The sequence below is a fragment of the Mustela erminea genome, chromosome 1 (genome assembly GCF_009829155.1).
Source record: "Mustela erminea isolate mMusErm1 chromosome 1, mMusErm1.Pri, whole genome shotgun sequence".
Taxonomy (NCBI): domain Eukaryota; kingdom Metazoa; phylum Chordata; class Mammalia; order Carnivora; family Mustelidae; genus Mustela; species Mustela erminea.
Window position 1 is genome coordinate 146366645 of NC_045614.1, and position 72089 is coordinate 146438733.

At 37.1% G+C, this 72089-nt stretch overlaps 1 non-coding gene and 2 pseudogenes across 1 annotated transcript; all 3 read left to right on the forward strand.

Moving 5' to 3' along the window:
- Positions 1 to 34: 34 nt before the first annotated feature.
- Positions 35 to 167, forward strand: LOC116581052 (annotated as a pseudogene).
- Positions 168 to 27604: 27437 nt separating this feature from the next.
- Positions 27605 to 27712, forward strand: LOC116581610. The gene has a single exon (XR_004282135.1). It is a non-coding gene; the product is annotated as a U6 spliceosomal RNA (small nuclear RNA).
- A 255-nt stretch (positions 27713 to 27967) lies between these two features.
- Positions 27968 to 28213, forward strand: LOC116591154 (annotated as a pseudogene).
- The last annotated feature ends 43876 nt before the right edge of the window (positions 28214 to 72089 follow it).

The following is a 72089-nucleotide window of genomic DNA, read 5'->3' on the forward strand; positions in this document are numbered from 1 at the left end:
GAAAAAGAGGATGGAGGTTTGAAGAAGATGAACGAGCTTTGCGCAGTGGCAGTATCGTAGCCAATGAGGTTTATCTGAGGCGCGATTATTGCTAATTGAAGAAGATGAACGAAATTGTAAGAAAGTGGATGAAGCTATACTCTTAACTTTTATATTCCTAAATCAGGATTTGATCACAAATATTAGTTCAATATTGTCGCTACCTATGTGGGTTTTTTTTTTTTTTTTTTGGTCCATATAGGTTTCATTAATACAACCAGGACCTTCAGTTCATCAACTCTGCCACATTTTGCTGTCACTTATCCCTTTATCAATCTTGGATTCTATAGTTTATTATTATAAACATTTCTTTGAAGGGACTCCCTTGCTAGTTTCTTCCCAAATGATATCTGTCCAGCAACATCCTAAATCTGGTTAAATCCAATTCTTAAACTACTTAGTGTTGTAGTTTAAACCACGTAGATACATAGCTGAATGTTGTTAGAGAGGGACATAATATCAATGACCATCTTACACTAAATTCTTAACCTTAAGTGGGACCTTAGTGCTTGCTGCCTGAAAGACAATCCCATTAAACATTTCCAGACATCTCATTTTCCACTGACCCATAATAATCATTTCAGATCTCTTTCTTCCTACTTCTTGACGATATTGGACAATGACTGACTTCTTACTTCACTCAGAAAATAGAAGTAATCAGGAAAATCCCCTACTACCTGCTGCTATAATTTTTTTTTGGCAAATGGCCAGCATCTATACCTGTAAATACCTTCGTACTTGTTATATGTGTGAACTACTAGGCCTCTTATTGAAAGCCAACTCCACTGTCTTTTCCTCTTACTTGTTCAAAGACTTCATTCCTTCACTGTTCCTCCTCCTTCCTAAGTCATTGATTTTCCCTCACTACACGATAATTTTCATCATCTTGCAAACATGTGCCATTATCTCCCATTGAAATATCTCTTTCCAGGGGCGCCTTGTTCGGTGGCTCAGTGGGTTAAAGCCTCTGCCTTCAGCTCCGGTCATGATCCCAGGGTCCTGGGATCGAGCCCCACATCAGGCTCTCTGCTCAGCGGGGAGCCTGCTTCCCTTCCTCTCTCTCTCTGCCTGCCTCTCTGCCTACTTGTGATCTCTGTCTGTCAAATAAATAAATAAAATCTTAAAAAAAAAAAAAAGAAATATCTCTTTCCAGCCATTGTCCTATTTCTCTTCCTCTACCCTTATGGAAAAACTTCTTGAGAAGATTGTCTAACCCCTATGTCTTATACCTTTCTTCACTCTTAAAAATTATTTTATTGTGGGGCGCCTGGGTGGCTCAGTCAGTTAAGTGTCTGACCCTTGATTTCCAGTCAGGTCATGATCTCAGGTTTGTGAGATGGAGAGCTGTGTTAGGCTCCATCTTACCATGGAGCCTGCTTACGATTCTCTTTCTCCCCACTACCCTCTTCCCCTCTTCCCTCTTCCCCTCTAAAAAAATTATTTTATTGTGAAAGACAGCACACATGTAAAATATTGTAGGAAAAATAATGCAGATGAATAATGTATATGCACAATTATAAGAAAACTACTCCTGTAATCATTACCTAAGATAACAAATAGAACACTGTCAGCATCCCAACAGCTCCCACGTGTCCTTCCTTAGTCACTTGCCTTTTCCTCCTCCCAAGAAGGAATCCCTATAGTGACTTTTATGGTAATCATTTTCTTGCTTTTATTTATATCTTGACTACCAATATAGGTATTCATAAATACCATTATTTGTTCTGCATAGCTTTGAACATTTACTCCATGAAATCAAGTGATAGATACTCTCATGTCTTGCTTTATTTCCCAATATTATAAGATTGTTCTGTGTTCTTGTTTGTACCTCTAGTTTCTTCATTTGTATTCTTGTGTGATATCTTACTATATGGCTAATCCCAGTTTATTCAATCCACAATTTATATTTCTGTTGTTTCCTATTTCTCTTTATGCCACTGCATTCAACTGGCTGTTGTCTTCATTATGGCTCCAAACTGGTTCTGTTCAAGGTTTCAGGTTTCCAGAGTCAATGACCCATTACCAACCTTATTTTCCCGGATTTTTTTTTTTTTTTTTTTTTTGGCATGACTTGACATAACTTGGTAAACTTCTTCTTGAAATAGTTTTTTCTCTTGGCTTCTGGAATAGTACTCTATCAATTTTTCTTCTACCATTGTGGCTGCCCTTTATCAATACGCTTTGCTGGCTCCTCCTTATATTCTACATCTTTAAGTGTAGGAATTCCCCAGGAATCAGTATTTGGACACGTTTTTCTTTCTTTTTTTCCTCATGCTTAATCTCATGCAGTCTACGGCTTTGAATATCAATTATATGATCAGTTCCAAATTTATTTCTCTAGCCCAAATCTCTTACCTGAATATCTGACTCTGCCGATTGAATGACTCCATTAATTTAAATTTCTAAAATCAGACTCTCCATATTTACCCTCTGTCCTACCCTGATCTATTGCCACACTTTCTTAATATGGAAAATGATAGCTACATTCTTCTGAATACTCAGACAATAACCATGTCTTTTTGTCTTTCTCTTACTCATGTTAAAGCATAATTTTTCAATGTTAAAGGCATGGCTCTCATGCAAGTATATAAAGAACATGTGTAAAAGACATTCTGATGATTGAACCAGTAGGATATATTTATAAGCACACTAAATAAGAAATATTAGAAAAAGATTGTCAGGTTAGCTATAGAACGAATTAATATGCTCCTGAACAATAAACCACAAATTTTGGGGTTACCTTTCCACTAGAAAGAAATCATTTGCATCTTTGCTGATCAGAAGTCTACAAATTTAACATATAACTTCACTAAACTTAGGACCTTTAATCCAAACAAAGTATATATGCCTAGATAATAGTTTAGATGGGGCTTGTCCTCATAAATTTTATGCCATCCACTTTTTGCCTTACTTCTTAAGTTTTGAAAATTTATCTTAATGCCCAAAAGATAGTCCAGCCACAAATTCTGTTGGCTCTAACATACTTTCAGGATTCAAACACTTCTTATCATTTTCTTTAGCTACTGTACTGGTCCAGGTCATCGTCATCTCTTGCCTGGATTTTTGCAATTGCTCCCTTTCTGTTTCTGCACTTCCTCTTCTACAGTTTTGTGTTGTATCTCTCTCTCTCTCTCTCTTTCTCTCCATTCTGAAGGCAGCATGATCCTGATCTGTTCAAATCATTCCAAAGTTTCCCATTTCGCTCATAACAAAATTCAGTGTTTATCTTGGTCTACAAGACAGAACGCTTTTTTCATGCTAATCCCCTGGTCCTGTATCTTCCATTTTACCTTAGCATCTTTGCTTATCCTGCCTTAGGGATGTTCTTACTTGACAACTCTTATTCCTAACTCTCTGTGTATGACTCCCTTTTTCACTTCATTTGGATTTCTCCCAAATGTTACCTTATAAAATAAGCTTTCTCTGATTTGCTCTTTAATGCACTCCCACTCCGGCCCTGATTTATCATTCCTCATAGCATTTATCACTACCAACATATTCTAAAGTTAAGTTTGTTTGTTGTTAGTTATTTCTTTTTTTTTTTTTTAAGAATTTTATTTATTTGACAGACAGAGATCACAAGTAGGCAGAGAGGCAGACAGAGAGAGAGAGAGAGAGAGGAGGAAGCAGGCTCTCTCGATTCCAGGACCCTGAGATCATGACCTGAGCCGAAGGCAGAGGCTTAGCCCACTGAGCCACCCAGGCACCCTGCTAATTCCTTCTTTATAGAATGTAAATTTCATGGGAGCAGTGACTATGGTTTAATAACTGTTATAAAACCTATACAACAGTACATCTTACTAAATATCTGTTGAATTAATAAATGAGTAAATATATTAATTCTTCCTGGGAAATAATCTCGAGAGACTTTCATATCTTCAACCATCAAACCTATGGATTAACTATATTATCCCTTCTCTGAACACAAATAATCCCATTTTTACAACTGTGTACCGCTGGATCATAATTATAAAAGCCACCCCTTCCCAAATGAGTCTCAAAGATCCATAGCTTTTGTCTCACTATAACTCTTAAATAGGCATTTAAGTCTGTAATGAAGTAAAAGTAATAGCACTTAGTGTTGAGGAGGGAAAATTTTTTTCTACCTTTCAATTTTCTTCTGGCAGGTATAAGAATTAAATTGACAGGGCGCCTGGGTGGCTCAGTGGGTTAAAGCCTCTGCCTTCGGCTCAGGTCATGATCCTAGGGTACTGGATCGAGCCCCGCATCGGGCTCTCTGCTCGGCGGGGGCTTGCTTCCTCCTCTCTCTCTCTGCCTGCCTCTCGGCCTACTTATGATCTCTGTCTGTCAAATAAACAAAACAAAAACAAACAAACAAAAAAGAATTAAATTGACATGAGACAGATTAACAGGAGGAAAAACAAAAAAAAAACCCACAAAATTTAATTATGTGTGGATAGAGGCCCAAAAATAAAGTTGAGACATGAAGAAATGACCAAGGTAGGAAATTTTTTATGTTTTAGACAAAGAAACAATAAATCTATGAGAAATTGACAGGATGAGGAAAACTTATGTTTGGGAGTTTCAGTTAGTAAGGAATTCCAAACGAAATTAGGGTGGGGTAGTAAATTAATAAAAGTAACAAGGTTTGTTTATATAGACTTCTCAGCTCTGAATCTTCTATCTCTAGTGATAAGGATGTTTCTTTACCTCCTGGTATAAAGGAGAGTATTTTTCAAATAGGAGATTTATTTTCTGCTTTTTGGAGACAAAGAGGGATTAGAGTGCTCTTCTTATAGTGAGTGTTTCTTAAGTAACTTTAATTCAAAATAATTAATATAGTGGCACATTTTGGGGGTGGCCTGTTCTTGGTCCCCATGCTAAGAAGCAGAGTAGATTAACTTTTCCAAAGACTCCCCCAGTACCAACCAAGGTTTCACTAGTCCAAGTATCATTAATCTGCATTTAAGGGAGTTCCAAGCTCCTTGCTGATGAACTTCTATCTCCTCTTCTCCAGTTACATTACTTAGACCAGTGGTTCACAAAGCATAGTTCCAGAGCCTGCAGTATCTCTTGCTCCTGAAACCCTAGTAGAAATGCCAATGTTCACACTCAACCCAGACTTACTAAGAAATTCAGGAGATTCAGCTCTTCCATCTGTTTTTGAATAACCGTTCAGATGATTCTGTTGCTCATTTACAAGTAGAATCACTACTTCAGGTAGTTGGTCTTTATAACTTATTAAGCAGTGGTCAAGTTAACAGGCTTGAGTCAACTGCTTCAAATCAAATATTGGTTTTACTGATTCCTGGCTATGTGACTTAAACTAAATTACTCAATTTCTCTGTGTTTCATTTTCCTTATGCATGAACCAGAGATATTAATAGTACTATCCCTGCAGGTATATTGTGAGGATTAAATTAATACACCCAAGTGAAATAGGACAATGCATGACACATTATAAGAATCAACTACAATGTAAGTAAGTGTATGACACTACATACATAAATTATCTATATTACTGACTGCTTTGGTTATGTTTTCTCTATTAGCTTTTGAACTGTTGGAGGGGAAAAAAATTCTACTTCTGTAGCCCCATAGAACTGAGCATATCATTTTTTTAAGACTAATTTATTTATTTGAGAGAAAGAGTGACAGAGAGAGTACACACGTGTGGGCACATGAGTGGGGGAAGGTGCAGACGGAGAAAGAGAATCCCAAGCAGACTCCCTGATGGGCCCAGAGCCTGACATGGGCCTTATCCCATGACCCTGAGATCAAGACCTGAGTTGAAATCAAATCAAGAGTCAGATGCTGACTGAGCCACCCAGGCATCCCACATTTCATTATTAATATTGCAGTTACAACCTGAGTGCTTACTATGTGTCATGCAATGTGCTAAATAAGAGCTATAATTTCATTTAATTCTTGGAATGCTATTAATTAGATGTCATTACCATTTTATAATAAATAGATTTAACTGGTTGCTTGATGTATTCTGCTGATTACCTAACTGAAAAAATCTGGATTAATTTGTCCACTGCAATTATTTTTTGCATTATTTCAGAAACTTTGTAAATATCATAACTACTAATGAGTCTCAACCATTACTTATATAAACAAGTCACTGAAACTATAGATTTTTATAGCCTAATTTTTTGATTGTGTAGAATTTCTGTGCACCCATTTATATATCTTATTAATTTGTTATAAAGAGCAAAAAATTGTAAATGTAAAAATGTAAGTCAAATTGTCTGTAAATGACTTAAGGAATATGTTAATGATCTTGCTCCAAATGAATAATTATAAAGCAGGTGCACTTGAGATATGATCATTTAACTGACATCAAACAGCTTCTAATGGCTTCAATAACCAAGATAATGGTGGTATCAGAGAAGTCTGTTAAGCTTATTGTTCATACCATCCATTTAATACGCAAGAGAACTTCAGCTGGAATCTCCCCGTAGACCCATTGTCCTGCTTTTTAAATAGCAGTTAATTTAAACACATGCAAAAGTCAAACTCCATTATTTCTATCATACTTTTTTTTAGTGAACTATATTCTCCTGTCACATAATTCTGGAAGAAAGAGACACTTCGATATATTTATAGGGGCATTGTCTTCTGTTGTTGAGATTTATCCCCCAAACGTACAATATCATTAATGGTTAAAGGCACAGGAAATGTGGACGCTTGGAAATACAAGTTTCTCACCAAGGCTCTAAAGAGGTCACTGTCACCATGTTCCCTGGTTCAAAAGGAAAAGAAGCTAGCATATAAAAGCAAAGTTGGCAAAATTTTGATTTACTGTGTTTAGGATGCTTAATTGAGATAAACATGAGTCACACTTTTTAAAAAAAAAATTTATTTATCTGACAGAGAGATAGAAAGAGCTCACAAGCAGGAAGAGAGGCAAGCAGAGGGAAAGGGAGAAGCAGACTTTCCACTAAGCAGGGAGTCCTATGTAGAGCTCTTTCCCAGGACTTTGGGTTCATGACCTGAGCAGAAGGCAGATACTTAACCAACTGAGCCACCCAGGTGCCCCATGACTCACACTTCTAAAAATAAACTAAATCTAGAACTAGTGCTTGCGAACATTAAATACAGGGGAAAAATGATGTTGTTTCCTTTGAGCTTCAAACTTTCTCTTCTCAGCAGGACCCTACCTATAAGAGGAATCAAACTCCAACTAGCTTAAGCAGAAATGAAAGTTCATTGACTCAAATATCTGAAAAATCAGATTGTTTCTCCTCCAGCCAGGCTTTCTCATAAATGGGGCAAGGTAACTAAAGTGCATCCAACCCGTCATGCCAAAGACCCACATCAAGCCAGCTTAATGACCTCAGTTGAAAAATGGTTTCTTCCTTTTTTGACCTGACAAAAGTCTCCTGGTGGAGAATCTGATTGGCCTAAATTTGGTTGTGAGCCTGTCTCTAATGCAAGAGGGCAGAATATAGGGCAATCCCCTTTGAATACAAACATGGAATTAGTACCCCATATAAAAGCAGGATTCTGTTACGAAAATAAGGAAAGTGTTGCTGGGCAGCTCATAACAACAGATTCCCTTATATTTCACTGTGGATTGTCCAGCACCCTCACTGTGTGTGTGTGTGTGTGTGTACATTTGGAAAAAAAAACATAATACATGGTAACTACCCTAAAGATTCTGAAATATACATATCCCTTCTCTGGTGTTTAAATTCTACATCTGTTACCAAGTTTGAGATTTCTCTAGTTTATCTGCATCTGTCCCCTGGTAAGAGAAAGGCTCTTCATAGTATGGTCAATCATGGCTAATGATGCAGTCCTCATTTTAGAGTCTGTTACTTGCAACACAACATTCATGACATCAGCGTATCTAACTGTAGGTGACAATTCCAGTCCAAAAGTATGCTGTCTTTATCCTTAAAGAATGTCATTAGAGCTCCGCCTTTTTGACAGATTCTCCCTTATAGGCAGGCTGTTCATTTCTCTAAATATTACACTTTAATAGCTTCTCAGCCTCAGTGGAAAAGGAGTTGAGGATTAAATGATATTATGCACATGAGGAGCTGATCGCAGTGTCCAGCATAGAAAGTACTCAGTAAGTGATGGTCTTTTATATTTGCACTTCTCATTATTATTCTGTCACAATCATTGTCATCATCCCCTGATAGCTTACTAATAAGTCAGTCTTGGGATTGACTTGATTTAGGTCATGTGATCATCCTTGTGGTAGGGCGAAGGGAGATGGAGTCACACTCCCTCTCAGACCTGAAGAGTGAGTTACCCCAGACTTAATGGACTGTATTTCCAGAAGAAGGAACAATGCCAGGTAACCAAGAACAACATATATCCACTAAATTCCCTTATCAACCATCTGGCCCACACCTTGAATAATTTTTTCCTAAAGATCCTTAAACTTGTGCAAATTTATAAATCTTTTCTGATGTCAAAATTTGAAGCTGTGGATAACTGACCTCAGTTATTTGGGTTATTTTAAGACATGACTACTTAAGGATATTAACTATATGGGTAATGCTACAAATTATAAGATTCAGAAACTTAGTAGGATTCAAGTATACGTTTCCAAGTTCTCAAGCTCCAGCTAAATTACATATCCAAGTATTGCTTGCTATTTAAAAGCTGACTTAGAAGTCATTTCAGACAGAGGCATTGGTTTAAGTTATTTAAAATTTAATACTATTTTTATGGATAAGATGAATACAGGTAATATGATCTATACATATATCCCACTGTCTGTTTCCAGTATTTTCTTTTAAGAGTTACTTAAACTATTATACTACAGGAAAGGGGGCGGGGAGCCAGGATTGTGAAGATATCTGCTCTAAGCATAATAAAACAGGTGTACCTTAATAGGTCTACCAGGAATGTTTTAGCTGTTAGCATCTTTTAAATGCTTCTGCTGAGAAACCATGTTTTCATAACAAGGTTGGTGAGTATTAAACCTGTGATAGTTCTTTCTGGGATTACTATAATTTACAAAAACAATAAAAACCTGCTAAAAACATTTATGTATTTTTAAATGTTGTAATCTAGGGATCCCACTGATGTTTGTGGTGAAAGATTTGCCCAAGGCTACGTAACCCTGCTTGTACATTGCCAGGACTGCAATCTGTTTTATGACAAAACAGATTCATTTATCTCCAAATAAATAAATTACTTTTGTGAACATTTAGAAACATTTGCATAATTAGGCTGTAAGATCTTAGCAGTCTTTTTCATAATAATTAAACTAATCTAATCTTGGACAGGGTAAACAGACTTACTAGGATGAGAGCAGCCTTCAGGCAAGGAACTTACCGCATTCTGCAGGAACTGTAAGGCTGATGATGTTTGTTAATTATGCAGAGCTTTTACTCCCTAGTAATGGCAGCGTTTGTATTGCCTGAAGCTTAGATAGCTACTCCCAGGCACATAAAATTAGACTCTGCTTTTTTGACATTCTCTAAAAAAAAAAAAAAACAAAAAAAACAAAGAAGATACTTCAAAATGATTATATGCTTTCAGCAAGGAGGGTATTAGCTTTCCACTGATGGATCCTGGATCTGCACACAATTGGCCCATTCTTCAGTCATGTGATCTTGATTATCTTTAGATCTGGAGCCTTTCAGACTGTATACAGATACACAGAACTGAAGCTTAATAAAAGAGCAGTAAAATGAATGTCCAGAAGTTCCTTGGAATCCCAAGTTTGAAAAAAAAGACACCTTAGCAAATAACTCATTTTAAAGAAGGCTCATTTTATTTATAATTATCAAAAGGGAATATTGTAAAAATAAGTGTTTTGCAAATTTTCAGTGTTTTTTCTAAATGGTCTATCAGGCAGGTTGGCTGATGTAATAATGGTGACTTAGCTGGAGAGAACCACTGTTTATCTTTCTGGTTATAACTAGTATACTTGCCTTAAAAATGCAAAGCTTAAAAATGATCTGACAGATAAGAGATGAATTTCATGAAATTAATTGACAAAATTTTCATGTAATACTTTTTATATCTCCTATTGCAAAAGAAAAGTACTCCTGTGCTGATTTTTCAGAAGAAATCTTAATAATTGATATTTCTAGAACCAAGTCCTAAAAACATTAGCAAATTAAAAATATATAAGTGGAATTTGCGGGAGCCACAGGAAACAGTAACATACAATGCATTTATTCTAGTCATATAAAATGTTAAATAAATGTGGTTGTAATAACACTAGTCTTCAGAAAAGTGATGATACTGTCTATTCTTTACATGTTCTCTCTCATTTTTGTCTATAATTTATTCATTTATGCACAATATGTTTTATTTTCACTTATGTTTAGATGGGCTTCTAGCATGATCATTTATTCTTGGAATGTTCAAACCTCAGTGCATTTAATTAAGACATCACAAGCCACTATCTCCATGGGAAGAGATTTGTGATGTCACAAGCATCAGGGATAAGAGACTGACAATCAGGAACTAGAAATTAAGGATGGAAAAAAGTGCCATGTGAATTGAAATGTTTTGGAAGGAGACTCTTTCTCAAAGAAATTTCCTAGCAGTGAAGTTGGAAACTATGACTTTTGCTCTGTCTTTTATAAATTACAATTTTGATAACTTGGAAGTTCATTAAATGATTATTAAAATTTTTGGATTATATTCACGTTTAGCCATGAAACATGCTTTTAACTAAAATATCCTCCTTCTACTATTCTATTTTAGGAAGTTTATATTTTCCCTTTGTCACTTTCAGAATTTCCCTTTTTCTACTTTTAGAAACCACAGAGTATATGACCTGTATTCTCTTTTACTTTAATTAAGTGAATAGTTATGTAAAATTAAGATGACAACTAATCATTTTCTAATAGTTTAATTTTCAGTCTACAATTGCAATTTTACTGTAGTTTTAAAAATACTAATTGTTTACTTTGTTTTAACAGCAGTAGCAGATACCTTTTTCTTTTTTAAAAAATTACAGTTTTTCCAGAACTTATAGTACTGAGACATGCAGAAATTCGTTTGCCTGCCTTTGTTGTGGAGAACTGGGAATGGGACCCAGATCTACTTAATTCCAAAGCCTAGGTTCCTTCTTTTACTGTCCTCATTGATGAAGCCCTTAGCCATTTTCTTCCGAATTGTTTTGTGACCCAATAGTTGGTTAAAAAGATCATTATTTCCAAACTTTTACTAACCTTACACTTCTGTTAGTACAGCTCTTTTGGGGAGCACTTGGGTGACTCAGTTGATTAAGCGGTGCTTTTCAGCTCAGGTCATGATCCCGGAGTCCTGGGATCAAGCGGGAGCCTGCTTCTCCCTCTGCCCCTCCCCTTGCTTGTTCCATCTGTCTGTCTGTCTCTCTCTCTCAAATAAATAAATAAATAAATAAATAAATAAATAAATAATTTTTTAAAAAGATTTTATTTATTTATTTGACACAGAGAGATCACAACTAGGTAGAACAGCAGGTAGAGAGTGAGGGGGAAGTAGGCTTCCAGCTGAGCAGAGAGCCCAATGAAGGACTTGAACCCAGGACCCTGAGATCATGACCTAAGCCAAAGGCAGAGGCTTAACCCACTTAGCCACCCAGGTGCCCCAATTAAAATCTTTTAAAAGAAAAAAGTAAAGACCTTTTTTCCAGATAATACATCTGGAAATAATATAAATAAAAATATAAATATAAATATATACATATATATATATACACATATGTGTGTAAGTGTGTGTATAAATGTACTTATATATATGTATTTATCCTTAAGTTAGGTGCATGTACTTCTATCACTAAATACAATTAATAATACATACTTAATTTTAAGAATTTGCATTTTAAGACTCTTTTGAATAAAAGGAGATTCAAAGAATCAATCTAATAACACTTTTGCTCTTCCTCTTTCCACCCTCCACCTCAAATTAAGAATTTATCTATCTGGGCAACTGGGTGCTGGGAGACAGGTAATTCTCCATGGGTCTCGCATGTTTCTTCACATTGTACGACCAGAAGCAGTGAGTGTCTTTTCTCCAAGACCAACTTTTCAAGGATGTTTGTATATTGAATCACCTTGGAAGATAGAGATAGTGTTTCTTTCTGGAGCAAAAGGCGTCTGTTGCTCTTCAGTGTAATAAAGGTTGTATCTGCCTCTAGGCCAAAGCACAGGCAGTTTTGCTCATAGTCTATTGTAAAAGCCTGGGTTTCCCAAGAAGCCTTGCAGACACAGGGAATATGCAGCCTCTCCCTGACTACTCAGCATTGTCCTCGTGGGATTTGGGGAGGAAGGGGTTACTGATGCAAAATGAAGCTTATGCTTGCATGCTGCACCTTAAGTAAGAAAGTCATTTTTCTCTAGGCCAGGAGTCTCATGGCTTCTGCCAACATCTGTAACTTTTTAGGGAACAAGCACAGTAAGCACCTTAGACTCTTCTCAGTTTTTGACATTGCCCCAAGAACAAATGATGTTCTTCATTGCTAATTAATTTGGCTTGAAGATTGATAGTTACAGTCCACAGGAAGTAATTTTAAACTTTGGGGCCGATGGCACTTATAAAGTGCCATCTTTAACATCAATCCTTATAAAACACAGTAAGAGCATTCAAATGAACATAGAAGAAAAACTGGTGGGATAGAAGACACAATATGAGTGTAAATCTGAAAATTAAGTCCTTATGAAAGGTGGGTCTGGATTATTTTTTATTAGTAACTGATTTTTGCTCTAACTTCTTATAAAATATGAATTTTCTTTTAAATTAATTACCTTGAAGCAAATCTTAGCCTTCAATTTCATCATAAGCTATTTAGTTTAAGCACTGTTTAAAAAAAAAAAAAATCTTGGTAAATAAACTTTATTGTAAGGGGGAGGAGGGAAGCTGTTTCACAAATACTATTAACCATAGGTTCACAATCTCTCATTCCAACCAGGACTTATTTGCCGGTACTAAAATGTGTGTGTGTGTGTATATATATATATATATATACACACATCTACATATGTATTAAAAATAAGATTTTAACAAAAAAGGGATTAAAATTTTTGAGAAATAAAATATGTATCTTCTGTCTCTATAATACCAAAATTTGTTAATTTGAAAGGTAATATATAAACCCAGGGAAAATTCATTTTTATGAGTAATTGAAATGAACCCATTTTTCAAATAGTCTCATATAATTTTGAAGTTTGGGGCCAATGTTTTTGTCCATTCTGATTAAATCATTATGGTTGACCTCACAAAATTATTGTAGGCTTTCAGTTGCTCTGCTGTTTGCCTACACTCACATTATGAGTATTATTGTCAATCTCTTTAATTCAGTATCCACTATGTGTAGTAAATATTGTCAAAATTACTTACTGCAACTCATAAATCCACATGCTCAGGCAAAACCCATCGCAGAATGCTGCACTATACTAAAAGCAGATGAAGAAGCAAGGCCTCCAGGCTCCTGCCAACCTACCCTCGCTATTCTCTTTGCCTCACACTCATTTATCACATTATACAAAGGACACATTTCCTTCTGACATAGAAACTGAAGGACAATGTCAGGGTCAATACAAATATTAAATAATAACAAAGTTCATTTCTTTCTTATCTTAGACAAAAATGAATAATAAGAGAACATTTAGATTTTCTTCCTGCAAGCCAATGAATTATTTTTTATACACTTTGGACTGCATCTTATTTGGAAACCACTAAAATTATGCCAGTTTATTTAACTTCAACTCCTTACCTGCCCTTTCTTTTGTTTCTTTACCACACTGAAATTCATTTCCAAGGCTCCTCTCTCCTGAAGCTCCATGACTTACGAAATAGTCTTGACCGTGGGAGGGTGAGAGAAGTCAAGATATTTCTTCCCCTTTTTCTCCTTGTTTGGAAGTTCCTTTGATGACTAATTTCTATCTGGGTGTGTAGATCCTATTGAAAAGCTTCTATCTCCCTGGTTTTGTCATCTAGCAGGGAGATCCTCGCACGCCCAGCCCTAGCAGTCATTCATTGGTCTGCTTCTGGATTCTGCTAACACCAGTTCTTCCTCTCGTTCTCCAGCCTTAGGACTTGTAGTGACTTTTTGCTACTGCTAATCTCTAGGTTGCTTTTTGGCCTACATTAACAATCTTTTATGTTAAAGTACTTCTTTATAAAATTTGGAGTCATTTCTGCTTTTCTGACTAGCCCTTGAGTGACAAAACAGGGTATGTTAATTTGAGTGATAAACCAGGGTATGTTAATTTGAGTGATAAAACAGGGTATGTTAATTAAGGATTATTATATATCTAGCAGCTCTGTTTATCTAACATGGTTAAGTTCATGAAGAGAAAATGACCAACTAAGTTGAAGATGAAAATGTTGAATATTTTTCAGATGCATGTATGAAACAAAATAGTCCCTGTTCAGATGACCAAATTGCTTAATTGGGTAACTGGAAGATTTAGGCAGTAGTCTCCATTAAGATGAAATCTCACTCTGATACCACACCAGGAAAGGCATCTAAAAATCTCACCACTATCAAACCACTTCCCCAAACCTGAGAGGTCTTAAACTGAATAGAGACAGGCCACTTCTGTAACATAAGCCACCAGTATTGATAATCTCATTTATGTGAATTAAAGAAAGCAAAACAGGAGTGAGGAAAACTTAAAAAACAATTAACAAAGTACTGAAGGGAAGATGATTATGATTTATTGGTAAACCAAATAGCTATGCCTTATTTGTTGTAAAAGTTTTGGTAAAACATCTTATCAATGAGACTCTTTAAATGTAAAAATATTTTGGTCAGAGAACCACCAAACTCCACAGATGTCATAAAGAGACTCTCCTATTGATTTATACCTGTTTAATTTCTTCCTGGAAACTTGGTCATGTCAATAAACTATTTATGGTCCTGTAACAAATATCTCTGGTGACCTTCATTAAAATCAGGATTAGGTAATGACAAATATTAAATTCATGAGGGACAACTATGCTCCAACATCCTGGTAAAATCCTTTAGTACATTCATCCCGACATTTTGTCTGAGGGTCTTTATTCTGGTCAACAGAATAAAGGCATATCATTTTATCATTTTATCCTGACTGCATGGCAATATCCTATGTGCTAGAAATTACACACACACACACATATGAAGAAAACAAAACCTTGACTGTTAAGATCCCAGTATGGTGAGGAAGACTCACAGTCCAGTAAATATACATTGAATTTTCAGTTGGTAGCCAAATTTCTTTCTGTGATTTGAGAATATTCTCCAATTATGCTACTTACCTGCCAAAACAGATATGTTATATTTTGTTCTCTAAAAAGAAACAGTGTTCTACCAGTATAAAATTACCTTGTAATTTGTTACTTGCTTTTGAATGGGCAGAATCTCTGAAAATGCCAATATTTCCAGTGTTTGGAAGATACAACACTGTATCTCGTAGCTGTTTGAAAAAGCTTGATACATGTCTGTTTTAGTATTATATTCTAGAGCTTTTATAGAAAGACTGGAGATATTTTTTAATTATCCCATGTTACCGACAAAGATTCCACAAGAAACACTGTTCTACTCTTATCTGATTCTTGCTTTTCTTTAAGACTCTTCTACCAAATTGGCAGTCTGGCCCAATGTGAATAAAGGTATATCTATGACTTTAAAAAAAAAAAAGATTTTATTTATTTATTGGAGGGAGGGAGAGAGTGTACACACAAGCTTGAGCAGGGAGAGAGGCAGAAGGAGAAACAGACTCCCTACTGAGTTGGGAGCCTGATTTGGGGTTCAATCCCAGGATCCTGGGATCATGACCTGAGCTGAAAGCAGACAACTGACTGAGCCACCCCGGTGCCCTGTCTATGACTTTTTTAATTGAAGCTAAATATTTAAGATATATTTAATGAAGTTTCAAATAACCAAGTAACCACAGGGCTAAATTTTGTGGGCTACGTGGGCTTTCACTGTAGCTCTTTTTAAAAGCAAACATATTTTCTCCTTACCTCCCAGACAATTTTATGCTCTTTGTGTTTTCTTCATCTTGTAATCCAGTATTTTGCTTGTAATGCTTATTTAACAAATGTTTGTTGATGAATGGACTACTGACTCCAACCTATCACTTTAGAGAGAGTGAAAGAAAGTTTGCTTTTGACAAACTAACTTAGCAGTGGTTACTCAGTGGGAGTAAGTTGACAGTCATTCGTTTACATATTATTAATTGCCCTCAATTCTCTTTTTCTCCACTGTCAGTCTCTTCAGATTGAATGTCCTCATCTTTGTCCTAAATTAAAGGTTAACATAGAAATAAAATCTTTAAAGATGAACCTGCCAAGGATAGTCATATTAGTACTCACCTACGATTTTTTTTAATACAAAAAAATCAAGTGTGATTTTACCTATTCCAACACCTTTCATCACTCCTCATGGAATCAGCAAATGAACTTCCTAAAAAGTCTAGGTTTTTGCAAGGTTCCTTCATAGCAATTCACTGAAAAAAAAAATATATATATGAAAGGGGTGCCTGGGTGGCTCAGTGGGTTGAAGCCTCTGCCTTCGGCTCAGGTCATGGTCCCAGAGTCCTGGGATGGAGCCCCACATCGGGTTCTCTGCTCAGTGGGGAGCCTGCTTCCCTTCCTCCTCTCTCTGCCTGCCTCTCTGCCTACTTGTGATCGCTGTCTGTCAAATAAATAAATGTCAAAATAAAAAAAAAAAAAGAAAGCCTTGGATAGCAAGTCCATGAATATAGCACACTAATCAAAATGCACTTCTTGGCACTTTTCCTGTGGTCACCCAAGGGAAAATATGTCTGCCACTCCACAGCAAGCACAACACTTCCTCCCGACTTTCAGGCAAAACACCAATGTAATTGACATGTACTACTAATCAGATGAGTATAACACATGATAATATCTTCTCCTCTGTGACTAAGAGTGATATGCTCCAGTGGTTACCGCAGCGTGCACGAATCAACTCTCTTTATATGCACATAGGTGTTCCAGTAATGCATTCCAAAAACCAGCACGAGGCACTCTATCCGCATGTGGTTAAATAATTGAAGCAATTGCCATGTGAGTTGCTGGCCACCACATCTGTATATTTCTTAGGCTGCAAACAGTACCAGATGTTCTACCAGATGATGGTTTATGATGCCACAAGGTATTTCTGACAATCCTAGTGGAGATGCAGACCCAGTGTTAACTTTGTCCTGCCGCCTGACAGTGAGAGCCAAGAGGAGAACAGCTTGGTGGCCAAAGAGACACTCGCCCAAAGGGAACCACCCATCCATCCTTGCTACTTTGATACCTAGGGAGAAGAAGCACATCTCTCCACAACCACAGGAGTTCCCAGACTTAATAAAATCCTCAAATAGCATACCATTCTGCAATTTTTAAATAATTAAGCTGTGCATTCCATTAGCCATTGTTGAATATCATCCTAAATTTTTGCTTAAACTTGTTGCTTATTTTATTTATGTGCTAACCTTCTAATTGTGTAAAGAATGTTTAACTTACTGCACAGGACCACTGTGATTGTCACTCAGAATACATTTCTGTAATTTTATTAAATTCCTATGTCTACATTTTTAAAGTAAATTTGTGGCCTATCTGTTGCTATCACTCCAGCAACTTCTTTTTGAAAATAGTTTCTTTTCATTCATTTCGTAAATATTTAGTGGGTACTCTTGTATACCACCTACTGTTCTAGGCATTGAGGATATGATAATAAATAAAATCTTAAAAATTTTTATCTTAAAAGATAAAATCTTTGTTCTCCTATAGTTCATATTAAAGCAAGAGAGATCACATTCTCCTGGGAGAGCTTATATTCTATTGAGAAAATGCATTTAAGATGATCTATTATAAAATTAACACCTGTGTATTCTAGAAGAGTACCAAGACAAGGAGGTGTAGCAGAGGAGGGTGACAAGGGCTCCTCTCTGCACAGGAGGATGGCCTGGCTCTTCAAGGCAAAGGCTTCAGGAATTAGAATGATGTTGGCAGCAGGTGCCGTTCGTCTGTCACTCTGAGGGCTGAAGGAAGGGCAGAGCAGCTGTACTTGTGGAGACCACCTCTGCTCTGGAGCTTTTCCTTCAAGGAGTTTAAGCCCTCCAAAGGGTCCAGAGTTCCTGGAAGTTAGAGACCTGTGCGGCCCTTAGTAATGTGACCTTGAGCATCTCCTCCCTGAGATGACTCGAGTTAGTGAGCATGTTCCTGATAACCTCCTGAGTTTATAGCTAGAGCCTTACCCAACATATCCCCTCTTTCTAGAATCCGAACAAAGTTGACTAAACTGACTTAGAGTTGACATACCAGTTCTTCCCTTGTTCCACTCCAGTTAAGTTCCCTGGCTCCAGTTCCTTCGTGCCCAGCAGGAACTTTGTCCTCAAAACCCAGTATAGGGAAGATGCTGGCTGACCAGAGGCCTCAAGCCTGCCTGGCTTGTAATATCCAGGGAAAGCAGGAATGACGAGAGGCCAGTAATGAGCTGGTCTTGGAATACCTTCCACATCTGAGGTGCAAGGTGTGTACCAGACCCAATTGCTGGCTGGACCTTCGATGACAGGCTCTGGCAGGCTTTGCAGTGGTTCTGTGGAAGCCACAGTCATGAGACTGCTTAAATGTTCCTCAAGGGTATAGAGTTGTGGGATCTAATCATGAGTAGCCCCAGGGCTGGAAAGTCTCCACAGCTGTAGCCTAGAGGAAGAAGTGCTTCTCTAAATAGGAAAGTTGCTTCAAAGCATTCCTGAGGTTTAGAGAATGAGTTAATAATTAGTGAAATTAGTCAGATGGTGATAGGGTTAAGGTGGCAAAAAATCTCAGCAGCTTAACCCCGATTTTAGCTTGCAGATCATTCGGAGAACTTCATTCCTGGGCTAAGGGAGTTCAAGATGCTCAGTTCTCAGTTTTACAGCCCTCAAGCTAAAGAGCGGTCATAGGCAATAGATGGCTTCATAACATGCTTTACATCTCAAAATGGGCTCCCTCCTTTTTGAAGCATTAATTCATTTATTCATTACCATATTGCTGGGAACATCTGGCATAAGGAATGCAATTCAGAGGATTAGGGACTGCTTCTCCCTGTGACAGAGCTTGGAGCCCTAGGCTCTCTGAGACCCAGGACCAGGAGGCTGAGGCATCTGTTTTCCATCTGTAGGCAAAGTAGCAAGTTGAAGAGAAACGGGTGTGTTCTGGGTTTGCATTTTACTGTTCCAATCAGGTCAGGGCTTAGTCAAGTTACCTGGCCAAGGTCACAGCAGAACTCTCCTGGGTCAGCAAGGAGATACCATAGCCTCTTCCTTTGTCTCCATCCTACTCCATTAGAGAGGAAAGTTCTAATCCCTTCTGGAACTCCAGAGCTTTATTCTAGAAAAGAAGCAAAAGGATCTCCATATTTATGGAGAAATAACAATAAAATAGAATAAGGGTTTTTTTAAAATTTTTTATAAACATATAATGTATTATTAGCCCCAGGGGTACAGGTCTGTGAATCTCCAGGTTTACACACTTCACAGCACTCACCATAGCACATACCCTCCCCAATGTCCATAACCCCACCACCCTCTCCCTACCCCCCTCCCACCAGCCACCCTCAGTTTGTTTTGTGACATTGAGAGTCTCTTATGGTTTGTCTCCCTCCTGATCCCATCTTGTATCATTTATTCTTTTCCTAACCCCTAAACCCCCCACACTGCATCTCCACTTCCTCATATCAGGGAGATCATAGAATCAAGGTTTTTAAAAAGTCATCTCTAATCTTACATCTAGAGGTAAATCCTGTTAATATTTTAACATCCTTTCTGCCTTTTTTCCCTGTATATTTTTCATGGTTTAAACCTAATAAATACACAATGTTGCAGTCCGCTTTTTCTACTTATCATTATCCCATAAGTATTTCCCTCCATTACTAAAAGCATGGCATATCCAACATTTTAATAATTGAATTATATATATGTATGAAGAATTACTTATTAAGTCACATATTGTTGGAAATTTATATTATTTCCAATTTTTCTATGCTGAATGATATTTTAATGAGCCTTCTTGTATTTCAGTTATTTCCAAGATATGAATATCACCAGAAGCGAATTATTACATGAAATAGTTTCCCAAGGATAGTGTGTGGTAATTCATTTTTCAAGGAAGTCTTTCAAACTTTAGACATTATTATTATGCAATAACTATGCCAAGTATTAAAATGAAAGAGTATCTTATTTCATTGTACATTTATTTGGTTGCTGGGGAAGGCAACTGTTCCAGAATTTCATTAGAAATTTGTACTTCCTGTTTTGTTAATTGCCAAATAACTTGTCTATTAAAGGTAGGTAACAAGATACACTCTGAGACAAAACTGTTTGGATTTGCCTCTTAGCTCCTCCACATACTACCTGTTCAATCTCATGTTCCTCATCTGCAAAATGGGGTGATGATAATGATAATACAACTGCTACCTCATAGAGTTGTTGTATTAAATGGGTTAATATCTACAAAATGCTTAGAACAGACACAAGTAGGTGTTCTGATAGTATCCCAACTAGTGATTTTTAGATCTGTATAGGTTACCTTTTACTGTATCACCAACTATCCCAATACTAAGCTGCTAAAACAGTAAATATTTCTCATGTTATTGTGGGTTGTCTGGGCATTTTTTGGATCCCAGCTGAGTGGATTGGGTCTGGATGATCTAGGACCTCAATTGGAATAGCTATGATGCTGGGAATTTTCTCTCCTCATGGTCTTCCATCCTTCAGGAGGCTGGCCTGGCCTAGACTTGCTCACATGGAAGCATAAGGTATCCCTAACAGCAAAAAAGGCAACATCCAAAAGCAAACACTATTCATGTGTCTGTAACAGTTCATTGACCAGAGCAAGTTATAAAGCCAAGCTCAGATGAAAGAGGTGAAGAAAAAGGCTTCACTTCTTGATGGGAAAATCTGTAAAGCCATATTGCAAAGGGCATGCATAGAGAGAGAGAAGGGATTTGTGGTCATTTTTTGCAATCTATTACAAAAGCCAATGAAAGAGTAAAGCTAATGGATATAAACTAACTCACTGATTTCAGGCATTACTAGGAGAAGACTCTGTGTGTGTGTGTGTGTGTGTGTGTGTGTGTGTGTATGAAATATAAATTTCATATGCCTTATATGAAAAAATTATAAATCTCCATCAGAGGGTTCATTCAGAAAAAAAGACTGCTTTTGAGAATCATCTTATTCATGAATGAATACAGCTAATTCTAAAGTTAATATGACCCTTGTGTGTTCCTCCAAGAGCCGAATTTGGCCCACTGCGTATGCCACTCACTGTCTTTATTTACATTATAAATTGTTGAATTTTATTATGTCCACTCTCATACCATCTCCATTATAGTGTATTATTTTTAATATATGCTAAAATGGAATTAGCAATTAAATTACTACACCATTATTCATACAACCTAAAGTGTTTGACCTCAATCTCCAGAAGCTGGGGGATTTGTGATTGACTAAACCTCTATCTATGTGTGTATGGGCTCCTTTAATTGTGCATGATATTTTCGTGGTGTTGATGTGGTCAGAAATTCTGCTTTAGTTCTACTCATTTTTCATGAGGGAGCCCAAGTTCTATATGGGGCATCATTTGAGTCCTCGTTTACATGAACAGACTTGAAGATGTGTGCCCCATAGAGTCCCTATACTCCCTTTAAATTCAAGTATCTCTGATGTGTTTTCTTAATTTGTTATATTAGAGAACTATTTGCAATTTCTAGCACATATTCATCAAAAATTAATATGTTCCTTATTACCCTCAGGTAAATAAGTCTATTTCTATTGGAAGCTCTTGTAAGGCAAGATCATACGTTTTATGTCCTCACAATTCTTGTCATGCCAGTCAATTTAACAAGTGCCAAGAGCAGCGCCTGGTGCTTCTAGTTCTTTAGGGTTGCTGTTATGAAGTACATACACAAACTGATGTGTCTTAAAACAACAGAGATGTATTGTTTCATAGTTCCGGAGAAGAGAAGTCCCAAATCAAGGTATTGGCAGCACTGAACTCCCTCGGAGCACTGCTGGGAAACCCTTCTTTGCTTCTTCCCACATTCCAGCTGCTTTGGCATTCCCTGGTTTGCAGCTGCATAACTCCAAACTCTGCCTCCTCATCACACGACATTGTCCTTATGTGTTGTTTCGTCTTTACACAGCTGTCTTCTTACAAGGACACAGGTCGTATTGCACACAAGCATGATTTCTTCTTCACGAAGTGTACTTGCAACGGCCCCATTTCCTAATAAGGTCACATTCCGAGGTATACAATCTAACCCATAACTGTAGATAAAGAACAAATATTTGTGGAATAAGCAGCAAGCATCGAATTTTGCTAGGTAACGTTCTTTACATGTTGCTACCGAATCTGCAAAAGAAGTTTTGGCCCAGATAGTTGAAGAGGAAAGTACATTATTAGAAAAATAACAAAATAATTTATGACATTTAACTCATTCAAAAAGCCTACAGGAAGATGTTCAAATTCATTAGTAAAAAGATATGTAAACTGCTATCATGATCATGGGGGTCAGAGATTTTTCTTTAGAGTATGGAGAATAATGGCAGATCCGAGGTTTCCCTCGCATTTCAGCTTCACTGCCTTCGGGCAGTTTGTTCTGATCTCTTCTCATGGGTCATAGCTCTCCTGAAGTTCTTTATGGACCACCATGTAACTTTCTTTGATAAAAACTTGCTACAATTGTGATTTTTACATTTATTTGAGTAAATATTTCACCAGTGGACCTTATACTCCAAGAAAACTGTGCTAATTTTCATTTTTTTAAAAAATCTGCAACACTTAGCATAGTCCTTGATAGCAGGTAATTAATGATGATTTGTTGATTGAATGCATAAATGAATTAGTGAAATGGGCGAAGTTTGCCTTGTCACTGGCTCTAGTAAATATCTGTTATTGTATTTGTTGTAAATTGTTATATATTTACATGTTATTATATTATAAATATGTTATTACACATTTTTAAAATATTTATTTAATGCTGTTAAATAAAGCATAGGCAAGATTATAAGGGCAATGTTTATTTACTTAGCACTTTGAAGCACTTTACCAGCACAGAGTTGCATACAAATATTTAGTATGCTAATTACAAATAGTAATTATGTACTTCTGTATGAGCTCTTTCTCTTGGAAGAATTTTAAGTAATCCCGATTTAAGTTACTATATATACTTGAAAATTATGGTGCTAAATTATTTTTAGATTTATTTATTTACTTGAGAGCGAGGGAGCATGCAAGCAGGGGGAGGGGCAGAGGGAGAGAGAGAGAATCCTTCAGCAGACTCCCCACTGAGGGCCAAACCCCACAATGGGCTTGATCCCAGGACCCTGAGGTCATGAACTGAGCTGAAATCAAGAGTTAGATGCTTAACTGACTGAGCCACCTAGGCTCCCCTGATGTTAAATTTTATATACATATTGTATATTAGTGTTTAATATATGTTGGCTTATTTTTTCTCTATCCAGTCCAATTTGGTATTTCCTGTATTCCCTGAAATTAAAATAGTATGTGTTTTAGACCCACAAACACATATACACACATACACACATCAGGGCCAAAGTGACACTAATTATTCCTCTTCAATACCAAGTAAATCATATTCTCCTTAGGATTTATAAAATCACCTTCCTAATCCATGCTGCTAAAAATGAATTAACTTGTTCTGATATTTTAAAGAATGTCTAATTATTTAATTATCTCCATTATGTGAATAAAGCTTTAGTGGATTCCCTTCCTAACATCATCATGTTTTTCCTCAGGGCTAAGCTTCATTTGAATGTACAGCAAGTTCACACACACACACACACACACACACACACATACACACACACACACATACACACACACCCCATAATGATATAATGTTACGAAGCAATTTTAATTAAAACTATTGAGAATACGTTGTTGTTGTATTTTAAAATCATCTTCCTCTGAGAATGATATGAAATGGTGATGTGTATACTCCGGTGGGAGACCCAGCAAATGTTAGCTTTCAGTCATTTTCCTGAGACCATGCAAGAGTTCATCTCCAGTCCCTGGTCGGGCTCTTGTGGGAATAGAAATACCACGCTCTTGGCTTGACATCGGTGCCATTTCCAAATGTTACCATGGTGATCACCTATGCAGCATTACTAACCCTTCTCACAACAGCTCAATTTGAGATTCAAGTTTCACGTTTCCATGATTATGGGAGGGTAATTATTTCATTACTCAGGGGAAGAAGATTTAAGAGGTAAATAGCTCTTCATTAAATCTTAAATGATTCTAGTCTTTTTAGGCCACAGAAATGCCAAATATTAAAGTGATGAAATTCAGAAGAGTAAAACGTGACTGGGAATTGAAAAAAAATTCAATTTTTGCATACTATAACCATAAATATTTTTTCTCTAGTGAAAACATCTCACATAAAGTACAAGTATATTGTGTCAATAATTCATGATTTAAAATAATTTTCATGTAAACTAAATGCAGGGAAACATTTGCACATATACTTGAATAGAAATAAGTATAAAAAGAGAGGGATTTTAGAAACTGATCTGGTTTGAGAGGAGGTAATGTCATATTATATAAGGCATATTTTTTTCTATCTATCTAAATAAGAATTTTATTGTAAAAGAAAGGATTCTTATTGCACAGATTATTCTGTCACGAAGCATTACTGTTGTTTTTATTTACTATTAATATTTGAAGATTATGAAGCTGAAATAAATACTAGTATGAAATATTTTCAAAGTGTAGTTGATTTTATGAAATGTCACAGGTCAGCTGTGAATTGAAGATATTTGCAGAGTCTCTTAAATATTAAAATAAGTGGCTGTTTATGTTGCTCAGCCAATGACAGTACAGGGGATTACTGGGATGCAGCTGAACTGTCCAAACCTCAACTCTCTTGGAAGAAACCTTGAAATGCTGTATTAAGTCAAAAAGGTTTGGCTGACTTATACTGGATGCTACTTGTTATGTCCTCCCCAGGACAAAAATTTCTAACCACACTATGTTCTTTCTAAGGTTGTTTTTTTGTTTTTTTTTTTTTTCCCTTTCTTTCTTTCTTTCTTTCTTTCTTTCTTTCTTTCTTTCTTTCTTTCTTTCTTTCTTTCTGTCCCTTTTTTTCCTGTGTGGCCTCTGACAGAAGTCCACTGAAGATTTTAAAAGAGAATTAAAGATACTTGGCAGGTTATTCTCCTATATGTGACAGAGGGCGTGCAATTCAGTATTAGCGGTATAATTCTGACCTGCATGAGATCCTGTAATCATATGATGTATAGACTTAGAGAGGGCAAGGAGGAATTCATTCATAATCATTTTCCCAGAGGAAAGAAAATCTGGTTTAAGCCCATTTCCCCCTTTCTTGGTTCTTAGAATTTCCGGACACCACATTGATTAACCTGTAGTGGTGACGGGTTTCTTTCTTTCTTTCTTTCTTTCTCTTTTCCTTTTCCTTCCTTCTTTCTTTCTTTTTTCTTTTTTTTTAGCAGAAAAAATTAGTCAGAACTGATTGTTCATTGACTCACTGATTGAGTAATTAATTAATTAAACATTATTCATCCTTAACCCTGTGGAGAGGTGAAATGGGAAGGTTAAGAGGTTCAGAGCGGCTGTAGTCTTCAGCTCCTCTCTGCTTAGCATTCGCATGCCATGGAGAACCTCAGCGAGGGTTCTCCAGCTTGCACAGCTCCCAGAAGACAGAGCCTGCAAGGCGCAAGCAGTTAGCAGTCCACTACAGAAGCATGTAAGTCATGAAAAACATTCAACGGGTACTAGGTTTTTAAAAGCTGTATCCAATGTTTTAATACATATGGTGTCCTGAAATTTGTGGACCACCAGGGGGATCACAGTCTGGTACGGAATAGGGCAACAATGTCAACAGAGGGTGTGCTGAAGAACCAACCGTTCTAATGTCCCAACCATTCTAATGTCCCTCGTCCCTTCCCCACGCAGACTTTCTCATGCAGTCTTCTCATTCAACTTATGTCTGCCTCACACACTAAATTCCCCGCCTCCAACCCCTGCTCCCCCAAATCCAGGGTCCTATTGAAGGACTAATTACTTTTTAAGTAAAGTAATTTAGACATCTTCTATCCAAATGTTGTCTGTGTGTGTGTTTGTGTGTGTGAGAGAGGGTCTGGGGGGTAGGAACCTGCCTTTCATTAAAACAAAAAAAACCCCCAAAACAAAAAAGGCCCATGAAGTTGTTGATTTTCAAATAAAAGCTGCTCTTTCTTTAAAAGAATTTCCCTCTGCTCTATTGATATAGCTGGAGAAAACTGTAGCCTCGTTTTAAAATAATATGTCTACCCGTACTCTAAATTTGCTATCTCTAAATTTTGGTTAAAATTTGAAGTGCATGCTTCAAATATCTTACAATGTTGTCAATTAGTCCTCAATAGAGCTGAAAAAAATGTGTAGTTATTTATCTGATTTTGCGATAAGTCTTTGAGGGCACACTGCACAGTGTTGCAAATTAGAAACATAAATGAGTGAGGAGCTCCTGAATGAATAAGCCAAGAAGGCACCAGTCAATTTCAGGATTTCTTGCTTCAAGTTATTTTCAAGGTGCATAAACTAAATTGTGCTATCATGTTAAATAATCTTAGTGGCTTAATGCAGCAAAATTTATTTCTCACTAAAGCAAAGCCCTCTGTGAGTCTGGGTAACACTTTGGAACAACTGTCCACATTGTGGTACCTCAGCAGGCTTGGGGCTTTTCCAGGACTGTTGTGGCAGAAAGGGGAAGGGACAGAGTAGAAAACAGAGCACAGGCTTTTACTGGCTCAGCCGGAAAGTCCATCTGTCGCTTTCATTTACACACATTACATCGAACGTTAGCCTAGGTCCCACCTAACTGCTGTAAGCTGAGTCCCAGGAAGGAAGGAAGAATTGATATTCCTAGATGAATATCTGGAAAAGAGGAGGAGGATGTATAAGGAAGTGGCAAAATCCCAAGCCCCAGAAAGGCATGCCTTTATTCTCATAAACTATCACTGGAGTTTTTACTGTGATATGCTTCTGTCTGATAGAGCCTCTAATGATACGAAAGAAAGAGCTCCTTGGGAAAGAGAAAATAGCCTGTGCGTACACAATGCTTCGTAGCTTGGAGAGAAAAGGGAAGAAGGATGTGACAGTAGCTGAAGGATACCAAAATCTCACACTTTAGAATTTAAAAAAAAAAAACCTGCTAAATAATATAATGCCTACCAAAGAAAGTAGAATGAGAGGAGGAACAGCACTATTCATTTAGTTAGTGTGGATTAATGGCTACTATCATGTCTCCTGAGCAGAAGGATTTACTAAAACAACCTCTTAGTTCCATTTTGTGCTAACAACTCTACCAACTACCTTAATTAATTGCCCAAAAACTGTTAATAACCATGTCATCATAGACCATCATGTAAATGAGCTTTAAAAAGTAAAATCTGAAGAGCAATCTTGCCATTCATTTATCTGAACTAATTATAATGTAGGAATAATTCTCACAGCAGGTGAAAACTGCGAAAAAGCATGCTTTTGCGGGAAAGCAAAACATTTTAGATTTGACATCAAAATTTTGGAAGAAACAAAGAGCTTCCTTTTTTGCAAGGGAGTATTTTAAGTTTGTTATTTTTGTTACATTCACATTTTTAATGAAGTATTTGTAAAAAAATCAAAGAAGACATGGTGCTTGCTTCGATAGCATATAACTAAAATTGGAATACTAGAGAAAAGATTATTAATTTAGCCCCTGTACAAGGATGACATGCAAATTTGTGAAGCATTCTATCTTTTTAAAAAAGATATGGAAGATTGTGGTGTTTTCTTTTTAATGTTGATGGAATAGAGTATCATATTTTCATGAAGAAATTATGAGCAGAATCAACAAGGAAAAGAAGGTATTACACTTGAAAATCGATGGATGATATTCATAAACTGACTGGCTGTTTTGTTTTAGTGACAGTATAATTTATAACTATAAAATGTAGAATATATCCTGCCGATGTGTTATTCCAGTTGTGGAGTGGAGGATAACCTCGTGCCTGACAAAATGGAGCAAGAGGCCATGAAGAGATATACCACCAGCCCAGTGAACCTGGCTGGCTGTCTCCCCCCATGCGACCATGGTGCTGTTGGCCGTTGGCATGTACCTCGCCTCTTGGTTCTTCATTTATGAGGTTACCTCCACTAAGTGCACTCGGGATGTCTATAAAGAGCTCCTCATCTCCTGGATGGCCTCCTCTTTCTGGGCTTTGGAGTCTTCTTCCTGCTGCTCTGGGTTGGCATCTATGAATGAACTCTCAAGGGGTTCATCCAGGGGGCTTCACTGAATCCCTGCTTCCATAAATTAATTCGTTTACTATTGTTGGAATTGTCCTACCTGCTTCTCATGATAAAGACAGATAAAAAAATGACCATCAAAAAATGTAGAATATATCATTTCTTAGGAAGGCAGCCTGGTGCAGTGAAAAGTGATGGATAGAAATTTACATCCTCTTACATTTTAGAAGTGAGCTTGGGTTTACTCTTTTTTGCTTCATGGAGCCACAGGATGTAGAATTGGTATGAAGACAAGCTGTTATGGTATGTAATGGACCCATCTCTGTTCTTGACATATGGTTAAGTAATTATTGTAGCTATCTTTTCTTGTTTTTCACCTTTGTAAGTTCTGTTATTTACATTTTCTTGAATTTTATTACCTTTCCTTTTGAGGAACAATCCTGTTATTTATAAACTAGTTTATCCTATAATGTTAAAAAGTGTTCAGAAAGGCTCCAAAGGGGAGAATATTTGGAAACTTTCAAGAACAGTCTCAGTTTTTAGAAGGAACCTTAAAACTCTTCCTAGAAGCAAATGGTAGTTTTAAAGTCTGCATCTACTGAAATAAATTGTTTAAAAATTTAGTTTTCCATGTGTGAGGAAAGTTGCAGCATCAACATAGGTGGAAAAAAATCTATATGCCCTGATAATTAAGTTGTCTATGAAAGTATATATAAAAGGAACTCATTAAAATTATTTAGAAGATGAAAAATCTTCATTTACACTGCCCATTCTGACCTGGGACAGAGAAGCCATAGAAAGTCATTTCTTTATTTTTAATAAAATATCAATGGATATTTTACTATGATTGCTTCTGTAGGGTTTTACCTTCATTTTGATTTCAATAAGTGAAAGCTTTGGAGGGTAGCATATAGGTTTGCTAATAACCTCATCTAGCTCAACTTTATGTTCCATAAAGTTAATATCTTTTGTTAAGAAAAAGCATCCAAAACTTGTAAATAAAGCAGAAGATGACTGAGTAACTTGTCAATGTCATTGTTTAACAGATCCATCTGAGAATTTAATTTAATTTTAAAGGAGAATACACCTGTATTGACTTAACTGTTTACTGCTTCATCATTTTTTAAAAGATTTTATTTATTTATTTGACAGAGAGATCACAAGTAGGCAGAGAGGCAGACAGAGAGAGAGAGAGAAAGAGAGAGGAGGAACAGGCTTCCTGCTGAGTAGAGAGGTCGATGTGGGACTCAATCCCAGGACCCTGAGATCATAACCTGAGCCGAAGGCAGAGGTTTAAGCCACTGAGCCACCCAGGCGCCCCTGCTTCATCATTTTTTTTACTCTTTTCCATATACATGTTACCTTGTGTGATTCTAGCTAGGAGAAAAGATGATGCCAAATGTTATTTTGATTTCTCTATAGGATATTACATAGTTTTGTACCTAGCAAATCCATTTCAGCATTCCTTTGACTGACTATTATTTGAAAAAAATCATCCTGACCCTTGTTAAAGAATAGTAAGGGCGATTTTATTCAAGGGACTAGTGCAATGGCATTTTGCTGTAGGGGAGACAGAGATTAGGCTCAGTTCTAAATACAAGCAAAAGAGAGGATTTATAGCCAAAGAGCAGGGTGGGGGCATTGGTGGATAGAAAATTACTGTGGAGGTATCCAGACTACTGGGGTAGGGAGGGTTTCTGCTAAAGACAGGCTAGGGTGATCAGGTATTAAGGGGGAAGGGAGATAAGGGATTTGATCAGATTTTGTGGGTGATCAGGGGCACCTGGGTGGCTCAGTGTGTTAAGCCGCTGCCTTCGGCTCAGGTCATGATCTCAGGGTCCTAGGATCGAGCCTAGCATAGGGCTCTCTGCTCAGCAGGGAGCCTGCTTCCCCCTCTTTCTCTGCCTGCCTCTCTGACTACTTGTGATCTTTCTCTCTGTCAAATAAATAAATAAAATCTTTAAAAAAAAAAAAAAGATTTTGTGGGTGATCAAGTATTGACGGTGGCAGTTTCTTGTAAACTGACTTGGCAAAATTCTTGCTGCTAGGGGTGATGCAGCCGTCGTGACAAGGAAGAGCACTAACGCCCAAGGTCAAGGCTTCGAGGTTTTGAGGAGCTTGATGAGAATTAGATCAAGGAGAGCCTGTCTTTGTCATTAAGTATTTCTGTTTCTCAAAATCTCCTTTGAACTGGTCTTTCCATCTTACTGGTTCCTTCGTTAATTGATAAATTAATTAGATCTTTGATATGTGTTCATTTTATATTTATATGAGAGTCATGTTTTGAATTTTTTTGAAAATTATACTTTAACCCCTCAATCATAAGCTCATTTTTATGTAAAAGTTTTTGAAATGTAACTTTCAAAGTTGTGGAGGAAATAATGTCTCTTGACAATAGTTTGATCTAATTCTATGCTATTAATCAGTTTTTTAACTAATTAGCAAGTTATTGCACACATATAGTAAGAATATTAGCATCTCCAATAAGAATATGTTCAATTAGGCAGTAAGGTATCAAATATTTCTTTCAAGAGCATTTCTACATTTTAATATTTTAGGAGATTAGGATTATCACAAAAGAGCTAAGTAAAACCATTTTATGTGCTCTGTAAATGTAAGATATGGAATAATTCAGGGGCAATCATTTATTGCTTAAGTGATATTTTTTTAAACAACATTTTAGTAAGAATGGCATAGTGTCTTGACAGTAAAGTTTGTATGCTTAGAGTATGCATTGCCCTTAGATGTGATTTGGAAAAATTAGGTAGGAATAGAGATGAGTTAAAGGTGAGGAGACCAAACATTATTTTATATGCCCAATGTTTTATATGTTACTCCTTCTTTTTCTTCCTTTCAAGTATCAGTTTGGGCCCAAATGAGAAAGTGGGTAGTTGGAGGAGAATTAATTATAAAAGGACCTCTTACAAAGGTGTGAGAATCATGTCAAGAAACCACTCTTGAGAGTGTAGCTTCTAACAGTGGGTGTTACCTAGAGAGAGGGTACCCAGGAGGTGCTGTGCCCTCACACTGAGGCAGCTGACCATCAGGGAGAGAACTGCAGGGATGAATAGCATGACTTTACTCTCCTTTCTCCATCCCCTGTGGATACTCCCAGTTGGCAAACTCTAACCAGAATCCAAAAGATAAAGTTGTGCATGGATGCAATCCATATTCCTTAGCCTCCTCATGGCACAGGGTAGGGTGGTGATGGGTAATAACGTGGATCTAAAAGATAATATGAAAGATGTCCTGCACATCTGATAAATATTCAACAGGGATGTTAGTGCTAGAATATAGAACAGGAGAGACCAAGACTGGAAGACTTTTCTGGCTGGGATTAGAGGTTGGTGCAATCCAGTTTCATGCCAAAGGAACATGTAGGATTGAGTGGGAGCACCGTCTGTCCCGGTGGGGAATTAGGTCTGGAGGGAAGTAGTCAGTAAAGTCCAGGGAGATGCAGATAAATTCTCTGAACTTAGGTAGTTGAGCTGAATTAACATTCTGGAAACAACCAACTTGGTGACAGTGAGACAGTCCCTTTAACTTGCCTAGTTTTACATTTTTCATGTGTAGTGGAATGAATGCTGTATCTTCATATAATTTTAAGTGGGAAAACAAAAATGGGAGCAAACTTTATCAGTTTTTATATTGTCTTACTTATAAGTATTGTTTTTCAAAAGACCAGCTAAAACAGCATCTTTTGTGTCCTCATAATATTATTTATCAATGAATTCTCCCCGAAGGAGGCAATCAACACCAGATTGTTAGGGTCACTTTAATCAGAACTGTAATGGTTTACTCTACTCTATGAAGTTGATATTTACTCTATATATAATGAGGAAGCAAGAAGTGATAAAATGGTCAGCTGCAAGAATTAAGCCTTTATGTCCAAATGGAGGGGAAAAGCTTTATTTTAATTAGATACTCCTCTCAAGTATAAAGGGAAAGGTAAGTTAGTGTCTCTATTACAAAAGAAGCAACTCAAGGTTAAGTAATTTGAATGTGTACTAGTCGACCCTGAGAGAGAATGAGGGGATTGGTATTTAACCTAAGGTTGGGTGCATTTCCAGCCTTGGGGCCTGGAAGGCCCTCTCTGCATTTCACTGCAGAAATCGGTATGTACAGCCTGATTGCCCCTGTCAAGTGTGTGCTTGGCTTGCTCTCCAGCTTGCATGTCTCTGTTGATTACTGGCAGCTTGAAATTGTCCTGAAAGAGAATGAGTGCTCTTGATTAATCCCCATGCACAGTATCAACATATTATTGATTCATTATCAGCACATCGTGTTTCATTTCTCCGCAACAGGGATGGGCTGAAGGCAAACGTGACTTCAAAACAGATGCAGCCCCATGAACATCCAAGTAGGGTAGCTGGCTGCATTTTGTGGGTAAAGTCCTTCCATGACATAAAATACCGAAAATATTCCTCTTCTCTGGAGAACAACTGTAGAGTTTAACACTCCAGTTTAACAACTATAAAACAATCTGGCTTATTTTATTATTTATGTGTTTTGTTATAAAAGCAGCAGATAAGCAAGTTCTCTAAGTTAGAGTGCATTAGATATTAAGCACTTTATTATATACAGTTTTCATTTGTATCACTGTTAAATATAAAGCTTTAAAGAGACAAGAGAACAATGATTTATTCATTAATCATTTATTCAGTCATCCACTTACTGAGACCTACTACATTACATTGTATGCTAGGCACCAGGAGGACAAAGTTGCAAGGGTATGGTTAGATTCAGAGTTCACAGAGAGAAGAGGTAGGTATGTGAAAAAATACATATATAGATTGATATCTATAAATTATTGCTTATATATTGTGTATAAGTATATATAAATTATATGTAATATATAAACATATAAAACAAACATGCATACATTTAGTAATAGAAATATATACAAGGTAATGAAGGGATAATTAATTCTTAAAGCAGTATTTCAGAGAAAATTGTGACCATGCCAGGGTCTGGGAAATAAATAGAGGTTCTCCCGGAAGATGAGGGTAAGAAGAGATCTTTGATCAAGGAAACAGCCTGTGAAAGAGAACTACAAGTTTCCTTTAGGTTACGCTAAGTATTTGAATGTTGAGTGTTTTTGAAGCATACATTTCAAAAGGGAGGTAATGAAATATTAGGCTACAAAGGTAGGAGAGGGGCGGTTTTCTATACAAGCCTTCTACACAGGCTGGCTTTTAGTAGGCAGTAGGGCTCTGAACACTGGAATCGAATCTGCATATTCAAACACCACCCTGATACATTTGAGTGTTACATATTGGAATTACAGATCCTAGTCACAGGCTATTAAAACAGAACAGTTGAGCAAGTACCTTGAGGAAGTGACAATGTGGATGAAGGCAGAGATTCAGTAAGTATCTAAGAGATATAATAAGAGGCATTTAGTTCAGATTGGAGGTTGGTAATAAAGAGTCGTTGAGGATGCCTCACAGGATTCTGTCTCATGTCTGTTCCCTACCAACTGAGGTAGGGAAAAGCAATAGAAAAGTCAAATTGTGGTGGTAGGAAGCAGGAACGAAAGATGGTGTGGCAGAGTAATAATAATTGGTGATGTTTTCACATGGTTGACTTTAAAGGGTGGGTGTCTGGTAGATAATGGAATCATTATGTCTGACACTCGGCCATAGCAAGGCAGCTGAATAATGGAAAAACCCGAATGCTGGGCAGAAATGATAATGTTACATATTGCTATCAGCTAGGTCATAATGGCTTTGTCTGCAAGACCACACCCAAAATAGTGCAAGCTAAAATAGAAGACTATCTTTTGCAATTCCACAGGTTAACTATGTCCTTAGAAGTCACTTCTTTTTATTAAGTTGTATTGACCAGATCTTCAGTTAAAAAAAAATAGTAAGACCACAAATATCTATCCACTGAAATCGAGGCTCTTGCTAAGGTATTTATTATTTCTACTTTTTAGAAAATATTTTGGAAAAGAATTTTAGGCTTTCATAGAAGTTGCAAAAATAGTACAAAGAATTTTCTCTGTATGCTTCATCCAGCTTCCCCCAAAGATGTCATCTTAGACAATAATTGAATTATCAAAATGAGGAGAATATTACTATATTATTAACCAAACTATAGACCTTATTCAAATTTCACCAATTTTTACATGCAATCATTTGTTGAAAGCCGTTATAGTTCTTTTAGTGTATGGCCCTATGAAATTTTAACACATGTGTAGATTTGTGTGACCACTACCATAGTCTGGATACAGAAAAGTTTCATCACCCCCAAGTCTCTCCTGTCAAATTAGAATCATTCCTTTCCTCACTCCATCCTCTAATAATTCAGAGTGATTTTTTTCACCCTCCATCTCTATAGTTTTGTCTTTTTGAGAATGGCATAAAAATGGAATCAAACAGTATGCAACCTTTTGAAAATGACTTTCTTTACTCAGCCTAATGCCTTTGAGATTTGTGCAAGTTGTTACGGGCATTATTAGCCAATCTTTTAAATTAAAAGTTACTCTCACTTGCAAAGCCAAACTCAGGCCTGCAATTACTTTGGGGTTTTGGGCACACATGATTAATAGATGGTAATGTTTCCCTTATGTAAGATTGAGATTTGACTATACTATATTCACATGCAAGGAACCACAGGGGGTCACCCCAGGGAGCTGACCTTAGCAGTACTAACTGAATGCCTCACCTGGATCCCTCAGAAGCCAAAATATGCAGTGGGTCAATCAGAATGTAGATACCTCCAGGGTGATGACAGATCAGGACATGAGTTTCCCATGGTTACAGGAGGCAAGGGAAAATTCCTGGCTAAAAGCCCACCCAGAGGATGAGCTCTGAGTTGTGGAACCTGCCAAGGAAGCATAAACCTATGATACGGATTGGAACTAGAGCATTTCTGGTGCCCCTGCATGTCCTGGTCTTCCCTGGGAAACTGGCAAGTGCCTATGAACGGTACCTGTGGTTAGCCTGCAACAGGCAATTTCCTTCGCAAGTATAAATAAACACTCAGGTCTGCAAGTGTGCAGCAAATGCTTCAGCAGGGGTTAGAAGTACTGGGCAAAGTTTCTGGCTACCAAGCCATGTGGCCTTCAGACCAAATGCAGGAGAGAAAGCTCCCAAGAGGGAGGGAGGTCCAATGTTCCAAGCATAGGGCCGCCTATTAAGTTGAATGACAGGCTGTCTGCTCTTCCATTTTTGCTGCCTTTAGAAACCTTTAAAGCCAGGGCTTGAAATCTTCTGCTTGGGATTAGTCATTGACAACATGACATTGATCCAGTTATGGCACAGAATGGTCAGAAGAATAAGTGAGCAGCTAGAATCTCACAAAGCATGCCAAACTGTTGGTGAGGAACATTGGAGATGGTGGCTCCTGGAAGGTAAGGCTGTATCAGAGCTGTTATCACCACTTGTTTTCTGGCTTTCATGTCAAGCGTTGGGCTTTGGCCTACACTAGAAGAACTGCCTGATGGAGGATGAGTGTAGGATAAAACGCATCTTTAGACATCAACAGCCATGAGAGACGGAAAACCTACTCTGGAATTTGCATTATTTGTTAGCTGTTCACTAGGGGTTACAAAGTAATTATACTCATTTATCACCCATTTTATACCTACTGTCAGCAAAGTGCCAAGGCCATAGTAAGTACTCAGTAAATATTTATGGAATAGAATGAAAAAGTCTTCTGGACTTCCTAAGACAAGGGCAGGTGGCCCCAAAGGCATGTGTTGCAGCTTCAGAACAGTGACCACATTCCAATTTCATGGCCTTTCAAAATTTTTTTTTTACATTTTTGCATATTTCTCTAATATCTGGCTTAAAAGATAATATCTAGGTTTTCCATGGTTGAAATATTTAAATAAAATAAGAGATGTTAAAAGGAGAATTTAATAGTCTTTTCAGATAATTGTGGACATCCTCTAATATTCCAAAAACTGGACAAGTAGCAATTTCTTAAAGGTTAGTTGCAGTGGGGAATCTGAGATCGTGTCAAGGAGTCTCTTGTACTGTTTTTTATGCACACACACACACACACACACATGCACGCGCACATCTGTCTATTCATTGGTTTATCTTGCCCTTTGAATGGCTCTTTCATCCATGCATGATTTTGTAACAACCTGCATTGGTCATTTGGAAAATATTGGTTCATGGGTCGAGTAATGTCTCTCTCTGTCTATTTCACTAGAATGTAGACATCTTGAAGGCAAAGAGTGTAGTGTGTTCATTGATAGATCTCCTGTATCAACCACAGTGCCTGGCACACGACAGTCCATAAATCTGTGTTGAACTGATTAATGGATGAATGGAGATCATGTGATATATCCTCTACACTACTCTCCAGATTCTTCCTTGCATGTGACACTCTAAAAAGTAAAATACTCATTTGTTTAGTACATTTATTTGTTAATATACACTTAGTTTTATTCTCCTGGTTCTGTGATGTATAAACTTTATGATCCTTGGCAACGGAGTAAAGCCTCCTAGCCTCAGTTTCCTTATTTTAATGGGGCTAACAATCCTGTTCTACTAACAAGTTTCTGGGAGGACAAACTAGATCATGATATTGAAAAGAACGTGTGCATTTTCTTTGAGCTATATAGGGGGCCTTTATTTACACTTCATGTCAAGTCTCTAATTTGTACTTTATTTTCCTCATTTGGTAAGGTTAGTGGTTAGCTAAGATAAAAATATTCCTTTTCAACCATTTCCCACAGCCCAAAACCACAAAATACCTCCCATTTGTAATTAGATCATATTATCACTCATAAACTGAGAATATACATAAACCAGTCTTCAGAGGCATTGAAATTCTCACAGTTTTTTAAAACTTTTTACTTCATCTGATGTGTCAAGTCCTGGGTTATAGGAAGAGGTAAACTTTTTATGCTAAGCAGGGAGGTGGCTGATTATACTTGCAGAAAATAACCCAACAGATACTGAATTTACATTCCTTCAACATATTCAACAAAAATAAAACTTTGAAACAATTGACATCCACTAAGTACAGCCAAACTGTAAAAGAATTATAGGGTCAGTGGGAGATAGAGATATGAGCATTTGTTCGTGAGTACTTACTATGTACTTAGTTATCTATCATGACTGAAAATAGGCAGAGACAAAAGCATACACCCCCGGAAACTAAGGTCCAGTTTAGGGCCATGTATGTACTGTTAATTGAAGTGAGATAACTCCATGAGAATTCATCGAAGAAATGTTTATTTTCCAGAATTTCTGCGATGTGGTAATACACTTTAACAAGGAAGGAAATTCTTTAAAAGGACAAAAGAAAGCAAGTAGTTGGGGACCAGACGGACTGTGGGCACGAGGAGTCTGGACTCTCTTCCATGTGTGATGTAGACTCGCTGAAAATACTGGTCTGTGGAGGGACGTGATGAGAACAGTGTTTTAGTGAGATTAATCTGGCAATAAAGTTCTCAGCTAATGTGAGCTGGAGCCAGGGGATCTGTCACAAGTGATCCATCCAGGCCACTAATGTAAGGCTAAGATAAGATCTTGAGCTAGATTAAGAGCAGCCAAAAGTAGAGATGACTACGTAGCTTATAAGGAAGCATCTGTTGCCAGTTCTGAGAGAATTAGTGGAATGCTTTGAACTTGTGAAAAAGTGGGCTACATGTTTTCCTATTTATGATATTTCAAAGTGTGTTGAAAGCTATTTTTTTAAAGTATGCACGTGGATATGCTTCTGCCAAAAATGAACTTTAGGTTTTATTTCTATTCTCATGGAGTCTTCAAGTCCTTACACGGTCCTTACTTACATTGCCATCTCCATTGTGTATTCTGAAGTCATTTGACCCTCTAACACTGTGTGGATGCTGTGTCTGAACAGATGGAGTTCACCCTTCAGGTTTAGACGTTGACTTGTATTTAAACCTAGCCATCCATGGTAACTGAACATGTCAGTTATTCAATGTGAATACCTGTACCAAAATTAACCATAGAGAAATAATGCTGCAAAACCCTTTTCAGGAGACTCAGATCACACTCTTGCTTTTGTAGAGTCATTTTTATTTTATAATCCATGGTAATCAAGGAAAAGTTGATAAATGGTGATAGATGGAAGAGAGCATTGTTTTTATTGATGATGTTATTACAAATTCAAACATATATTATAACCTGTCCTGAGATTCTTATTCCTGATAAAGCCAATATAACTTAGTTATGTGTAGTATAACATATGTACCACGAGTGAGCACAGACATACCTGTTTTTGAAGGTCATAGCTTGCTTGGGATGATCTGCTCTGGCACGAACAACTCTCTCTTGTCCTTGGGTGTCCAGACCACAACTGCATTCAAAACAACACAGCCATGAAGGATTACAAAAGAATTAATTCTTCCTGATGGTTTTAGCATAGGAAAAACAAAAAACAAAAAACAGTAGAAGTTATCTTGAGACTTAGGACATGGATATGGAATGAGTCCTAATGGGACCAATAGATACAAATACATAGACTAGTGATACTGTGAAGAAACCTGTGAGTATTAGACTAGCCAGCAACAATTACAGTTAGTAGGGTGACCTGCTTATACCAACTTGCCTAGAACTCCCTCAGTTTAGAATTAAAGTCTCCACAGCCTGAGAAAATCCCCATTGGTCACCCTAAATCTTAGAATCCTTTTTTTTTTTTTTTTAAAGATTTTTAAAATTTATTTGAGAGAGAGAGAGAGTGGGTGTGCACAAGCAGAGGCAGAGGGAGAAGGAGAAGCAGACTCCCTGCTTAGCAGGGAGCCTGAGGTCGGCCTCCATCCCAGGATCCTGGGATCATGACCCAAGACAAAGGCAGACACCCACCAACTGAGCCACCCAGATGCCCCTAGGAATGTCTTCTTGAACAGCATGTGCATTGGTGTCTTTCCTCCTTCACTTCACCTTACAACGTTTCCTTCCCCTCGTGGAATTCACCTGCACGTCAGCACCATCACGGTCACTATTGAGACCTCTTGCTGAAAATGGCTGCTGACGGTCAAAAGCAGTCTAAGTAACAGAAACAAGAGGCAATTTTTGCACACTTTCACATGCATGGCACCTTCCAAGTTTCATGGGTCTCCTCCTATGTGTTCATGTAAAAATCCCTTATCACTATTCAAAACCATTACACTAAAAACCTCATCAGCCAGTTCTGCTGAATCCAATATTTAACAACAGACTGTATTTGTAGAGGTGAGGTGAGAGAAAAATTTATTTGCCAAATATTTATTTTATTTTATAGATAATAACTTTGGTATATAATTACATATTGGAAGACCTATGTTGTCGAAACCTCTTTCAGATGCGCTAGAAGTACTAAAATAGATACAATCTGGTAGGTTGTCAGGAAAACAGACAAAAAAACCTGCTAGGTCAGGAGCCCAGCTGTTTGTGGAGGGCATTAAATTTTTTTACAGTCTTTCCCATAGGCCAATATGCTTTTATGCATTGATTTATATTTTAATAATGACAGACTCCACTGGCATGAGCATTTCAGTTCCTCGGAAATTAGATAAAATCATAATTTAGACCCAAGATAAAAGGTGGAGGGAATTAGCATTTTGCAGCATTAATTAGCTTACTTGCCCTCACTTATTTCTGATCAAATGGAGGATGCTTAGTGCAGCCACAAACAGGGCTACGAGTATCCTTCAATTGTATGATATGACATTGATGTTTCTAATGCATGTAAATTCAATAGCTTTGCCTTGATTTTAAAAGTCTGGCTTTAAAAACAGTGGTTCGTTTTAGATCACTAGGGTAAGCAATGAACAAAGGAAACGATTGGATGTAAAATATAACATTGAAAGGACTCCTGTTAAAAGAATGCCCAGGCACTGAAAACACTCCGAGAGAATGTGCAATTATGCGAGCTTTCTCCCTGTTCGCTCCTCTGAATTTCTTCCCCAGCATTTCACTGTCTCACATCTTCATTATGATTCAAGGTTGCTGGAAGAAGCCGGTAACTTTAGCAAGCAGGCGTTTCATTTTTAAGTAATTGTTTGCATTGTTTTCCGAAGCACACAACTTCAATCTCCCTCAACCAGCTCCTTCCTGGCCGCATGCCTGCCCGGCGGCAGCCCCTGTACCCTTCTCAACCTGTGCATTTTCTCCACTGTTGTCTCCCCAGCCCTCCGTTTCTCACTTCCCCTTTCCACATGGCTGCTTGGTGTGCAGACGATGCCTTCTTACAGATGTGTTCCCTCCCCTGACAAACAATTACTCCTGTCCCCCCAGCGGGAGGCCATTAGGACATCATCACGGGTTCTGCTAAGTCATCTCGCCACCACAGTTGTGTGCCATCACCTCCCATCTGAGACTCTCTAGGCATATGCCACGCAGGGAAGCTAGCAGTCGCAAACGGCGGCACCTCCAGGCGTATTATTTGTTATTTGGGTCCAGAAGTGTAACAGATAATGGCTAATACACTAATGTCTGAGAGTCCCATTGGATGCTTTGACTGGCATCATTTGCACCAAACTTGCAAAAGATTGAATGGGTTATCATGTGCTAGCTGAGAGGTTAAAAAAAAAAAAAAAAGAAAAAAGAAAGAGAAGAAAGAAAAGAAAAGAAAAAAGAAAAAAAAACCAAAAAACAGGCGTTTTCACATTTCCATAGCAATTACACACAATGGTTCAGAAGAGACATGACAACAATAGTGATTCTACAGTTATTCTGTTTGTGCAGACTTTCAGCATTCTGAGCTTTGAATCAGTGAATTATCTGATATTAGCTATTATCCTGGAAAATGGTTAACCAGTGCGACATTTATTTGTATTTTAATCTCACAGACTTAGCTTATGTGGAAACACATAGCGAAGACCTATCTAAAATGTATTCCTTTTAAATCAATGAAATACACATGCAACTGAACACTTACGGTTCTTTTTCTCAAGGTTTCTCTGACAGCTGTACCTATTAAATTCTTTTGTTTTAAGAGGTAGCATCTCACAGGGATCTCGGTAAATTTAAGCTCAATATTTAATATATTATGAAATAAGTGGATTTTGGCATGATGCCACATTAACACTTGGATTGTTTTTTATTGATTCTCAGGTCTAGTTTACTGCTGCACTGGGGTGCAATGTGTCTTTGTGTAAAATCAAACAATGTGCTAACAAGCTAAGACTTCCGCAGAGGCCCCGAAGGCAAATGAAGAAGGGGGCGCTGTTCTACCCTGTCAGAAACCTCAACAGTTCTCTTGTTTCTGTCACCGGTTTGCTCAAGCTCCTTAACCTCATCTCCTTAAACCTTCAACATAAAAAAGGCATCCATTTAGGGTCATTGAAATGAAATCCAGTCTAGATTAGCGTGAACTTCTGAATTACAGGATCTTCGGAAGAAACAGTTTTATTTTTGTCCAGGGCACATAGGTAATTGAACCACACACTGAACACAGTGTCCCCCGTCTGGCGCAACATAGACACTCAATAAATACTTATTTAATTGACTGGAACTGAATCCAAGAACTGTGTAGAAGCCCTACTTTAATGAGCAGGTGAAAATAGTTTCTAATTGGAAAAGCAGAGTATCAGCCACAGAACCCAAGGCTCTTCTTAAATTTTAACTAGCCACTTGCACTTGGAAAGATCTTCCCGAAGTACTTGAATTCAGCGTGTTCTCTTAAGTGGCTAGAAAAACGTTCCCGCTCAATGTGGTCTGTATTGTTTATTTGCTCAGTTAAATTGGTTTTCTTTGCTTTATTTTTTCCCTTCTACTGAGAGGGAAAAAGAGAAACTATAATCCTTTTTTTTTTTTTTTTTCTTCACCTGGATTTTCACAAATTCTAAATTAGGCCAAGGGAATTTGGACTATTTATTCTGTATTTTATCCTCATCCTCTATTCTCTCTAGTAAAAAGATTTACAAAAATAAAGAAAAATGGAGTTCCAGTTGAGTTGGCCAAAGGGTATCAGTGACATAAAAATGCAGAAGCTTCAGTCCTGTCTTGACGCATCTCATTTCAACTGTCAGATACATCCAACTTCCAAATCCGGTGTCTTTGAAAGACAGAAAGAGAGAGAGATAGAGAGCATGCACATTGTTTTGTTTATGTACCTGGAGAGAATGAAGTCTGAAAACCCATAAGTGTAGAAACTGACCTGTTTCTGATAAGCCTCAAGTGACTTAGTGTCGATTAGTCGGTTCAATAAATATTTGCTGAGGTCCTACTATATTCGAGACATTCTGCTGGCAGCTACAGGGAGATACAAGACGGGCAAAGGTAAGATACTGTTTTGATGGAGTCCCGTAATATAGGAAGGGGTGAGAAAACTATAGCATATAAATAACCACACAAAACAGAACAGTCTGTCAATTACAGAGGTTAAAGTCAGATGGACCTGAGTTTGACCCCAACTCAGGATGATCCTGATCATACCGCTTAACTTCTTAGACTTAAATTTCCATATCTAAAACGGTAGGCTCAATGATGTCCCTGTAAAGATTAAAGGTACCATGCACGTAAAATATGTAGTGTACTGCCTGGGACGCAGTTAAATGCTTTAAAAAATTTGGATTTATTAAATGGTCTGAATTGAGGGTTTTTCCAGAAAGATGGTGAATGAGATGGGCCTTGAAGTAGAAACAGAGTATCACCAGGTTTACCTAGCTGAGGTGGGTAAAGGGACATTCATGTTCAAGTTTACGTGCAGAGTTGGCATCATCAATCCCTAATGTACTGTTGGCCTGGACCACCTTCCTGGGTGGTGCACTGAGAGCAAAGGAAAGAGGGTTGAGGAGAAGGGAACTTGTGGAAACTAAGAGAAAACAGAGTCAAGCCAGAATTCCTCACTAGCTGTTTGCACAGTGCAAGACAAAGGGAAAGTTTGCTCTCCATCTGAGCAACACCTTAGTAGTCCAAAGAGATTCATATCAGAAGATGTGAGAAGGGCTTAGGGGTTGGGGAGATTAAGAAGAGATAATAGGAGAATTGAGGGTTAACCTGGAGGTTGTAAGTGCTAAATCAGAGAAGGCAGGGGAAATCAGAATGGTTCTCAGTTCTGCTGCCTGGCCTCAGGGGCTGATAGCAACAAGGGCAAGACACATACTTACTGGTCTGCCTGGACTCTGCCTTGGTCAGCAGTGTTCTGAATCTGAGGTGCTAGAGGCAAAGGAAAGGGAAATTAGTCATCTGCATAGCTGCCTGGAATTCTGTCTGAAGCAGTTTAAATCTCCTCCTACTACTAGGTTTTAGATTAGGAGAGGCACAGTAGAGGAGTACAACGTATTCTGCCCAGTTTGGAAGTACAGTATATTCTGCACAGTTGATATGGGGCCAGCGCCAAGGAGAAAATAGAGCATATGATCGAAAACTCATGGAAAAAGTGAATATTTAAAAAAAAAAAGTGAATACTCTTATGTTTGGGAGATAAGCCCAAAAAGATATATAGAGGTAATAATCTAGGAACACTGCATATCAGGCTGAAGAGGTATATGTAATTCAGAAGCAAAGGGGACATTCTTGCATATTATCAAGATGCATAAGGAAATAATCAGAGCTGTGTCTTTTGGAAATGGACCAGAAGGAAAAGAAACAAAAACTAGAGGCAGAGAAATGAGTTAGAAGGTGGTTAAAAGTAAAGTACTGGTCTAAACTAGTGGGGAGGGAGATGGAAAGACAAATGTATGGAGGTAAAACCGACTGGAATTCATAGCCGGTCTGAGTGGGAAGCAAGGCCAGGGTCATGCTCAAGGTGTTTGCAGCCATTACAAGCCATGCTTCTGGAGATAGAGAGACGTTTGGCCTATGCCTGACCTTGGAACAGTTTTGTAATTTCTGTGCCTTATTCTTTCTTATCTATATAATTGACATTTTAATAGTACCTACCCAAATAGCATTATGGAAAGGAATAACGAGCAAATACATATAAACTATTTGGAAAAATATCTGGTATGCAGTAAGTAGCACATAGCCCAGAGATACTTGGAGACTTTGAACTTCTTCTCTGAGAAACTGGTGGATATGGTGGTGCCACAAAATGAGAAAAGGGATATGGGAGGAAGAATATATTTGGGGGTAGAGATGAGGACGAGTTTTAGGAGTCAAATTGTCCACATTTCACCCTTACCCACACCATGGTGCAGATAACTCTGTCAGTTATCTAGTCTGTGAGAGAAAGCTGACGGCAAAGGGCCAGAAAGAAGAGGGTAGAATCCTCTAGATTCATCATAGGGTGTGGTAGTAGTGTTAGCCTTTGAATGGGGAAGGATTGCTTCAGTCTCTTTGAGAATATCGCTATGGAGATGTTTCAAGGTCAAGAAAAGGAAAGTTGAAGAGATTACTTTGAGTGATTTTAGTAATGAGAGAAGTTTAGATCCTTTTGAAGCATAACAGATCTGGAACAGTAGCTGGCATCCTGAAGAGAGTGAGAAAATTTAGAAATGGTAGCTGAAGGGGTTGAAATAGTAACCTAGCGATGAATAAAAGAAATGTAAAGTCACCTGGCTACGGATTCTTTTAGGAAAATATCTTTTTAGATTTCATTTTCCACATGGGTGATAAGTTCTAAAATTTAGATATTCTATGTCAGTCATGAAACCCTTAACTTTTCTCAGTTGAAAGCTCGCAATGCCACTTGGCCAAGTATTAAAAATGATTTGGGGCCGGCTGAAAGACATGTGATGTGCCTGTGTGGGAGCTGAAAGGTGTGTGTGTGTGTGTGTGTGTGTGTGTGTGTGTGTTTTGTTGTATTGGGGTTAATGGTGTGAAGGTATAAAGTAACACCATTCTCAGTGTTTAATTAACTTTGAGTTATTTTGAGTTTCCTTAGGTAACATCGAATAGTTTCTTAAAGATTATGCTAAATAAATCATCAACCAAGTTACAAATTAATTAATTGACTTCTATAAAAATCTATTGACTACCTTGATAAACCTGGTCTCACAAATTTTATCCTTCTGAACAATCCTTTCCACGTAACATAGGAAACAGAACCGGAAAGAGTGAAATATCCTGGCTTTCCCTATGTACACTGACTGAAGCCTGAGACGGAAATCAGGGATCAAATCCATGTCACTGGTTATTAGCACATGGAGTAACTGTTTGGTTTTAGCCTGATTCATATTCTAAGATGGCTTTCAGTATCCTGCAGAGTCAGCACTGTTCATTTTGAGGTGTTTTCCATCTACTTTACATGCATAATTGCTCAGCAACTGGTAGATTTGTTGAGTTCAATGTGAGCAGTCTTAAGGCAAAGAGGCATCCCATGGGCACAAGATGATTTTCTTCAATTTCAGCCTGCGGTGTCAGGAACCATTCTGGACTTGTGACTGGCACTGTGCTCAACAACCTGCTGGATCTAAGTTTTCCCTCAGTGGGTTTTGAGTGGTTCATTTTAGGGAGTTGCTACTGTCTTATGGGAAGATGGAGTGCCAGCTGGTTTTAAAAATGCCCCTCAACTTTCTGTGATATCTCCAACAAACCCATCCTAAGCAAAGTTTATTAGAAGGAACTTGGGATCTTTTAAAACTCTGTACTAGAATCCCCCTATTCAGCAGCAAGGATTGGTATACCACTTGGATGCTGCTGGTTAGGTGTATATGAACTCAGTGGGGTAATAGCGATAACCCCCCCGGAATAGCAATAGTAATTATTTGAGTACTCCCTATGTGCCAGAGTATCTTCTAACCCTCACAATCATCCTTCATGTTAGATACAATTAGTCCCATTGTACAGTTGATAAAACGGGGTCTCTAAAAGATAAATTCTCAGTAATCACATATCTAGTAAGTGATAAACTTTCTGTCTCATTTTAATAGATTACTTAGCCTCACAGTAGGAAATAATGGGAAAAAGATTGTGTGGCTCCAGTTTTGCATGTTAGAGCTCATTCTAGTTTATGGAAGATCATGTCTCTCTCTCCATTATGCTCAAATGAGTACCATACCCCTTTGAGGATACCTGAAAGTATTAGAGCTACAATGACATCATGTACAAAAGCTTAACCCTCAGTAGATTTCCTTCAGACCATATCATTGTGGTAGTCCTCAGAAATTAGAAGCACAAGCTTTTTCATTTAAAAGGAGCTGTTGTAATTTTAGACTAGGGAAAGGTTTTTTTTTTTAGGGTAAGATATTTTTAAACATTTTATCTACCCAGTTGCCTTTACTTAAATTCAGGACAAATGTTTTTGCTGTTATTGAACTCACCATCATTTCTAACAAGTGAGAGGGTTCCTGGTAAATTTTAGATATATCCGACTCCCTTTTTTCCAATATGCATACTTGTAGGCTACTGGCTATGAAGTTACACCTGTTCCAGCTATGGGATCGAACTAATTCCTTGCCAAATAGAATTTGCATGGTTTAGATTAATGATCTGATGTTTCAATAGCCATTCAAACCTTTTCTACCTGGTATCTTGGTATGACTGTGTACTTCATTCTAGAAACTGGACTGTTTGTTGCTTTATTGATTGCATACATATCCCTTTCTTGTTGACCTCAGCCTCACTACCTAGTTGCTTCTGTTTCTCTCTTGCTCCTGCTAGTCTTCCAGGTTCAAGCCTCATAATTTGTTTTCAGATACCTGTGGCAGACCTTTGACATGCTAATATCCTGCCTTACCTAGACCTCCATACATTTCCTACTTCACATTTTCTTAATTACAAGCCCTGTCTAAAGACCTACTATTGGCTCTTCCTGGAGGGCATGTCCTATTCTGGTGAATTTCTCTTCATCTCTGAGTCTTGATTTGAAATAGCTGATCTTATCTGAGCTGTAATTTTGACATGAATTGAAAGATAGACTCCCAGTTTAGAAGTTTGTTCATTAGGATATTGAATTGTGTTTTTCTTTGGAAAACTTAAAGGCAGCTAACTGCTCTTCTCTTCTCAAAAACCATGTGGTAGGGAAAGATGTGGCTACTCTTTCCCTCTCAAAGAGAGGAAACTAAGGAAAAGATAACTATGGCTATTTCAGATCTCTTACGCATGTAGAAACACCATGAACATGGTCAACATGAGTCTCCATAGACAGTTAGAGTACCTCTGTGCTTACCACGGGTTAGCTCAATGAAACCATCGAAATTATGCAAATTGAGAATAGAAAGGAGTCCCTCCATAACTGATCTAAAAATCCATGAAGAAGTCCTCCAATCACCAAATACAAGTTTTTCTTGACCATTTTCAGCCAGACATTTTACTGTGTGGGGGGCATAAAAACCTGTTCTTCACTGTCAAGAGATTCACCAACTTAAAAATTTGATAGTTTGTGGATCATATGTGACATTCTACCATGTAGTGCCATGGCATAAGGCAGAATGAGGAGGACAGCAAGGCATTATTCCTTTTGACAACAGGCCATAAAGGGAAGGGTCTCCTTTATTGCCGCACGTAGACTTTTTGCCTGACATCTAGTGGCCATTCCAGGAGTTACAGCACAGGATACCAGCAAAGATTGAGTGTGAGTAAAGAAGGCACTACAGATTTGAGGTAGCCGAAACGAAAATGCCTCCCCATGTGTTTCTTCTCACAGCCGGGGACATACCACATATATTCTTCTTTACACCTCATTTCCCAAATACGATCCCAAATAATTATTTAATTTTGGAGCTAGGGGACTCTCACCCAACTTTCATTTAATTACATTCTAACCATTGTATGAGGATATAAAGAAAAGCAAAACTCTACAATTTCTGACTTTAACAAATGTTTTAAGATCAGCTTTTTGGAAAGATGAATCCCTACTTGTTTACTGAGACTATAGTGTATCATTTTTACTTCTTGGAAAGAAATAGATATTCAGTTACTAACCTACTTCAGAGGGAATAACTTAACCTGTAAAATGATGAAAATAATTAATCATAAACTTGCTTTGAAGATTTAAGAAGTTAGGTCATGTAAATAATTTTTTACAGTGCCTGAAATATAATAAGTACTCAAATGGAATTTGTTATTATTATTTGAGGGGGGTTCATGATAATAAACATTAGACAGACAGTTTTAAATATATGCATATTAGTGAACTTATTACCTGGAAAGAGTATTATTCCTCCAAAATACTAAGGTCTACCTACTTGGAGAGCTCTGCTAGTGCAGCATTATTGAAATAGTGTTCACACCCATTCCAGTAGATGGTTCACACACTTTAATTCCCGTTAAAAACTTAATTAAATTGCATGATTTATTAGCTTGTGATCACAGAGATTCAAAGTTCAAGACACATTCCCCATCTCTTGTCCAGCCCTCTCATTTACATATCAGGACATGTTGTGTGAAATGTGCAATTTAACAAGGTTTCACAGATAGTTAAGGATGAGACTAGAATCTGGGTTTTCCCATAAAGTTCCAAGTATTTACCAGTACTGCAAGTGGCTTACTTATATCATCAAATCAATACTGACAAATGGATTTTCTTTCACATAGTGAAATGTGAGATGCCTGGCTACGGGTTTGTACTATACAGGTGCAAAAAATAAGTTTTTCACACTTCTACACATTAAAAAATATTAATAATTTTGATAGTACTACAGAAACACTTCTTACTCACTGTTGGAAAGTTAGCAATATAGGTAAACAAAAAGGTTAGACTAAAAAGCCAGCCACGGACCATTTCTCAGGCATACATATATACATATTTGTTATGTTCACTTACTCCCTTTTATGTTGTTCTATGAACAGATGTACATATATTTCAACTAAAAGGTAAGTGTAAATTGTGTATACGGTTTTGTAATTTGGGTTGTTTATTTAGGTTAGGAATACATTTCCACATTGATATTCATCTATGGCATCATTTTCTTGGTTGCATTGTATCTATTATATGCTCATACCAAAATTGTTTTAATTAATTCCTCTTTGAAATCGAATTAATGACCAAAAGGAGAATTAGGCTTTTGGAAAGCAGGAGACCAAAGAGAGCGAGAAAAAACTTGGTAGTGCTATTGAAAATCCCGTTTCTTCTCTTTCTTTAGACTTAGGCCTTTATGTGCCCTCAAACGGTATCAGACAATTGAAGGAAGGCATACTTTGATGAGGATGTACTGACTTGGGTCCTGCTGAGAAAGAAAGTGGAGTCTTTGGTTGAGGGAATAAACTTGGAAGTATGTGTTATGTAAATGGCAACAAATGGAGTGCTTTACAAAGTCCAAAGATGGAGGGTAAAATACCAAAGGGTAAGATGCCATATCTCCCCAGTGACTTGGGGCAGGCCCATATCACAGCTTCACAGGTAAGCAAAACTATCTGTATGAAAGGAGCTGAAACTTTCCCAGCTCACACTGTTGCTTTCTTTCTAGCATGCCCTTCCACAGTTCTTTGAGACCCATTTGGATCCAACATCTGACATATATATTGTGTATATTTTCCTTATGAAATAAATGTGTTTTTATCACTCAATAGTGCACTCCTCGCTTCTTCTGCAATACTAATAGCAAATTATTGAGAACACTAGTAATGCTCCTTGGATCCTGCTGGGTGTATCCACAGGCGCTGCCTTTGATCCACATTATCTGTCTTGTGTGCAGCCTGTCACAGTGCAAGTGAACAGGGAAGCTGAGCGCCAAAGGCCCTGTTTGGGGACAGGCGCTTTGTGAATGTCCTGCCAACCATGCCGGCCTTGTGGAATTACAGCACCAGTGGACTGTCAGGTCTGCACCTAGCACACTGACAGGTAGAAAGCACTGGAGAAAAATTGGCAGTTTGTATCTTCCAGGAGGCAAAGGCATGAAACGCCGTATTCTCTCCCTTCTCTCCCTATTTCAAAAAGACAAAGGTCGAAATATTAATAGTCACAGAACACAATAGTTTACCCACCTCTGACATTTTTCTTTGTGCTCCAAGTTCAAATATTTCTTCTATCAAAGAATAAAATTTTCTGGCCATTTTGTAGAAAAAGTACAATAGAATCACAAGTAAGGATTAGCTATACTGACTAATAAAGAGTGTTTACTTTAAAACAAAAACAAAAACAAAACAAAATTTAAAAACCTCACTTGTCTTCCATTGCTTTCTGCATTAAAAAGAGGCAGAGAGCTCTGCTAGTGCAGCATTATTGAAATAGTGTTCACACCCATTCCAGTAGATGGTTCACACACTTTAATTCCCGTTAAAAACTTAATTAAATTGCATGATTTATTAGCTTGTGTTAAATGTTGAGAAAAGCAGTCTGGAACACCTACACATTCTGTGTAAGACCCAGCCAGCTGTCTCAGAGCAAAGACTTTTGGTTTTGTGTAAATTTTGCAAACTACTGAATTGTTAACAGGCTCTTTGTTGGATGTTCTTATACTCCTAATAGACTCCACATCACTTGAAAAAAAAAAAAAAGTCGTGTTCTGAAGAAAGAAAAGGCAGTGTGTATTTTGTTAAACAAATCAGCATAGTCAATAATGATATTCTTCTTTGATGTCTAACAGATTCTGCTGTATCTTGATAACTATTAGCCTATAAAGCTATTTTGTAACATAGTCCACCTCTAATTTTACTTTCTCTGAAACCAACTGTCAACTGTATTTATCTCCATGCTTTCAAACCTTCTAGAAATGCACATCTTTCTGTGATTGCTTTTAAGAGCACAACCTTAATTCAGGCTTCCTACACTCTTCTGGTTTATGGTGATATTAAACTCAAGCAAATTCACTCATTGAAATCAATCTGGGGGAAAAAACCCACTGGTCTATAATTTAAGATTATTTGACTGTTCACTGGCAAACGATTAGATAGCATAATCACTTACTGAGCCTCAATCTGCATTTTCTGAAATACTTGTACCTACTACATGAGAGATGAGAATGGAGAAAGGAGAAAAAAATAGCAGCAAACACCAGAAAGCCAAGCCATTCTGCAGCTCTGTAGGTGCAAGTCAAAGTTAAAATGCCTTTGGAAGGGAGCCTGGGTTGTACAGTTGTCTGTATCCAACTTTTGGTTTCTGCTCAGGTCATGATCTCAAGGTTGTGGGGTTGAGCCCCAGCATCAGGCTCCACGGTCAGCAGGGAGTCTGCAAGTCTCTCCCTCTGTACCTCACACCCACCCCTCTGCCCTAGTGCATGTGCTCACTCTCTCCCTTTTAAATAAATAACTAAATCTTAAAAATAAAATAAAATAAAATAAAATAACTTTGGAAAGATTGAGGGAAGCCTGACTAACATAATCATCTAAGGTATTTCATATCTGTGGGTAGTCACACACAGACACACACATATGTGTGCATGCATGCTCACACACACATACATAGACATATACAATTCTTGCTCTGAACTCATCAGGGAGCTCCTCCCTAATTTAAGCCCAAGCTTGGAAAGAAGTCAGTTGTTATTTCTCTTTCCTGACACTATTACATCAAAACAGTATCCAGGCATTAGACAGTATTTATTAGCTTGTAAGGCCAGAGATAATGATCCCATTCAATCAGAACATATGAATAATTCAAGAGTCCCAACTTCACATAATTTCTGGCTCTACTTTTAAAACGAGTAAAAGAACTATTTGTATCATTTATTTATTTTTGGTGACAATGGGTAAAAGACAAAAGATGTTTTGGGGTGTGTGTGTGTGTGTGTGTGTGTGTGTGTGTATGTGTTTCCTAGAAAGAGAGCTTCTTGAAATGAAACTGATCAAAGACAGTGCCAAAAGGACAGATAATATACATATGTAAATATGAAAAAGCACGATACTACAAGGGGGATATACAGTTATTACCTCTATATTGTCTTTCTTTGTTTCTAAGATTTTATTTATTTGAAAGAGAGACAGAGATGGGCGTGAGCAGGGAGGGGGAGGGACAAGTGGACACCTGCTGAGTAGGAAGCCCAACATGGGGCTTGATCCAAGGACCCAAGATCATGACCTGAGCCAAAATCAGACACTTAACTTACTGAGCTTTGGATTATTTCTATATAAATTTGTTGAGGTTGTTTTAATCACTGTGGATAGTTTCATATTGTTTTACACAGGAAACAATTACAATTTCTAAAAGACCACTGCAGCTATAACTTTAGGGGTCATTTCTGCAGTGTGCAATTTGAAAAGTACATTTGAAAGAGAGAGATTCTTCAACCTGTAAAGAGAAGTTGAAATAATTTAATCTTAGATAATGCTGCTACTTCTTATTTCCTAACATAGAGAGTAACAGGCAATGGAGGAGGGCATCTTTTCCGTTCTAAAGTAACTCTGTTCTATAGAACTTTCTGTGATGAAGGATGTTCGATATTTACACTGCTCAGGATGAAAGCCATTAGCTACGTGTGGCTATTGAGCACTTCAAATGCAGCTAGTGCAGCCAAGGAACTGTATTTTTTTAAAGATTGATTATTTGAAAAAGAGAGAAAGACAGAGAGAGAGCAAGCACCCAAGCAGAAGGGGCAGAGGGGAAGAGAGAGAGAGAGAGAGAGAGAGAGAGAGAGAGAATGTCAAGCAGACTGTACTGAGCACAGAGCCTGATACTGGGCTCAATCCCAAGATCCTGAGATCAAAACCTGAATTGAAACCAAGGGTCATATATAAAACTGACTGCTCCACCTGGATGTACCCAAGGAACTGTATTTGAAATCTTATTACTTTAATTTAAATATAAATAACCACATGTGGCTAGTGATTCCCTGTTGGACATCATCCCACGATGAAGTCTTCAAGGAGAGTGGCTGTTGGATTATTGGTAGATATTATTATTAGGGTATTTTAATCCTTCTTTTAAATTTACCATTTCTATTCAAACACTCACTTTCTTATTATAGAGTATCCAGGTTTTTGTGATTAATCTATCCTTCTTTTGCCAAATCATTTCGGAAAATTGGAGTGAAGTAGTGTTCCAACTGCTGCTTTTGGTGAGATATACTCTGATGAGTGGGGCATAATACAAACATTGGAATGAAGAAGAAGCAGTAGACAAATCAAATAAGAGAAAGCTTTTATTTGTACTTCCATGATTTAACAATAGGTAAAAATATATTATCGATTTAAAAGACCTTGGGAAGAAACTTTATTGGGGGAACATTCCCTACAAAATATCTGGTCTTCAATAAGCTAATTGGTTTCTCTAAAAATATAAGATGACTTCCTTTAGGAATTGAAGTAGTGTTGATTGATATTCTTGTCTTTGTTACATTCTTGTAGTGGGGTTTTTTTTCTCACCCCCACGCAGAATATTCTGAAGAAGAGGAATCAGTAAAGTAAAAATGAAAGGGTAGGAGTCAGTGAGATCGATCAATATACCTATGAGACTTTTTGAAGTTTATAAATAACTACCATATGCATTGTCTCAATCAGCTGTCCATACAAAGGATGGTCATTATTAAATCCCAAGATACAGATGCATTTGTTAACTTCCAGATACAGTCCAAGTGTGTGCTTGTGCATTCATATTAGCCATTAATTAAGGGCCACTTGGGGGACTTTAAGCTCTTAAACTGGATTAGCGAGAGTGATCAAAAGGACCAATTGAGTTTTGTAAATTGGGTTTTACAAGATAAGGAGTAGACTTTGAAAAGGACTTCCTAAATCAGACATCATTGATTTCTTCATCACAACCTTAAAATGAGGGCTATCATCAAGAGGATTTGAGCAAAATCATCAACTTAATGTTGACACTATCTCCACAGTAGCTGAAATGTGATGTGTTGTACCAACAATTAGTATCAAAATTTTGGAAGCAAAATCCAATGACACTTAATGATTTAGAAGCTAAGTTTGAGACAAAAGGTTCCTTTCCCTATAATAGTGGCTGATTTAGAAAGAAGCTCATTGGTATTCTTAAGAGTCACTAATAAGTATTTATATAAGCCTATGTTATTGATTTCTGAGCTGGCTAATTAGAATGTTGTTAGACACTCATATATTTTCTACTATTATTGTTCTTATTTGGCTAAGAAGGGCCTTTTTTGAGTTTCAGTTTTGGATACTTTATTTCTAAAGCTCACAAAAGCTTGCAGGGTACATGTTCCTATTTTGAAAATGAGGTTGGGGGAAAGGTTCAAAGAGACGAGTAAAATTCTTTATGGCTATATGGGAAGTAGGTGCTAGAATTAAATCATCCAGAATCATCCAGTCCAAGTCTTTATATGGACTTTTCCTCTATATGACTGTCTTCTCTCCTGTCTTTCAGAAGCACACGGGTCATTGATTTAGGGTCCCTCCAGGTAATATAGGATCATCTCAGCTCAGAATCTTTTACTCAATTACATCTACAAAGATGCTTTTTCCCATACGGTCACAGTCACAGTTTCCTGGGGTTGAGATGTGCGTGTACTGTTGGAAGACTACCATTCAACTACAGTCAGAGAGGCTTATTTTCTTTTTGAACCTCAGAGCTCCACGCAGTTGGTCCAGAAAAGGGCTCAAAATACTCCTAGTAAGAATGGAATTAACTCATAACAAATGATAGAAACAAAAAACAGGCGGGCAAACTACAGAACTAAGTAGGAGGCAGTACGTGGAGATATTAAGGGCACAGATACGAACATTAGGCTTACTGTCTCCATTACAATGAATCTCACTCACATGCTCCTTGAAGATAAGTTGTGAACCTTGGAAATCTTCATTTTCCTCATCTGTTTAATAGGATTATATCTCCTTAATATAGTTGATATTGAGGCTAAATTAAAAAACTAAACAAACAGAACAAAACAAAAAATGTCAAGAGTTTAGTATAAGCAAACTTAACCAAGTACTAAGTAATGGGAACCATCATTGTACGCTCCCCTAAGCACCTTTTTTTGTGTTTTAGGCATTATTATTTATCTATTTCTATATCTATCTAATCATCTATCCACCCGTCTTTCACTTATTTGCTCATCTCCTTATTTGTGTTACTACATGTGTAACTAAAAATGATTATAAGTAGGAATGAGTCAACCCAGAAACACGAGACTTTCTTCCTTAGAAATCACCTTCATGGGCCATAGTAAGTGAAATGAACATTCTTTTGCCTATAAAGACCCTAAACATCCATTATCCATTTGTCGTTATTAATCACTATTATTTCAGGATTTGTGATAGAAACAGGAGAGTAAAAGATGATTTAGACAATTCTGGCCATCAAACCATTTACGTTCTATTCAAGGTGGCAAGTGAGTTATACAATAGTTGTCCTATAGCATATTCAGTGTTTTAAACATGTATGATCAGGAAGCCAATGGAACCAAAGATTATTTGGGGAGCATGCAATTTTGTAGGGCATGAGAGAGGCAGGTCAGAAGACTCCTTACCCAAAGAGTTATACTACAGCAGGAAGAGCAAAGGTCCAGAAGTCTGGGAGGAAATCAGAGTAATAAATCTTGTCACTAATCAGATGTCACTATCCTTGTCACTAATCAGATATTCCTTAAACTCTCAATAATTATTTTCTGTAAAACAAGGTTAATATCTAGATCATTAGATGGTTGTGTGGGTTAGTTAAATAAAGCATTTAGAACAATACCTGGTACCTAGAAAGAACATATAAATATTAACCATTTAGTTGTTGTTATAATCACTACTAACTAAATTCCTATTGCATGGAAGTTCAACAAGTCTTGTATCCTTTCCTCTCCTGAATGACAATTCCCTTCTCAGAACTATGCCAAGAAAACCATTTACCCCTCTCTGCCCCTTCTATACTCTCTGATAACAGTCCATGTATGTTGCAATAATCTTGTTTCTATGTTTTTCTTCTCCACTACACTGTAATCTCTTTGAAAACTAGGAACATATCTTATTCATACATATTGTCTTAGACATATAATAAAAGGTTAATCAGTGACTGTTTCTTGGACTGTTAAGATTTCAGGTACATACTTTCCTGTTTCCCATCCAATAAATAAATAAATAAATAAATAAATAAATAAATAACATCTGACAGGCTATGAAATTGTGTCAAGAGAAATTTCATATAGATAACTTCAGATCAGAACATTAAGATGAGGTCCATTTAGTATAATTGTATTAGTTTTCTATTTCAAGGTAACTAATTATCGCAAATGTAGTGATTTAAAATAACATGCATATGTTACTCAACAATTAGGCTTCTTCAGGGACCTGTGAGGTTGGAATTGAGGTGTTGGGTGGGGTTGCAACAAATGGGAAAGGATTTGCTTCTGAGCGCCCTCTGGTTGTTGACAGAATTCATCTTGCAGCTTTAAGACTTAAGGACACTTACTTCTTCTAAACCAGCAAAGAGGACCATGTCTCTTTACAGTAAGGTTGTTAGCAAGGTGGAATCTTACATAATATTAAGTAATCAAAAGAATGATATCCCAAATCTTGGGATATGTAATATAACATAATAATGTCAGTGACATCCCATCATCTTTACCATATTCTGTTGGTTAGAAGCAATACCCACCCACACTCAAGGGGAAGATACTATACAAAGGGTATATACAAGACGTAGAGACCATTGGAGCCACAATAAAGTCTGTCCTCCACAGTAACATTGGGGTGCCAAGAGTTCTGAACAATGACTTTCACTGTTTTTATGGAGGACCCTGGACCCAGGACCAGGATTAGATAAGAACAATAGTATGTAACAATGCCATAGGCACTAAGGAGAAAAAAAAATGTGAAAAAGAAAGCAAAATACTTCATATATAATTCTCTTAACGAAAATCATATAATGCTGAGACGTATTACTCTATGAACTTGGAAGTATCTACTGGTTGATATATTTTGTTAGAACCATCATTAGGAAGACAATTCACCACACTAGAAGAGTTGTACTGAGCATTATAAATTACTATAATAAAACACTGCACCTGATAGTTATTAATTTTAGTGCTGTCTGACTTATCATAACATTAAACCATTCTGTATTTGAAGAGAGACAAATAGAAGTTTATTTTCTTGGTGTTCTGAGATATGGTGAACATAAGATACTTAAGAATAATAATTAGAAATCAAGAGTCACTGTATATCCTAGACCAGAGTCTATGGTTACATGGATTGGATGTTAGATATCCTAACTTCGTGTGTGTGAGTGTGAGTGTGTGTGTGTGTGTGTGTGTGTACGTGTGTGTATGTGTGTTTTATATAGTCATTCTATGTTTTTCTACATGAAGGTGGCTGGGAAACTCACCTGGATTGTGATACCTGCCTAGGACACCACAGTGACTACCTGAATGATGCAGCCAGTCTGCCTGCCTGTTTCAGGGGCCTCTTCTCAGTAGGCTAATGGGGGAAGCCCACCTTCCCAGCTTGAGGAAGACTTCGCTAGGAGTTGTGCTTTCCTTATGAGCTCTGAATAAAGGCCCAACTCAAAGGACTTTAAGAGTAAGGGAGCTAGAGTTACAGAATGAAGAAGTTGTCATGTCAAGTAATAGTGTCAAGCAAATACCCCATCTCCATAGGACGAATAGTAGTCATGCCCAGTGGGTTATTTCTATTCAGGAAGATAGGCCTAACCATGTTCAAGAAGCCATGAGTTCGGAAGTACCTATAACTTCAGTATTTACCCACAAAGAGATTAATTTTGATAAACATTTAAACTTTAATATTTTCTTAAGCTTTTTGTGAATAAAATGCTATTCTCCAGAGGCAGTGGCAGCCAGATGTTCACTCTTAAAAGCTGAGGGATTTGGTGGCCATTTCAATGCCATGTCTTAGAAGACAATGAGCAGGGCACCTGGGTGGCTCAGTGGTAAAGCCTCTGCCTTCGGCTTAGGTCATGATCCCAAGGTCCTGGAATTAAGCCCACATCAGGCTCTCTGCTCCACAGGAAGCCTGCTTCTCCCTCTCTTTCTCTGCTTGTGTTCCCTCTCTAGTTGTCTCTCTCTGTCAACTAAATAAGTAAAATCTTAAAAAAAAAGAAAAGAAAAAGACAATGAATGGCTATGGAAATGTTTCAAGCCAAAGGAGGCTAATATGACAACTAAATGTCACATCTAGTTCTAAACTGGATCCTGTATAGGAGGGAAGTAAAGTGCTATAGAGGATATTATTAATTCAACTGATTAAATTTAAATACAAATAGTCAGTTGGGTAAAATCATTGTACCAATATTGAGTTTATTGGAATAAGGCAAATGTAGTAAAATGTAAACAACAGATACATGTGTATAAAGAGTGAGTGGCTTTTTTTTTTTTTACTATTTTAAGTTTGCCAACTTTTCTGTAAGTTTGAAATTATTTCCATATTTTATTTATTTGTTTATTTGGCAGATCAGAAGTAGGCAGAGAGGCAGGCAGAAAGAGGAGGAAGCAGGCTCCTTGCTGAACAGAGAGCCCGATGTGGGGCTCGATCCCAGGACCCCCAGGATCATGACCTGAGCCGAAAGCAGAGGCTTTAACCCACTGAGCCACCCAGGCGCCCCAATTTATTTATTTTTTTTAAAGATTTAATTTATTTATTTGACAGAGATCACAGGCAGGCAGAGAGAGGAAGGGAAGCTGGCTCCCCACTGAGCAGAGAGCCCAATGCAAGGCTCTATCCCACCCTGGGATCATGACCTGAGGCCAAGGCAGAGGCCTTAACACACTGAGCCACCCAGGAGCCCCGTATTTCCATATTTTAAAAAAAGGAAATTTATAATTGGTCTCATGTGATCAACTTTTTTTTTAAAAGATTTTATTTATTTATTTGACAGAGATCACAAGCAGTCAGAGAGGCAGGCAGAGGGGGAGGGGGAAGCAGGCTCCCCGCTGAGCAGAGAGCCCGATGCCATGCGGGAATGTGGGGCTCAATCCCAGGATCCTGAGACCATGATCTGAGCTGAAGGCAGAGGCTTTAATCCACTGAGCCACCCAGGCACCCCATGTGATCAGCTTTGACAGCAATAATAACCTCTTTGTCAAAAGCAAAAGGAACAGTAGTAAGTCCATGGTATGTGGGGCCCAAAGTCTTCCTTATACTACTTGATCTCTTGTTTTTTCCTGGAGTAAACTACTTACAGAAGGAAAGACTTTGGAATGTCAAATAGCTTTTGCGATAGAAAATGGTGGTAGATATCAGAACACCAGAACCTCTCGTAGTTTGGCTATTTCTAACTGCACTAGATAATTTAAAAAAAGAAAATGACAAATTCAGTGTTTTAATTTCTCAGCTCAAGGCATGAATAAAGAGCCAGAAAGTTTCTAAAACTGAATGAAAAATAAAACTTTACTTCTTATAATCATAGAACTGAGTTTTCTGAAACAAAGATTGTCTCTGCAGACGGTTGAGTTACGATGCAAACTGAATTCACAGCTTGCAAAGTCTCCTGTGTTCAAGTTAGGATGTTGACAGAGAAAACTGAAACCTGGAAAACAAATGAACCCTGGATCTTGTCTTATGGAGGTGCGTATGCATTCTTTTGTTATTTTAATTTTATAAAGCAAAATATAATATGCATTCAGTGAAACAGATAAAATACATGTGGTGAAAAATACAGTTCACTAAATTTTGACAAATATCTACAACTATGTAATTTATACACCAATCAAAATATAGAACATAAGTATGTTTTTTAAAATTTTTTAAAAAGATTTTTTGCATATTTATTTCAGAGAGAGAGGGAGAAAGAGTGGTGGGGAGGAACAGAGGACAGAAGGAGAGAGAGAGAAACAGACTTTCTGCTGAGCAGGAAGCCTGATGTGGGACTCCATCCCAGGACTCTGGCATCATGATCTGAGCTGAAGGCAGATGCTTAACTAACTGAGCCACCCAGGCACCCAAACATAAGTATGTTTATTTATCAATTACGTTTATTCACCAACCAAAAAAGTACCACATGCCCCTTTCCAGTTAATTCCTGCTCACCCCCAGGAGTAATCATTACTTTGATTCCCATTATCATGGAGGAGTTTACTTCTTTTTTATTTTTATTTTTTTTAAAGATTTTATTTATTTATTTGACAGAGAGAGATCACAAGTAGGCAGAGAAGCAGGCAGAGAGAGAGAGAGGGGAGGAAGCAGGCTCCCTGCTGAGCAGAGAGCCCGATGCGGGACTCGATCCCAGGACCCTGAGATCATGACCCGAGCCGAAGGCAGCGGCTTAACCCACTGAGCCACCCAGGCGCCCCGAGGAGTTTACTTCTTTAACTTTTTGTGGCTGATAGAGTAATTAACATCCCCTTACCCATGGATGCCCACACCCTAGTCTCTACAATCTATAATTATGTTGGGTCACATGCAAAGGGGCTGGATTTAAAATAGAGAGACTGTCTGGGATTACCAGAGCGCAACCGACGTCCCTAAAAGTGGAAGAAGGAGGCGGAAGAGAGCATCAGAGGGAGACATGACGACGGAAGTACGGCCAGAGAGATGGATATTTCTGGTTTTGATGATGGAGGATGTGGGTCATGAGCCAAGGAATGTGGGTGAACTCTAGAAGCTGGAAACGTAAAGAAACAGAGTTTTCCCTAAAACCTCCAGAGAGGAACAGAACTCTGTCAGTATTTTGATTTTTAGCTCAGTGAGACCCACATTTTTAGCTCAGTGAGACCCACGTTAGACTTTTAACCCATGTAACTCTAAGAGACTGTCTGCATTGTTTTAAGCCACTAAGTGTGTGATAATTGTTACATCAGCGATAAAATAATACACCTAATATATGCATAATAATACTGCATGTATTTTTTTTTGGTGTGACTCCTCTTGCTCAGCCTAATATATCTGAGATTCCTGAATACTGTTTAATACATAAGCAGATCTAGCTGAATAGTATTTCATTTATGAACATACTACAATTTCTCCTGCAGGTGGACAGGTGAACTATTTTCAGCTATTATGAAAAAGCCATGTGTTCTTAAGTTCATTTTTGTGTGTATTTTTGATATCTGGGGCTCCCAAACCTGTGGCTAGAACCCTTCCTAACAATTCCTCCCATCAAGTGCCTCTACCTCAAAAGACCTTTCTTTACATTGTGATATAGAGTTCAAACTTTTCTTTAATAAAGGAACTTAGAACACTAGTATTATGACTATTTCTATGAATAACAGCAGTAAATCACCTTTATAAGGTTACATATCATAACTTTTGATACTTACAAAAATAATCTGAAGAAATCTAGAGAAGGGAAACGTTTTTCTATCTTTCTTTCTTTCTTTCTTTCTTTCTTTCTTTTTTTTTTTTAAGATTTTACTTGTTTATTGGACAGAGAGAGAGAGAGGGATCACAAGTAGGCTGAGAGGCAGGCAAAGAGAGAGGGGGAAGCAGGCTCCCCACTAAGCAGAGAACCCAATGTGGAGCTCAACCCCAGGACCCTGAGATCATGACCCACTGAGCCACCCAGGTGCCCGGGAAATGTTTTTCTTAAGTTACTGTGGCAGACGGAGGTAGAACCAGAATCCAGGCAAGACTTTTGACTCAAATTCTTAACATCTGTTCCATTGCATTTCTTTGCCTTATATATCCATTCTAAATAAATTATTTATTTAGCTATTTATCAAATGATTACATAATGCTTCTACTATGCTAAGCACAATGCTACCACTGCCCATAAAAGCATATTATGTATTTATTTTGAAGTATAATGTAGATGAAAAGATCTTAATACATAGCAACAAAAATGTCATATGGCATATTCTATTTTCTCATTATAATAGGGAAAGGCCAACATTTTGTGAGGTTCCAAATGTAACTCTATGTTCAGAAGTGTGACCATTTTAAACATAAAAAAAGGAGGAGAACCTCTTCATACACCTGCTTATGTATACAAAGTTAATTAGCTTTTTCACTTTTATCACATGACTTAAGTGTTGCTTCACTTGGAAGAAAAAAAAGATGTATGGTCTCACTTCTAATGAAAATAGCAATATTTGATTAGCTTTATTTTTGATACAATGTAAATGATCAGGCAGGCCTCTGATTCCCATTCTTAGATTGATTCACTGTACCTACCTACCAGTGAATTATTCTCATTCAAATTATTCAGAACAGTGTCTCCTCAACTTACTTGGCCATAAAAGTTTTAAAAGTTATCATTTATTTTCTAAACACCAAAGACTTGTGAATGCTAATGCCTACTTGCATAAAGGAGCAAGCAAAAAGTTGCCTCACAGAAGAACTAATAGTTTCATAGGCTGATACTGATTTGATTTATATGTTTAATAGGCAGTGAACACTGAATATATCAAAAATGCACAAATGGGATCAGCGGTTGCTTACAACATAACATACGATGAGATGGTTATTGGGAGGGTTTGCCTGTGTATAGCTGGGCCGTTCCAGTGTGGTGCCTTCATTCGTCTCTAGGCAATTGTCTAGCTTCCTCAGAAGTGGCATACCTTTAGGCAATTTTTGTATAAAAATAACTATCTAAGTCTATGTAATTTTTAGACCCATTATTAAACACTTTTTAGCAAAACATCAGGTTCCCTTGAGGTTCTGCGTTTATTTTTCCAAAACACATATTAATACCACCCAAAGCATAGTTCGGGAAAACCTGGTCTCTTTCTCTTGCTCTGCTGCTTCTAGGCACGACTCTGAGACAGCGAGTTTTGGAAATGTAGAGTCCATATATGGCTGTATTTATCTCTGGCTGCACTCCAAAATGAAACATAAATTATGTCTGCATAATCATTTCCTTTGTTCCTTTCCACTGGCCTATGTCATTGGTGGTGTTCTATGGATGGAGTTACAAATGGCAGAATGATAATATCATGCCAACTTTTAGGCACTTATACACTAAATTTATTTTTTTAAAAATGTGTCATAGTTACACACATAAAAACAAAAACAAAACCTAGATTCTTACATGCATAGTGAACATAAAAAGCAATTTCTTGGTAATGCAGAGCCCCTAAACAGAAAAGGAGAAAATTTAGATTCAGATACTTGGGCTTATCTTTATCAATAAACTGTGCTTTAACACTCTCATCTTTCTTTCTACCTGCCAGACACCGGCTTATTTCTTCTTTCTTTAGACATCCTTTCTTAATACCCAAAGTCATATTAGCTATGTCTTCACTGTGCTCCCTAACACATTCCAATCACAACACTTTCTCCCACTGTAATGGGATTTCCTCTTTGGTTTTGTGTATTTCCTAGTGGATTTGTAAAATCTTTATGTGTAGAGATTATTTCTGTGGTTCACTATTGTCTTCTTGGTGCCAAGCATTGTCTCTAGTACATAGTAAGTAATCTGTAAATACTTATTAAATTAATAGCTGTACTCTCTCCTCTACTTTCTAGCTAGATATAGATGCCAAAGGGAATACAGACCAAGAATTAACAATTATGTGAGCATAATGTCTCATGTTTTCATAATCCTGGTGTTGATAGTATTGAAAAACACAATAATCTTCTCATGTCTTTACTCTCTACATTGGCTGAAAATTCCAAAATATTCAACATTGAATAATGTTGGCTCAATTAGATTTCAGCTATATATATATGTGTTTTGTTTCTGTGTCACTTTTTCCTTCACTTCTTTTTTTCCCCTTTCTCTCTTCATCTTCTTTGTTGTTGTTGTTGAGTTCTTGTTTAGGAAACAATTTTGGCTCTCAAACGGTTAAATCATGGGCAGCACTGCTGAGTTTGACTTCTATGTGCTTGATGTTCTTATCATTAACTTTAAATAGACCTATGCTATAAGGCTATTATGAAATACAATTTTAATGTTTTCATTTTTTTCAGATGCACCTTTGAATATTTTAGATGCTTCTATCTGAGTAAAATTTACAGTCCTACACTGCAGGTAATGGATCTCTGAGGAGGTTAAAAATAGTGTAGTCTACAATGGGAAAAGTAGAAGAGACTTGTAAGTCCATGTGTTAGGGTTCTCCAGAGAAACAATACCAATAGCATGGATGGATGCATGGATGGATGGATGGATGGATGGATGGATGGATAGATATAGAGATAAAGACAAAGATTTTAAGGAATTGGCTCATGTAATTGCAGAGTAGACTGGTAGATTGAACACCCAGCAAAGAGTAGATGCTGCGATTTAAATTCGAAGACATTAAAAAAGTACCTCTTCTTGGAGGGACATCAATCTTTTTCTATTTTCTATGTAGACTTTCAACAGACTGTGGAGAGTAATCTGCTTGACTCAAAGTCTACTGATTTAAGGTGAAACTCATCTTAAAAATGTCTTCATAGAAATATTGAGAATGATGTTTGAACAAATACCTGGTTGCTGTGGTCTGGCTAAGCTGACACATAAAATTAACCATCACAGTCCAGGTAATACCTCTCTTTCCCCATAGATAACAGAAATAAACTGTATAGAAAGACTAAGCGGTTGTGTGAGCTGTTGTGTTTGGGATCTCTTCCACTAGAGCAAGGGTAATCTAGGAATGAGTAGCAAACAGGATCCAATAGTTTTCACTATTAAATTTAGAATGGGCCGTGCTGTCAACTTGTATGGCTTTAGGTGTAAGTTGTCCTAAAGCAGTGCATCAGTTGCCTCACTGTCAAAAATAACTATAAATTCACGCCGATACAGTAAGTAGAATACACATTGTAGAATACAATCATTCCTATTGTCTGCTTACTTCTGTGATAAATGAAGAGAATCTGATATTGAATATCAGAAATGGAACCCAAGAGGCTAGAAGCTGTCTCTAAATTTAGAGTATAAGATCTAATTGGGTTCTAAATTTGAGAAAATGATTGCTCCTTGCTTCCAATCAATGAAGAGTGCTGAAAGAAATGTAAACTATGTACATGTTACATTTTCTTTTACATTTGTAAGTACACCAATTGCTTTTTATCCATGTTTGAATGCTTCCACAAAGCACGATCAAGAATGCTTGTAAAAATATTTGTCTACATGGGAAAGGGAAGTCCCATGTTTTCGCCATGTGGGAAGACAGGTGGCCTCCTGGAAGGGGTCTACTTCTGTATATCATAGATGGGAATGGCCTTCCCTGATGAAAAACAAAGTGCCCAAAGAACTTGTCAAGGGGCTTGTCTTAAGGTAGACCAGGTGCTCACAATACCACACAAGAAAGATACAACGCAGTGGGGTCTGTTCTCTCCCTGATGCGTGCAAGCTCCATTACAGATAATGGGAATTGCATATGTATTTGCAGAAAGTGCTACGCTGTGTGAATTGGAAAGGAAAAGAAAACACAGGCCTGAGATTTTAAAAGAAAGAAAAAAGAAAAGGAAAAAAAGGAAGAAAAGAAACTAAAAACATTTTGCCTCTATACTCCTATGGTGATAATAAAACTTACCGATGCTGAAAATGAAAGCATGCACTTTCTAAAGAAACTAAATGTGGTTACATACCCTCCCACCTATGTGTAAGCTCAGATTCAAGAGCGTATTTGGCAACTGGTACTTTAGCTATTCATTTGCTTCCATAAAACAGTAGGTATATTGCATGGGAGTGTTGCCTTTATTTTTCTCTTCTTAGTTATTTATTTTCAATGATTTAAAAATATTATAATTACAAATTCTGGAATTAATATAACTGTACAAATATAAACTTTTTTATATGTAGAGACCAGACACACAGGCTTTGGTAAGCATGGACATAGTCAACTGTCCTACAGACAAAAACAATAGTCAGGGATCAGAATATTTACAAGATTATAATTTTAGGCAATTGTTGATAAGAATATAAATTAGTTATTATTAAAACAGGTAACATAAAAAACTCAAGCAGAGATGGTGCTTCTTTGATGTACATAAAATTTGGGGACTGTGTAAATATTTTGAATTCTTGCCAATAGCTAAGCACAAATTCCTAGCACGGATCAAAATCTTCCAAAATGAATCTTGGCAAAACAATAAAACAAAACAAAATAAGACAAAACCAGAAAATATTGAGTCAGTCCCATAAAAGGCATTAAATGGGCTGCAAATAGCAATTGCTTTATTTCCGAGTCAATTCATTTTGGCAAACTGCATGGTAATATAATGTCTTTTGTATGGTGCTGAAAGAACAGTTTTCAGTGTGACTTGTGAATAGACCCTTTACTAATGATTAACATTTACTACATGATAGTTAATATTCATAATAGAGGAGATATGGTTTCTGCAATATAATTTAATCAAATGCCATAAAAATTTTCTAGGTTTTATTTTTTCAAATTTTTTTATTTTAACTGACCAACATCCAATTATCCCTGTGTGTGGTTTCTGGGAACAAAGGGAAGTTAGTTTCTCTTTCACATTGCTGCCATGATCCCTGGGGCTGTAAGAATTATTAAAATCACAGCCACAACTTAGATTTGCCTGGGCAATTAATAATTCTGGAACTTATCTAGTCTCACTGGATGAATTTTCCAACATTTTAATAATAAAGTTCATAAGAATAACTATGATGATGGCATTTATAAGGACTCTACCCGATACTCTACATAAATCACTGTTCTTTCTCACAGTAATCCTGCTAAACACTCCTAGTAAAAATGCCTATTACAGATGAGGAAACTGGACTCAGAAAGCTAAGCATCTTTCTCAAGATTACACAGCTAGAAAGTGCTTGAATGACTAAGCCCAAGTGTCTATGACCCTATATTAATTTTTTTTCTCCCTCAGCCATACTGTGGGTAAGTGCTTATCTTGAAATCAAGAATTAAGTTACTCTATATGAGAGGTGGTCAAACAAAAATTTCATGTGTCATGACACATTTTTTATGTAAAAGGAAAATAATATTTCTTATACATAGGCATAACTTCTTAATTTTAATATTGTCCAAATAAATTAAAGCCACTGTGACAAATCACATCTTTGCTTTGTTATATTTTAAAACATAATACAAAGATGAAAAATTTTATTGCAAATAAAAACTCCTTTAAAATTCATGATATCAGATAGATGCGGGTAACACGTCTGTTGATACAGAATGCTTCAGTGTATTTTAAATTCTGGAATTGGAGGATGTCTATTAAATTAGGACATCAAAAAGCATCAAAGTCCTGTGCTATTTTGCTTATCTCAGCCCTTGTTAAATCCATCACCAGAAATAACAATGTGCCAATATTGCTAAAGTTCTACGGCATCTATTTTTTTAACCAAATATTCTATGTTTCAAAGTTCCCCACAAGTGCATAAATATTAAAAGCTTTTGCTACCAGAATGAATGCTAAGTACTTAACTTATTTTTTTCCCCAAAGTTTTTGAAATAGAAAAGAAAACTTCCTTTTGTTTGACTCAAATTGGGTTTCCAGATGTCCAGGGTCAAAGGTTGGAAATAAAAGTATCAAGTTCTGGCCTACTCTAACCAGACAGCATGCCCAAATGTGTGAGAGCTTTCCCAGAGGGTGTCCTTTTGTAGTTTTATTTTTTCTCTTGTCTCTCTTGGTAAGAGGTCCATATTCACACTAAATTATGCCATTCTAAATCCACCTCATAAGCAGTCTAGATCTCTCGTATTTATTTCTTCAGTTATTGACTGCATTATGAACCCTTAAAATGCTTGTCATAAGTGCATAAATTTGGAGAAAATAGTAATTCTCTTCTTCCTGATTTTGCCATGCTGTTTCTGCTTGGTAACATTTGATGTTCTCTCACTTTGTTAACAAACTACTAATATAAGATGAGAAAGGGTGAGATAATAAAATACAGAGACATTGTAAACTTGAGTTTTTAATTTTTTTGCTTTGGCTGAATCGTTGACCATTAACAATTACTTTATGTTTTAAGAATTTTTTAAATTTTTTAATTTAATTTAATTTATTTACTTACTTTCTGCTGATCACATTTATTCAAAAAATATTCTGGAAATTGAAATTTTACTAGAAAATATGTTAAAGGATCCCTTTCAAAGGCTTGAATTCAAATGTCAACTCGAAATACCATATTATCAAAAATAAACCTAGAGTAACATCCATGACTTTTGTTCTTAATTCTTCAAGAAATATGCTAAACAGTTTATGATATTATAATTAAAAACTCAACAAACATAAAATGAGCACTTATTAGAGAAGGGCTCAGCACAGAGAAGGAACAAAAAATTAGTCTTTTCCTTTATGTTAAGTTGAATTATATGTGCCCTCTCATTTCTATAGTTTATTCTAGTGCTTTGGGCCTTTAATGTAGATTTTTAAAGCTATGGGACATCTCATGAAGCAGTCTCTAAAGCTCTCTGTCTAACCAATTCCCCATGGTGAAGAAGCCACAAAAAACAGTGAGGGAAGAAAGGAAGAGTTGGAAGTGAGGAAAGAGAAAAATTACGAGGGTAAAAAGATGCAAGTGCCAAAATTAATCCATGATCTCTTATTACCTGGGAGAACGTAACATAGGAAACAATGTATTACAGCTGTGAGCACAGCTATGCACTTGAGTTCTGTTCCCAAAACCTCCAACTTTTCATTTCAACTGTGATGCAGATGCTATGTCCATATACAAAAGGAGAGTTTCCTGTTTGTTTCTGCTCCTATCTTTCAAAACTTGTATTTAACCAACGATGACTGTCCTTTGCTCTTTTAGAGTTTGTTGAACCCATAGGGCACCTGGGTGGCTCAGGTCATGATTCCAGGGTCCTGGGACCGAGTTCCACTTTGGGTTCTCCACTCAGCAGGGAGCCTGCTTCTCCTTCTCCCTCTGCCTGCTGCTTCACCTGCTTGTGATCTCTCTCTAGCAAATAAATAAATAGATACAATTTTTAAAAACAGAGTTTGTCAAACTCATAAAACATTATTTGAGAAAAATGAATTTTTTAAATTGCATTTCTCACAAAATACATGATATTTTAATAATAGAATAATTATTAATATATTAGAACAATAGAAGAATAATAGAAATAATAGAATGTGCTCTCAAACTTTTTTTCTTTAAAAGATTTTATTTATTTATTTGACAGAGAGAAACAGCGAGAGAGGGAACATAGCAGGGGGAGTGGGAGAAGGAAGACCAGGCTTCCCGCCGAGCAGGGACCCGGATGCATTTGGGGCTCGATTCTAGGACCTTGGGATCATGACCTGAACCTAACGCAGACACTTAACTACTGAGCCATCCAGGCAACCCTCTCAGATTTTATTAATAATATTAGTTCTATATGAATTTATGAATTTAATTTAGGCTTCACTTTTAAAAAAAGGTTTAGACCTAAGTTTGAATGCTTTTGATGACACATCAAACCCAAGCTGATTATATAAAAAGAAATCTACTGGTTGTAAAACCATTCAATTCTAAGTACTGTGAATGAATGCAAAGTTTAAGAGTGTAACTTGAGGAGTGAGATTGCATGGCCCTTTAAATCCTGACTGTCCCAATTTGGCGAGTAATATTACTTGTCTTATTACTGTTTCCTTGTTTATAAATGCCTCTTAGGTTTATTATGAGGAATAAAAGAAATGGCATCTATAAAGCACAAAGAACAGTGTCTAGCACATAGCCGTTGTTATGAATTACAATAAAAACTCTATAAAGGCAGGGATCTTTTTGTCTTATGTCTTATTTGTTCACTGATGTATTCCAAACACCTAAGAGAATGAATACATATAACAAGTTCAAAAATATTTTGGAATAAATAAAAAAATCTCCCAATTTAAAGAATAATTTTGTGTTGATAAGTTACAATTTTATGGTAAAATATGGCTATTAATTAAGTAATTAACATTAAATAATTAATTAACATTAAATAATATCAGTAGAGACAGAAGAAATACAATCCATTTAAATACACAGAAAATATGCAGAGAAAATGGGATTTGGATTCATTTATTTTTATTTATTTTTTATTTTATTTTTATTTTTTAAAGATTTCATTTATTTAGTTGAGAGAGAGAGAGAGTGAGCAAGAGAGAGAACACAAGCCAGGAGGAGAGGCAGAGGGAGAAGCAGACTCTCTGCTGAGCAGGGAGCCTGATGCGGGCCTCAACCCCAGGACCCTGGGATCATGACCTGAGCCAAAGGCAGATGCTTAACTGACTGAGCCACCTAGGTCCCTCGGATTCACTTATTTTAAAGAGGACTCATGAATTTGTTAAAAAATTAAGTGTGTTTCCAAGAAATACCTAAGGGGGAAATGTCATATGGAGTAGTACAAGAAGAATTGGTGGGAAAATGTATAATAAGCCACTCAAATAAAAATTAAAGTAATATAGTAATATTTGTAAGACAAGATAAAATTTGAGGGGAAAACTATTATTGATCATGATACCTAATTGGTTGTTTGATAGTTATTAATACACTTTGGTTTCTATTCTATATGGCAAAAAAGTATTCCATACTGCTAAAGAAAAATATTCATAAGAAGTATAAATAATTTATATAAATATAAAGTATCTGATAACTTAGGTTTAAATATGTAAAGCAAAATCTACAGATTTAAGGTGAGACTGTATCAAATACAGACTTCCAGGCAAATTTTAATATATTCTTTGCAGAAATTGAGAATCATGAGAAACAAATTAGAAGCTTAACAGGATTTGGACAACATACGTGAGTTTGATATAATATATATCTCTTATGACCCTTTATTTCACAAATAGATAAAACATTCTTGTCAAATACACATGAAACATTTCAGAAAACTGAACACATGTTAGGCCATATAAGGAATCTCAAAAATATCTTTTTTTTTTTTTAAGATTTTATTTATTTATTTGACAGAGAGAGGTCACAAGTAGGCAGAGAGACAGGCAGAGAGAGAGAGGAGGAAACAGGCTCCCTGTCAAGCTGAAAGCCCAATGCGGGACTCGATCCCAGGACCCTGAAATCACGACCTGAGCTGAAGGCAGAAGCTTAACCCACTGAGCTACTCAGGTGCCCCAGGAATCTCAAAAATATACTGAAAATAACTATATGTAAGCTATGGTGATTGACTACAATGCAATAAAAAAAGAAATCAAAAGTGCAATAGTTCTCCCCTTCCCTTATGCTTAAAAACCTAAGACTGTTAAACTACTTTAAAATAAATGTGTTCACATCTAGAAGCCAGAAAAGTAAAAGAAAAAAAGAAAGGCAAAATAGGAGAAAATCTAAGAAAATATAAGTGGAAAAAAAGCAGTAGTTAATAAAAAGCACAATAACAAGTGCTCAAAAAAGAAAAATAAGCTCCTTGAAAAGAATAATGCAATATTAAATTACAGGCAAGATCAATCAAGAAAATAACAACAAAGGTACATGTAAATAATATAAGGAACAAAAATGGGGCAATAACTACAAATTGAGTAGAAATTTTTAAAAAGCTGCAAGAGATTATGTTAAATAACTATAAATTGAAAACTTAGATGTAGTAGACCATTTCGTAAGTGTTAAGTTTCTAAGACTGAATCAAGAAGGAATAGAAACCAAAGTGTATTAATAACTATCAAACAACCAATTAGGTATCATGATCAAAGTTTCAAGATCGTGTTTTGCCAGATTTTCAGAAAAGAGAGAATCTCTCTCTCAATCCTGTCTATTAGAAAGTATAAATAAAGGGGTACAAAATACAGGGCAGTCATTTGTTCAGTGCTCTAGAGATAATTTTCTTTGCTCTTTTTTTCTCTCATGTTCAACGTTCAAAGCTGTAGGAAAAAAATGGCAACCAGAATATGTTAATAAAGTGACTCACCACGTGCACCATAGATTCTGGAATTAAGTCTCTGGTATAAACTCCGGCTATGTGGTTCAGATCTAAGGACCCAATCCTTCAATTTCATGAACTCCACCTTTCAGAATGAAGAAACTTGCCCTTTCCACAGGATTCTCTCTAAAAAAAAAAGAGTGCATCACTCTGTAGAATTAGAAACCCGATATCAAAGGTCATTTCTCTGCCATGAATTCCTAATCTTAACCATAAGCTCCCTTCCCATATTTGATAGAGAACATAAATGCCACCATCACTAATTTTTTGTGACATTGCACCCTTCAACTTCCAGTAGCGTACATGAAAATATCCAAACAAATTCTCTAGCTCTAGTTCCTCTAAGCCTGATGCATGTCCAGGTTAATTGCATTACAATGCCCATTACGTTTTTTCAACATCTCTAATATCTTTCCTTCTTGTGAGCCTTTTCCTCACCCTCCACCATAGATTAAAAATAAAACAAACATCAAAACAGTTGTATTCACTTTATATTGCTGTATAACAAATTACTACAAATTCAGCAGCTTAAAACGAACACAAAAGACTAAAATCAAGCTATTGGCCAGGACTGCTGTCTCATCTGACGTTCAAGGTTCCTTTCCAAGTATATTCAGGTTGTTGG